The sequence below is a fragment of the Rhopalosiphum maidis genome, chromosome 3 (genome assembly GCF_003676215.2).
Source record: "Rhopalosiphum maidis isolate BTI-1 chromosome 3, ASM367621v3, whole genome shotgun sequence".
Lineage (NCBI taxonomy): Eukaryota > Metazoa > Arthropoda > Insecta > Hemiptera > Aphididae > Rhopalosiphum > Rhopalosiphum maidis.
The window spans coordinates 27,457,041-27,517,944 of NC_040879.1; the positions used below are offsets into that span (position 1 = coordinate 27,457,041).

Here is a 60,904-nt window from a genome sequence, read left to right on the forward strand (position 1 = left end):
AAATAAAAGTTATTAAAAAAAAAAAACGAAAAATTAATTTTAAATTTATTCCACCTCAATTATAAACTGTTAATTTAATAAATTTTTAATTATCGTTTATTTAAGGTAATGAAAGAGATCTTAAATTTTATGAATGATCAATTATTAATTTAAACGTATTGAATATTTTTATTATTTAAATAATAAATTCAAATGAGGTAGAATAAGAATAATTATTTATTTTAGTCTACAACAGTGTTTCTCATGCAGTAGGTAAAAAAAAATAAAACACATATTTACAAAATGAACCTTTTCATTCAAAAATTTGGTTTTTCCAACGATATGATACTTTTATTGTTCAAATTTATACTTAATATAGACAGGGAGGGAGGGTCATGAGACTAAAAAGGTTGAGAAACGCTGGTCTATAATATCCCATAAGACGCCATACTCACAAATGTTGTCTCTGTCTTACTAACAGACATCATAACAAATTTGCATTCAGAACACATTTTGTGATGTTACCTTTAATATTAGAATAAATTTACCTATTATCAAATTTAAAGATAAGAATATTATGTAGAAAATGACATATGCGTTTAATGATATTATTATTTCAAAGTGAATTATTAACATTTTAAAGTTGTAATATTTTACATAGCTATAACTCACTTTAAAATGATTATGTCAATTTCTAGATAATATTCTTACCTTTAAATTTGATAATAGGTAAATTTATTCTAATATTAAAGGTAACATCACAAAATGTGTTCTGCTGAACGCAAATTTGTTATGATATATGATAGAGACGACACATGCAGGTATGGCGTCCTCTTAAAGGTTCTATGTTAAATTATTTATTTTACTCATAAAACTGATTATTTATATATGAGTAATATGTATAGGTAATATATTATGCATTTTAAAAAGTTTTAATAAGCCACTATACTGAAAATCAATATACCTACTCTATATTTTTTAAATATTGTAATTAACATTTGATAATAAACAATATCTTAAATAAAAAATATAACTTTTCTTATAAATGATAAATATTTATTGCTTTAACATTTAACATTGATATTATTTAATTTTATATATTATAGTGTAACAGAAAGTCCTGATGAATGAAATAACTTATGATTTAATTTTTATATATATTTGCTAATGTTTACGTTACAAGAACCGTAAAACGTTTATTTTAAAGTATTAATATTATTTTAGAAATTTTTAAACATGAGTAAATCTTAAATTATTTATTATCAATATAATTTTCATAATTTATGTTTAACTTGTATTCATTTTTCATTTTTGTGTCGGGAGTTTTAAACTTGGTGTATTGTTTTTTTTAGTGATAGTATATTGTAGAATTTTTACTTGAAATGAGTTATTATATTTAAAAATAACTGATGTTGATTGCTGACTCAATGAATAAGGTAAATTAAAAACACATTCTTTTTGCACATTCATTATTTTTTAATTTTATTATTACATAAATGTATGCACACATGGGTATTTTTTAGTCCGAGAATTACACTTTAGGTTTACAATATATATATAATATTTTTTCCTCCAGCATATGGCAACACTAAATGTATAATTCTCTAGGTAAGAATATAACATTAAACAAAACAACATAGATGCATTTTAAACAAATATTAGGTATGTAATTTTCAAAACATTATTTGATAAAAATGGAATAGGTTTGTTATACATAGTGATTCTTTTAAAGCAGTTTGTACTATTTTTTTTGTAAAAATAAAACTAAATCAACATTTTATTTTCATAACAACAATAATATAATTGTATTTATTGTTTTAAATTACAAAAAAAAAGTTTTGAATAATTTGGCATTTATTCATATAATATAAAGTATAATTATTTAAAACCAAGATGAAATTGTTAACACAATTATTATTTTTATGGAAAATATTTAATGTGATAAAATGTAAAATGTAAGGATGTTTTCCGTGATATATTATTTGAGATAAAAGATTCACCATGTATTTTTATTGGTACTTTATATTATACATATTTTAATTTTTAAACACAATAGTCACAATCAAAAAGTGTTATTCAATTTTATACGATTTATACTGAACTCCATAATCAGTAACAGATGTATGTCTATAGATTTTGTAGGATAAACATTTAAAAAAAAATACACAACCATTAACACATAAAATATTTTAAAACAACAATAGGTTTTTAAAAAAACTTAAATACATTTAAATAGTGAATATATTTTACTATTTGGACTACTACTTAAATTGACTATGATTGAAACTACTTTAACTATTTAAAAAAGATAACATAATTTAAATAGAAATAGAAAATCAAGAAAAACATTTGACATTTATTATACTAAAATTATTTACTCATAAAGTTTTCCGAGGCAAGCAACAGCACTAGTACGAACTTTAGGATTTGGATCAACTGTGAGACTTAACATTTTACTTGATATCAATTCAAAAGAAGACTTATTTGGATTTGCTTTATACAATGAACCTGAAAATGAATAAATACAAAACATATTATTATTCAAGTAATAAACTAAACAAAAACTTGACATTATAGTTTTTCATACCAACAAATAATGCTGCATTGGCCCTTACGTCAGGGAAAATACTTTTTGAATAAGATATTCCAACCATAGTATAAATGGTAACGTAAGATAAAAATTCATCAGTCTGCCAAGAAAAGTTTTAAGTATAATAATCTTTGAATAATTAGCTACGTCATATAAAATATTGTTATAAAATTATTGTACACAATAAATAATACAAACCATAATTTTACACATTTGAGTGATAAATTCCGTATACTTCAATCTTCCTTCTTCAATCAAATGATTATGGGTCATAGTTATCATTTTTTCAGAATGTAATAAGATACTTATTTTTTTCAATGAAAATTTACAGGCCTATAAATCAAATTTATAAAAACCTTTAATAAAAACAGTATTATCATATTATTATGATTTTTACAATACATTAAGAAATGACAAAGTTAAGAACAATTTTATTTCTGTCATCCTAAAAAGTAGTAAAATTGTCGCATGATAGGAAACTTGGACAATATGAATAAAAGAATAAAAAAGATTTAGAGTTTTAATATAGTGCTACAAAATGATGAACTGGAAAATGAATAAGTACTAAATAGAATATTAAAAGAAGATTCTTGAACCTATTTGATAAGATAAAATGCATATATAATCAGACATCTAGGTAATTTTCATTGGAAGAGACCATTGAAGGTAAGAACCACATTCAAGATGTTGAAGATCAACACTATAATAGAAATATAATATAAAAATATATAAGTATAAGTATATAAATACGATAAAAGTGAATGGAAAAAAGCTATTAACCAATCTGAGGATTGAAATTAAAAAAAAGAAGAAAGTTTATTATCATTAATAAGATTAATAATATTATATAATAATTATCCATATTCATAACATAAATAATAAATAAACATCGAATTTTAAACAAAAAGTTGATAATTAACGTTTAAAATATAAAATAAATTTTCTCAGGAAATACTAACCTTGACAATATTTGTATCGTTTTCACATAAATGCAATAGAAAAGTAACCATATTGCTATGGTGTAATGACATATCCACATGAATGTTAAATTCTTTCGTTTTCGAACACAACTCACCATAAAGCCTTATGGATGTGTAACGCATCTCATTATTTTCCTGTAAAATTATAATATTTTATGAAATTATGAATATTATAAATGGGTACTATATATTAATTATTAAATTACTTACATTCTCAAAAAATTGTTTTATACGAAATGTTAATGTCGTGTAATGTTTTTCAAACTTATCTAATGATAAATGAGGAACTAATGATATAAGACCACGCAATGCTTCTAATGTAACATCACTTTGTAGTGTTTGATATTCTTCGAGACCTTCCATTAATGCATCAAGTATATATTGAGACTGATTTTCAGACTAAAGAATAAATATAAAAATAGAAATAAATAATATATTAAATAAATATTTATCATAAGACTAATACAATTATGAAAAAATCATATTAATTAGAAAATGAAATTGAAATTAGAATTTTGTTCTTTAACTTTACCAAAATCTGCTGGTGTTGACAAATTACTGTAAGACCTTTTAAACAGTACTTTTTTATATCATATGAAGTATCGTTTAAACACTTTAAAAAAATGTTTATTAAATTTGTTGTATATTTAGCATCAGATGTTACAGTTTCTGTACACTAAAAATAAATATTTATATCATAATTTTTTTTTTTTAATATATACAACTATTAACTACTATTAATATACTTACACATAAACACAATATTACAATTGCAATTCGTTGACATTCTAGTGTGTTGCTTAAATTTTGGTCAAAATTATTTATAATGTTTGAGATCAATTCTGAATGAGTTTCAACTAAACCTCTACATTTAAACAGAATAAATAAATAAATAAATTAGTAAAATGTTTTACTTTAATTTGTATGTTTGGTAAAACATTTTAAAATATTTTAGATAATAATTAAAATTATTTTACATTATTTTTATAAAAAAATAAATATTAATATAATAATGGTTAGGAATAATAAAATAGATAATTTATAAATAAATAATTGTGAATAACAGTAAAGGAAGCATATATCAATTTTTGATGTTCTAATAAAAAGAAACTTTATTATTTACAATTACTGTCAATTACAGTAGGGTAACTGACCTATTAATCGCAAAAATGAAAAATATATACATACATTTGATAATTTATATTATTACATACTTAATAAAGAGTAATTAATTTAAAAAAAGTTTTTAATATTATAACAATTTTACATTAAAACATATCTATCAATTATTATTTTAAATATAAACTTAATATTAAAATATTATTTTAGGTAAATAATTACTTAATTATGCATGGTCCTAATTTATGCATTATAATATCAACTGTTGAATCCAAGCAATTTCCTGCTTGCATTATATGATTGGAACATTCTTCTAATTTAATAGATTTAAATAAATGATATAATGTTTTATGAGCAATTCTAAAACAAATTAAAGTTTAAGATTAGTAAAATCAAAAGCAGTTACAATATAGGTATGCAGGTATGTATTACTTGGCAGGATTAATATCATATGCTTCTTTAAAAGACACAAATAAATTCTTATTAGTTCCTCTTATGGGTGAGCCAACATCAATCAATGCAGAGAAAGTCAAAAATATAATATTAAAAAGTTTTGGAAATGAGTTAATGGCGGAATCATAAGAAATTTGTTTTAAAATTTCATTCAAACCACTAAGTGCCTGAAAAAAATATAAACATTATATGATACTTAATTATAACAGTAACACAACATTTTAAAGAAATAGATATATGCAGTTAAGGTATTAAGTAGAAAAATTAATATTGATTAACATTTTTTATGTATATATAATTTTTAGGTTCTTTTACCTATCAAAGGGATTTTTAGATCATTTTGGATATTATCATAAATATTTTGTTAAAAAAATTTAAAAAAAAATGTCATTACATTTTTTTTTTTTTGTCAAAAGTTTTAATAAAATTTATTATTTTTAATTAGTGTGTACCACAAGATCTATCTTATCTATTTATTTTCCCTCATCACAAAACACTGTGAAAGCATGATTGGGACACATAATAATAAAATAGCTTAGAGCGTATAGAAATATTCCAATATTATTATTATTATTATTAATTAAATATATTATAATACTATTTATTAGTGATGCACAACGATACTGGACCGATTTATAAATAGTGTTTATATAGATATTTTTTATTAAATAATTTTAATTAATATAGTAGTAATTAAGTTATATATACAATATAAAACATAAGAAGATAAAATATTAAAATGATACATCATTTTGATAATTCAAAATGCAAATCTATTAAAAAATAATACTCACTGAAATAGGAATTAGTGAAGCAATTGGTTTATTTAGGAACTGTTTTGTACTTGTATCATATAACGGTGTTAATGTGATAAATTCTATAAGTGTGTCTATAATCTGAGAGCACATTTGATCTTTCCCTAAAGATTGCCAAATGGCACATACAGTCCTGAAATGAATAAGTATTAAATTATCTAATATAAGTAAATAAGTTACACAAAATTAAAATATTAAAAAAATGTTAATACACAAATATATTTTGATTTTGTACCTGAATATTTTTTATTATAAAGTATACTTTACAATAATTAACAATAAATAACTATAAAAATAATTATACAACAAAACTGAAGTATATTAAAAAAATAATTCTTATAAATATTTAAATACTAACAAATAAATAGATCTAGCTATTTTAAAAAACAATCCTAAATTATTCAATCAAATTGGAAAAATATAACTCAATAAACTTGAAAAATATCTTTTTGTAACTAAATATTATTAGTTATTTCATACAAGGTTACTACCAGGATAGGTAAAACAGAGATGATAAGAGTTGAATCATATACAATATATTTATGTAGTAATGTTAATTTTGAAACAATATTTAAATAAATTATAATTAATACTGATTAAAAAATAACCCTAAAAGTAGATAAACTTACGAATTAAATGGCAGGCTTTGATTAATAAGTAATTCAATAAAATCAGCTGGAATAAACTTTCCAAAAGTAATCAATGCTTTTATATTATTTGCCTTAATGATATCATTAGAGTTTTCAAGCTCTTTAACTAAATAATCTGTAAAAAAAAAAAAACAATTGAACTTAACATTTATGCTATTTGACACACAAGATTTAGCATAGCTGATATACAGAGTATTCTTTTATCATAAAACACTCGTTATTTCAAAAAGTATGTACTAGTAAGTATGAGTGTTTTATGATAAAAGAATTACTTTGTATATAATGATTTAAATTTCTACCTAATATAACAAACATTTTCAAACAGTACACATGTTACTAAAATGTTTGAAATATTTTTTTAGTGATAAGAAAAATGACCAAAAATAATAAATTTAAATGTTAAATAAAAAAAAAAGAACAAATACATAACACTTGGTATAATATCGTACTTAAAATTTCATTGCAAGCCTTCTGGTTAAGTTGTTGAGCAACAATTGGGAATAATATATTTAATATTTCACTAGTTTTGAATTGGCATTTTTCTTCATGGTCGTTCAAGCCATTAATTAATAATTTACAAAACACTGGTAAATCTGATGGTTTTAATATTTTTTGTATGGCCTGAAAAATTCTCAATTGAAAAATATATATATAATACATTATTTTTATAATACCTCCAAAAGTTTACTACATGATTCGGGTTTATTGCTGTATAATATTTTATCCATAAATTCAGATTCATTTATATAACTTTCAGTAAAAGTCCCTTTGTATACAGCAGTTATTTTAAGTAAAATATCCAAACATTTAAAAACATTAAGTCTTATCTTTAGATCAGGCTCAGCAATACGCACACACATCTTTGCAAATAAAGGTGCAGACGAATTCAAACAGATAGGCAGCTAAGATAAACATATTTAAGTTTTATTAACTTGGTACATTACAATCGTATATCATATAATTATTAATTAATAAATACTTTTGTTAATTGAGAATTACTATGGCTATAATAGCAATTCAAAACACTTTGCAGTAAATAAACAGCAATAAATCGTTGGTGTTTCTTTTGTGATACTATGTACGGGTCTAGTATTAATATAATTTCATCAACTACTTCAAAGGATCCACTTCTGATTATAAGCAATTGATCAAGAATTTTACCTAAAACCCAAATTATAATTATATTTAAAATTAAATCTAAAAAATTATACTAAAATCAATTTAGTTAATAATTAATCCTTACATAGATGTCCTAATGTTAATATTGTCTGTGGGCCTTCAGTGTCTACAATCTCCGACGATGAGAGTACAAATATCTTTTCAACACATTTTGTTATAATGTATGATCTTGTACTTAAATCTATAGGTTCAATGTGTGGGACTGGTTTACTGTTAATGAATTGCATGAAAAATAAAACATAATATAGTTTGATTTCACCTTTAAATCAATATCATAAATTAGGTATATTAATAATATCAAATAAATATAAAAAAATCTTACATATAAGATGCCAAAACTTGATAATATATATAATCTGATAGTAAATTTGAGTTTAAAATTTGATGTACTAAGTTTTTAATGACCGTATCACGAATAATTGCTAAATTTGGAATAGTGTCACTGATCTCAACATTACTCATAACATCAGCTAAGATTTGAAGACACTCTACTAGTGATTTTTTAGTTTCCAAATTCTACAAGTACGATTATTAAAAAATAAATTGAATAATAATACATTATTTTTAAAGAAAATTAGTAAAAGTAAATATACCTTTGTTAAAGTAATTTGGTGAGTAATCAATATAACAATATCATACATGCTATAAATAACACTTTGAAGTTTTCCATTTTTCACAACATCAGGTATAATAATAGAAATTGCAGATCGGATTTTATCTCTATTCACTTCATTACCTTTGTCCCTAATGAGGACTAAAAATTTATTTGGCTGTTTGGTTAATTCAGATTTGGTAAATTCTAATAATTTGTTCAGCACTATTCCAGTGTGAGCTTGGCTTAAAACACCAATAGCTCTGGAAAATTCCTATTAAATAAATATAAAATTAAAATTTTAAGAAATGGTAATAGTAAAATGTTAAATGATTATAAGTGATATAAATACATTTAATTTTACGACTGTACATAATTTATGATAAAGAAATATTTATTTTATTTAAATATTTTGATTAGTATATTACCTTTTTTTGGAAAACAAATTCTTATAGCCATTCAAAAATAATAATTTAAACAATAAAAGAAAAATGTATAACTATATAAGTAATGTCGACAAATAATCACTAATATTGATAAATTACACTTACATGGCTATTTTCAAATGACATTTTTAATAGACTTTGAAAAATGAAATATAATAGTTTTTTTGTGAGCAATAATTCTTCAGAATCAAAGTAAGCCGCAATGTATGATATTATTTTGACCATTAAAAACATATCTGAAGAGAATACTTTTGTATTTTCAGTGATTTTTATTAGTTCATCAAATAATTGTCCAACTAATGCTAAGCACCAATGTTTGTTAAGTGTACATTCATCTAATATGATGCTGAGTCTACTTAATAAAACAACTTCCCATTCTTTTTCACTTTTTTCAGGATGCAGCTGTTTAATAAAATTGAACATTATTTAATAAAACAGTTTTATTATTTATATATCAAATATAAATTTAATTTTTAAATTTTATACATACAATCCAGAAAATTTGTCAACATCTCAGCGTGTTTTGTCCAAAACTCTTTTTCGTTGTCTGATAAGTCATGAAAACCATAATTTAGTAAAAAGTTGACCACATAACTGCCCCTGTTATCTTTGAATGGTTGACATAACAAGAAAAGACATCTCACAACTATTAAATTGTGCTCTTTTTCAAACCTTATGGATCCTGGAATTAAAATTATATTTAAGTTATTGGAAACATTCAAATAAAATTAAATTAATAGTTTTTAACTCTTTGTTTTTTTATAATTTTAAATACAATTTACATAATGATTAAATAGTTACTCGTATTAACAAATAATTAAAAGTTTAATTTTATAAATGTAAGAAATTGTATGAACCTAAATAATTTAAAAAAGTATCGTCTCATAAACTATTATACCTAGTATATAGATATTATTAAATACATTAAGATAATATTTTATGATATTAATAATTAAAGGAATTACCATTTAATATATTGCATTGGAAAATTTACAATTTTATAATGCATTTCTACCACACAAATACTTATAGATAATAATCCTGTCAAACATGACATCGATAATAAGTATATAAATACTGCAGTATATGCTATTTGTCAAGATTTGATTTTGTTAAAAATAACAGCAAAATATCTAATACAGATTATTAAATTCAATAGGTTATTTAAATATTATATAAATAACAAATAATTATAAGGAAAAATTTAAGAATACAAAATTATACTTGTACAGAACTAGTAAAGACAAATATACTAAACATTTAATACAAATTTCATAATTATATTAATTAATAATTAGCTTACTTACTTAAATGTGATTTGGTAGCCATATGTGCCAATGACCGTGTAATTGATGGTACAGCATTTTCATATTCATTACTTTGTAAAAATGTTAATAACTTATTCCAACATAATACTTGCACTGGTTCTATAGATGTACAAAGAATATATATTGCATCTTCACAAGTTTGTTTTATTAAGATCCCATCATTATCAGTAGAATATTTATTCTAAAACAATAAAATATCTTATTAACTATAAAATGTATGGAAATTAATGTTTCTTAAAAACAATATTTTTTAATTTATATGTATTTTAAATCTATAGTAAATAACACATAGATGGATATCTCTTTTGAACCTCGCATTTTATGTTTTCTTTAAAGTATTATAAAACTGCATTGTCTCGTATTCAAAGAGTTATTTCAATCTGGTTTCTGGAGGGCTGAATCATAGACCAATTATCCATAATAAGTCAAATAATTGAAAAGAGGTACAATATTAGCAGAATATGTGGTAAATATTTATAGACTTTAATAAAACCTGTGATAATGTCAACAGAGGAGGTAGTCTTTATGATATAAAAATGACTTTACTTTAAGGTAAAATTGAATTATCTATAAATAGCTTTATATCCATATTATTTTATGTTAATTAATTAATTTAAGTAAATTATAATCTAAAACCTACAGTATATTATTAATAAATATTTAATAGGTATTATTAAAATATTTAACTTCTTTTTTAAAAAATCATCTTTAATTTATTTTATTTTCTAAAAGAGCATAAAATTAAAATTATTCTTGTTCATATCACATTAAACACAATATGTTGCTTGTATTATTATTAAAACATGACCTATTATAATTATGATTTATAAGTATACAATAACTACAGTTTGTGATATCATAAAGGATTGGTTATCAGACACACAATATTAGCCAACTTAAATATTTTTTATCATGCAATGATAAAATTATTATTATTATTATTATTATTTTATAAGTAGTGCTTTTTTTATTTTAACACCTGTGGCTGTTGTCTTTTATAATTAAATAACAAGTATATTATTTATAAAAACTAAGCATATATCTTCATACACATAATGTGTCTAAAACATTGTATACACATAACCAACTAGTCGACTTTAGAGTCATTAGTGAATCATTTACTAAATGTAATGCTTTATATTTTTACATATGAATATTTCACAAATTTGCTGAGTCTATAAAATTATGGTAGCCGTTTGAGATGTCATAAAATAAATTGTCATCCTTTTTTCTACAAAAACATATTGTAATACTTGAAGAATAATTAAAATAGACTCTAGTTATCAAACGAGACTTCTTATCATGATTTAACGCTCAATTAGATATTAATTAATAATTAAAATATATTATAATCAAATATACTAGATAATAATATCAATTTCAAATTTAAATACACGTATAGGAAAAAAATATTAGACTATTTTAATAATACATTTTATAGATGGTATGTATAATTCATTTTTAAAATAAGGTGAAATATGATAATACTAAATTAATTAACTTACATTTGATGGACCATAATAACAAATATTTTTAATCAAAAACTCAATAAAATAATCATCCTTTTCAGTTAAATGTCCTTGATATGCAAAGCATATAAAAATTTTTACTAATAAGTTCTTCATCTGAAATTAATTATTTATATTATTATTAAATTTAATTATCATTATGTCATTTTTAATAAATACCTGAAATGAGCTATTGTTTTTCAGCAGATCATACAAAATTGGAATAATTTCTGAAGATTTAACTTTAATACTCTGATTAGAAGCATTTAATAAATGTGATGCAATTAATAAAGCTCCCATTCTTCCTTGCTCTGAATTAGATCTAAGATCTCGTAATATCAGTTCACATATTTTGTCACCAAAATGTTTACCTAAATTATAAACTTATGTTAAACCAATCAATCAATATTATAGAGCATTGTTTGAAATATTAATTTATTTTATTTTATTTTTCACATACAAATTTTATTTTTGAAAGTATTTGTTTATAATGTATTGATATATAGTTTTAATATAAAAATTATTGTTATTAAAATAAATGAGAAAGTATTTATTATTTAATAGTAAAAACTACTGTTATGTAAGAATGTAAAAAAATAAATAAAATGTTTAGTTTATTATTCTTTCATTATCTTAAACCTAATTTGTAACATGTTTAAAAAAAAAATAATTTAAGACTTAGTTTTATTATATCTATAGAATAATGAATGTTTTGAATATTTATATTCTTTTATGTTAAAATTATAAGAAGTTCTAATACTTATTATTATAATTGAAATATTGAGGTGTATAATTAATTTATTTAACAATAAATGTTATAATTTTAATATAACATAAAATATTAAGAATTATTATCAGAAAATAGTATTAAAACATGAAAATTTTATTGATTAAATGTTTAACTATGCATATATATATATATTATCAATATAATAAGATAAAAATTATAATTGTTCACTAATTTATCAAACTACAAGATAAAATAATACCTAAATAAGTATAACATCTTAAAACTTCGGAATGATTTTTAATGGACATTGGAAAATCGTAATCTGGCATTACAATAACCTGCAAATAGAATCATTTTTTGTTTAATAATTACTTATACCTTCAAAATGACTATTTTTACCATTTCATGTAGTATTGAAAAAAGATTATCTATTACTGGTTCTAGCATGATTTCTGATATGACAGATAAAAAGCTTGCCAAGTACTGTGAAACCCAATACCGAGACATACCAATTGATAAACATTTTTTATACAAGCTCAGTATATTTGTCAAAATTACTATACAATCTCTATTTAATGTTTCAGTACTCATTAGCATAACAATTGAACTTAATGCTTCAAGAATATTTTCAATCAGCTGTAAATGAATATATAAAAATACATTTTTTATGGATTAAACATTTAAATAATATAGAAAATTATAATTGAAACCATGACCTTTTTTAATCTATAAACTTTACAGAAAAAAATAACATCTAACATTTAAAATAGTATTTTTAGAAATATTGTGTATTACTATTACTTATTGTTGATCACATTAAATCATATAAAATTATATAATTTAAACTCAATTATAAGCAATATACAATAATGAAATAAGATTTATGATAACATCTATACTTGATTAAAACTGATAAATAATGCTCTATATCTAAATATATTAGACTCTAAATGTGCTCATCTACAGTCTATAAAAAATATATTTATTACATAAAGTAAGAAAAAAGTTTAATATTGACCTTTATATCCTTGGAAATTAACCAAACATCATTAATGATTTTGTATATTTCTTCTAATTTAGGTGACAAATTTTGTTTAATTGCATCTATATCTGGTGGTTCACATTCAATAACAGATGCACAAACCTGACCAATCGCTAAAATAAAATAAATATTATGGATAAAATTTAAGTTCTATTATTAGTGTTAGATTAAATTAAACAATTTTAATTTAGTAACAATTGATGATATTCATATTCAATCTTATATTGTGATAATTTCAAAAAAAAATTAAGTATACATGAAAATAAATTAATAAGTTCAAAATGACTACTTTAATAATAAAGTATATATTGGTCATAATGGCAACTTTCTAACAACCCCAAATATATTTAAATGTATACTTTGCAATCCCTTAATCCTATAATAAAACATACAATATATAAAATTTGATTTATAAATGTTAATATTACAAACCTGTGCCATAAATTTTACGCAGTGCATCTGACTTGGTCAGAAGTAAAATCGAGCAAATAGCTGATAAGAATGGATCAACAAAGTTAACAAACTTAAGAGGGTGATTTGAAGCAAGATGTCCCAAAGAATATATAATAGAAGGATGTGGAGGAATGCCTTCTTTTAAATGAGACATAAGGTTTTGTATAATCTAAAAACAGAAAATTCAATATTAATAATCGATTATACTTTTTCCGCAATAAGAATGTAACATGCGATGGCCCTACAAATTAGTTTATTTTAAGAATTGTACTAAAAGTCTACTTCAATCTACTAGAGTTATATATTTTGATAATAGTACAATAACTATTATAACTATTATTATAACTATATTAGAGAGAGTTAACCTAACCTTGTTTTAAGAGTAAAAATGAATTAGTTTTTATTTCATACAATAATCAAATTCATAATATTATAATTCAACATTTGTAAAATAATAATAAAAAAAAAAAAAAAAAATGGAAAATGATTTAAAATTGTGATAAAAATTAAATATTTTCCTTGGAATATATAGTTTTAAATGAAGAGAAATTATATAAAAATATTTTTGTAAATTTTATATTTGGTATGTATTTCAATTGAAATTTGATTACATTTTAAATTGGATAGTCATTTAATATAGATATGTTTTGGGATTAAGTACATTTTTGTTTTTGTATCTTGCCTTTTGAAATATTTATAAGTTGTACTTGAGGTATATAACTTGAAATTAAGTTAAATTTATTTTATTTTTTTTTTTATGATTTAAGTTAACAAGACTTGACTAAACTACTTCTTGTGTTGGCATGTGAGCACTATAAAATTGGTTGTTGTGTAATTTTATGCAACTTTCTGCACAGTTTGTTGCTCTATAAATTTATTTTATTTTGAAATTGTTTATAGAAGTAAATATTGTATAATAAATAGGCAATACTATACAGGAATAAGATAAATTTAACATAATTAATTGTGTTACAAAAAAAAGTGTTGATTATAAGCACCACACACAATCATATTCTACCCACAAATTTTACCTGATCAGATCTTCCTCGGCCTAAGATGATCAACATATCTGATGCTGGAAACTGAGAGTCTGAGGATTTAAACATTTCATTAGTGGCAAATTGAACCAAATTATTTGTAAGCTCCACATCAAAATCATCATAATGATTTTCACAAAGTTGTTTCATAGCAGATAGTAAACTTTTAGATTCAACAATACTCAACTGGAAATAATACCAACAACAAATATCAATTATACATTCACATTCTCGTGGTATTTAAATTATAGAAGTAATAAATTTAATAGCGCATTAATAAACTAGTTAAATTATTATTTTATAACTTAATAAAGATTTTTGATACAATATAAAATTTAATCAATTCATTTTACAACTATATATTTAAGCAAATACCATAATTACCGAATTTTGAAGTTTAAAATGTATCATATTTTGAACAATTTGTGTGGAGTGAGATTTTGATAAGGTTTCAAGAGACGCAACAACTGAATTCAATACCATTTCATCTCTTTCTTCAGTTATCATATGGAGTAAACGGTCAATAGTACCTAATATGAATAGAAATTATAATAAATTATGAAAATCTTTCAACAAATAAAATATCAATAAATCCCAAGAAAACAATGAGAAAATATCAATGTCTTTATGGTAGTGCAATAATATCTTAAGCCATTGCAACACCTAGCAATCATACACCAAGTTGAAAAATATATTTCAAAAACTACTCTTTTCCCTGACTCTACGGGGGGAGTAAAAACATTCTGGATAGATACAGAAAAAATTGAATTAGATTGGAAAAAAAACCATCTGGATGTGATCGACGTGGAAAACGGCCATTGATGCTCGATAAACAAAAAAAAAAAAAAAAAAACATTGGAAACGTTCGAAATGTCTGACGACTTGATTTGTGAGTAAACGTTTAAGAAATTGCCAATCTTATGAGGCACGCTGACATCGTCATCGTTTCAAAATTCCACAGACACAACGACAACCCGGCTTGGCAAGCGCTTTGGCACTAGATTACGACCAGGTAGGGGATAATCTTAAGAACGATACCTAAATCGTGGATGTACGAGACTGCTAGATGCCTACGGTGATGACGTTGGATGACTCACTCTGCATACTGGGGTTCCGGTCTACGCCGACGTCGTTCTGAGGTGTCTCTTCCATGGCGAGCGGCGCGGGTGTCGCGGACGAAACGAGTGTGCGACAGGAGACGGCGAGAGCGACGTGCAAGCGAAATGAAAAACGCAGCGCGTCCCTTCGACTGGCGGACGGGAAAACCGTCGAGGACCGCTCACTACTGCCGCCGAGTGCGAGTGTCGCGTACGCGGCGAGACGGCAGAGTCGGCAGACGTACGGCGGCGCGGTGTCGTCTCAACGACGACTGTATCGGGCGGCCACGGACGGCGGGAAATATAATCGCTACGCACGCGCGCGCTTGTGCCCGGTCGTCCGACGACACCGCCGCAGCCGAGCCCGCGCGCACGGTTTCTCCGAGCTTTTCCGCCCGTAACGACTACGGCGGCGCACGCCTACGGATATTTCTCGGATACTATTTCCCGGACGATCGCCGCGACGGCAACGGCGACGGTCCGTAAAAACGGGTAAAGGGTTTTCGGTTGTTCGAAGCCGCGAAGATTCCGTAACACGCAAACTACGAGTAGGAAACGATGATAATGCGCGTGTCTATAGTGCACTGTTTCACGCCACTATCTCGCACGATCCGTGATACGAGTTGTATAATGCGACTGTTTTTTTATTTTTCGTTTTATGACACTTTATGATAAGGACGCGCACGGGGCCGGCCACTTGTCGCGCGTCGTCGTCGTCGTGATAACCGGTCTCCGATACTGTCCAATATAATTGTCAACAACAATAATAATATAATTATTATGATATAATAATGTGACGTACAATGTCAATATTAATAACTGTATTGTCTGTATTATTATATGATAACTTTATAGAATAATGTTACGGTGTGACGCCGAAATTTATTACTGTCGCGCGAGAATATTATTTTGCAACAGTTTCGACGTAATAAACCGAATATCATGCACCAAATCAACAAAACTAATATCGATATCGTCACAACGTAATAATAATATACGACACACGGGTTGGACGTAGGCGTCGGGCGTGGGAAACCTACAAAGTATAAAGTTGTCTTCACGTGCACGCCACTATAACAATAATAATAATAATAATAATTTATTATTATTATCGTCGTCGTCGTTGTATGTCTGTGTCAGCTATCAGCGTATAGTGTAATAACTAATAAGCCACCTACGCGCGCGATCGCGTATAAATGTAGTTTTTTTTATTAATATTTACATTATCAGTCATTCGTTTGTACTTTGTTACGTAAATTACATTCGAGTTCAGTATTCCGGGAAATTAAATCGTTTAGGTGTGTATATACCGTATTTTACACACATCTGAGGGTATCAAATACGCACGCGCACACACGGTGTGCGTATTATGTAATCGGAAAAACATTCATCTAGATGCCTACCTACGACTTGATATAATATTATAAATTTATCAGAGTAAATTAAATCGATTTTTTTTTCGTGTAAATTAAAAACACCAATTTTGTTCACAGTTGTTATGAAATAATACATTTATAAACATTATTATTTAATTTATATTATGCGTTATTGATTGAAAAAGACTATAAATATTGGTGCTAATGGTGCTAGTTTTTAGAGTATTGATATTTTATTTAGTTTAGTTGATTCGGAGCTGTGTGTAGTACAAAAAATTGGATATTTATTATATTAATATAAGTTGTACTGTATAACCAATAGTTATTAACCTATTTAGTCTTTATAGTTAGTGATGATGATATAGATAGATACGGTACACAATGCACTGTTTAAAAACTCCAATGATGGGGGTGACTAATATTGTTATAAATATAAAATAGATATTTTTTTCAGATTTTTAGATAAAGTAAGAAACTAATAACTAATAATAATCTTCAATAATATTTTTTTATTTATAATATAATAGAACTTTTTTATGTATTTATAGTCTAATACTAAATACTAAATAGTGAGATCAAAACATATTTAATTTTTTAATACGATTAAATATTTGTTCGTAGGTATATTATATTATATTACTATCGGTGTACATATTATTCGAATTAAATAGGTACAGTTCTGTCATAATAATAAAAATATTTTTGGGTATTTTACCCGGTAATCGGTCAAAAAGTCCAGATTTAGTTTTTATAGTCTGACAAAAAGCCCGTAAATACAAAATATTTTATATAATTAATATTAATTTTAAAAATTTAAAAATGTTTGTAGACATTATATATTATACACATTATATGTATTATTATATTTTTTTCTATATTCTTATTTTCATTTATAATTATTTAATTTATTATTAATGTTAATTAATTTTTATAGGTACGTAAAAACAATTTAAAAATATTAACATACGATATACAATCACACGCGATACCTTAGGGACAACAATATCAAAATGTACTTGTAACTAAATATATATCCACAAACAATGCATTTTATTTTACTTATAAACACGCCGTCAACTAAATTAAAACTAAAAAAAAAAAAAAAACAGTATAATTATTATATAATAAAAAAATATAAATTTGTCATTACTATATAGGTACCTAACTATATAACATTATATTTTTGTTAGTTATATGAAAATATAATAATATATGTGTACAAACATTTTTAAATCTTTAAAATAAATATTAACTATATAAAATAATTTGTATTTTTTGACTTTTTTTCCGACATTAAAAACGTGCTCGGACTTTTTGTTCAACTGTTTTTAAAACACACTTTTCGTCTGCGATACATTTTACACACTCCCCTTTTTTTCTTTCTGACAAATTTCTGTCGAAATTACAAATTTATAAAAGAAAATTATTTTTATTATACTTATATCTGGGTCTAGTAATTTTTAACTTTTGTCTTTTTCCGATACCGATAGTTATGTGAAAAATATTGTTAATGGTAATATTAACTATCAACATAATATTGTAAATTTGTAATATATACTGAGATCAGTGAAATCATTAATCAATGTATAATATATTATTATTATTTAATGAATTAGGTTAGTGTTTTTATATCTGTATTTTAAAATTTAATTTAATTTTTGGTTATATTGTTTTTTTTTTTTGTATCATTTATTTCATTAAACATTTTTACTTATTTTTACAATTTAGATTAATTATAAATAGACAATAAGTGCATACTTCATCTCAATTGCTTTTTATAATATTTTTTTTGTGTCATTACCTTTTGGAGCAGTAATAATACTTCATTTTTTTCAATTTTGAGGTATTTAAACACATTTAAATTTTACACATTTTTTTTATGTAGATAATTTTTCTAAATCAGAAAACATGAAAATATAATATAAATTCACTCAATTCTTAGTATACATTTTACGTAACTACAATTAAAATACATTATAAGCATAATTTTTTTTATAAGCCTTTAAAGATTAAATTTTGACAACACTTGTCAAAATCGATAAAATTTGTAAATTATATTGTAGATAAAAATCTTATAATTTTCTAATTTCAATAGCTAAGGGTTGAACATACAATACAATGTTCTTCATAAGTATCCATTTCATTAATTTAAAAATATCGAACATTCATAGGTACCTTTATTAATAAATTGGTTGTGAAATATAACAATCATAATTTTTCTTACTATTTTAAAGTATTAACGCTAATCAAAAACACAGATAAAGATAATAAACTAGATTGCTGACTACTTTAATATGCTTACTTTTGAAATTAATGGAGCTGTAATTACCATCATCTCTGTGGTAATTAGAGTATTGTAAATCATATAAGTGTATATAACTATTTATATAGGTATACATATTTTATTTATGATAGGATAAAATCCATAATTCCCACAAAATGACGAATTTTTGACTTAAACTATATTATCATAAGTTGGAAATCTGGTTTATTACTTATATCTGTGATCAAAAATGAAATAGCTACCATCAAGTATCACTATTCACTACATATAGATATAATTCTAGTTGACAGGTACCCACACGGCACGCGTTGGCTTGGTTGTCCAGTAGGTGTTAGGTACACTATATTATATTATTATTGTTATTTTAAAATATAAAAATTAATTGGGAATGAGATAGCTGACCCGTAAGTCTTAACGACCGAAAATAGATTTATATTTATAATTTATTTGTTAAATTGGGTTCCGACAACCTAAATAATTGTCGAAGCTTAAGCTGATTTGATATGAGATTTCAAGAATAAAATTGAATGTAAAATTATGACCAATACAGGAATTCAGAAATAAATGACAGTTTTGAAAAGCAGAAATGTACATACCCATATATTCTACTCACAATTGAACATTCAGAACACATGCATTAATTAAGGCAATAGTTAAAGTTTTTCGGTTGAAGCAATCTAACATAAAATTATAATTTTTCATTTGTATAGTTTTATATATATAGCTTAAGTTATTTCAATTTTTAGGCAATTGTTTGGTATCCAAATTGGAAAATTTCTTAGCATCAAAACATTCAAAACGATTGCGTCTAAATGGCACTGCAACCAAACGTCCATTTTCATGATTTCATAACAATGATATGTGTGTGTGTCATAACTGTCCTATTTATTTTTTATAGCAGTAAAGATAAAAACAATAATTTGCAATAAATCACATAAACGCAGATACTTACAATGATGTAAATTAGGGTGTTGCAATGTGTATACAGCACTTGCAATACAAAAACATTTTTATGTGTTGCAATGATTATTGCTCCACAATACTACAAGAACTTTTATTTTATTTTCATTTAATTTTTTTATCTCATTTTGTTGAAAATTTTGATAGTTTTCACTTTGAGCTGTATATAAAATATTTGGGAAACCAAATCCATCCATGTTTATTAATTTATTAAATAATATCACGTATACTATATAGCGGGACGCAATTCGCGTATACTCGAGCTATTATTATAAATATTGATAAAAAAATGTTTTCTAGGTCAACAAGTTTGAAAATTAAATAAAAGGTTCCTAATGAGTTGTTATAAAAGCAATTTAATAATATTCAAATATTTAGCTCGAAATCCATACTATTTAGTATATGTAATCATCAATAAAGCTGATGTGGAAATTGATTGTTCACTGAAAATAATTACGGGGGATAAAAATTTATTTATATTATCCATTTATTATATCACGAATAATTTGTATATTTTTTATTATTATAGCTTTTTTTTTTTTTGGTGATTCCTCAATAGTCAATTATTAGTTTATTTATTATTTTTTAGCGCAGTAAGAAAAAAAATGTTGAGATATATTTTTGAAAAATATGGGGTATACCTACTTGAACTTTTATTTACCAATACATCCTTGTCAATTCCTTGGTAAAATATGTATTGAAATATTGAATAAACATTTGAATCAAATTAATTATATAGAAAATAATACATTAGTACCTACTATTGTTACATTATAATTTGTTAAATAATATACCGTACTACCGTAGCCAGTCGTTATATGAATTTACGATAAAAAATTAACCAAATTAGAATTATAAATATAAAATCCCGAAAGTTATTGTAACTTCCAATCGTGTTAATAGAAAATAACAGTGTGCAAAATTATGAAAAAGATTTGTCTGATTATTTATTATATGTAATAAAAAAATCTTTTAATTGTATAGGTCAGTGTTTTTCAACCTGTGCGTCGCGGCTCCCAAAGGCGTCGCCGGTCATTATTAAGGGAGCCGCGTTCGCAATAGAAACTAAAAATACAATTTCCGCGCACCAATACATATTACATTTTGGGTGTGTGAGACAGATCGGCCGTCGATAACCGTGTTTGCGATATCGAGTAATAGCATATTTCGATTACTATTTACATTTATTTGATGATATAATGCAACAAAAACAAGCACAGCCGTCCCATTAAAAATAAAGTTAGATTAAAATTATTATAAATAATTTAAATTTGTTTATTTTAAATATTCGTATGGGAGCCGTACATTTTATTTCAAAATCAAAAGGAGCCGTGGACCCAAAAAGGTTGACAACCACTGGTATAGGTATACTATAGAACTCAAATTCAATACATTCATCACTTTATTACGAGATAAACTTGACTCCAACTTACCTTACCTGCACTTTAATAATAGACAATGCGTTAATTCAAATTCTGATTTTTATAATTTTGAAGTATAATCATAGACCATATTTTCAAATACTTGGATTTTTTGTAACATTTAAGTGATCTCTTCCATAACGACACAAACTTCAACTTTTTTCAAATAAAATTCACTATAATTATTTTCAAATAACCGAACGTTTTTAAAATCACGATGTACCTATATTAAATCGAAATTTGTTTACGAGCAGAACTGAGTTAAATGTGTATACTAAGAATAATTGTCAATAATATTGTGTAGGTTTAGCGTTTAGAATATAGGAGTTTCATATTATGAGGGTTATAATAATTTGAATATTAATATAAATTATTTTTATATCAAATTCTTCATTTACTATACATTTTTTGATCCTGCACAGCGTTATCCATGATACATTTCATGTCCTTAGATTTACCTCATCTTAATCTTATATGTAAACTGTACAGGTTTAGGTATATACAGTGAAACCTCCCTAAACGGACACCTTTAAATAGCGGACATTTTTTGAGGAACGGGAACATTTTAATTACTTTTCTATAGAAAAACTTCTAAATACCGGACACTTATGACATTTTTAATTTTGATTTTAATTATTTCTATCGTTTATTTGTGGAATTAGAAAATGCATTAATATACAAAATGACTTCGTGTCAAAATACGAAACAATCTTAAGTAACTGATTTTTTTTATTTATGTTAGTTTTAATTTTTATATTATCAAATTTTTATCTTTTTACCTTAGAATTTTAAAAATACATAAAAATAAATTAAATTTACTGTGTACCTATATAAATATAATATATATTGTATATGTTTAAATAACTAAATAAATCAATACATTTTTTAATTATAATTTCAAATTTTATTTTTCTAATATTATATTTCTCCCTATAAATACCGGACAAAATTTCAGCGACCGAGGATGTCCGGTACTTAGAGGTTTCACAGTAGGTCCAAACGAAATAATTATTTTACATTTTGTAACCAATTTCAAAAATTTAATAAAATAAAATAACAATAGGTTTTCGTGAGTCAGCTACATTCATTATTTATGTACTGAAAAGTAAAAAGGAAGTAATAAAAATTATCCTATGGGCTAGACACTAAGAATCTTGGTGAATCTTTCGAAAATTTCATAAAAATTGATCGAAAACTGTGGATTTGCATAAGACCATTCATTGTATACCTTTGATTTTATACCTTAGTTATATTTATTAACTATATGTATATATTTATATAATTTTTATATTATTATAGTTGATTTTTTAGGGCGTTTCCCGTGAAAAAATAAATAATTTGTAAATTTGCTAACTTAATTAAATAGTGTTTTGAAAAATAGTCTTTGTAGTATTGTTCTTTGTTATATGATAAATTGTTAGCATATTTTGTCGTAAAAGTACTTAAATTTATTGATTATTTGTTTTTATTGGTTTTATAGTATTAAAAATAGTAATTATATTTGTATAATGAAATGTAATTATCTATATGCGATCTTCCAAGAGTTTCTAACTTACCAGTTACAACAATATCATCTCCATGTAGAATGTTATTTTTTCTGGTTAACTTCACGTTGTCAATGTTTTGATAAAATATCAATAGTAATAATAGTTTTCCGTAACACTATATTTGAATAAGTTCAGAATCGAAATAGTACATAGCTACATTATGTGTTTTGTTAACTGTGGCGGATATATTGATATATATGTGTATGTATAAGTATAACTACTACGTCAACAGTATAAAATTGAAAAATGATACTGATCGAAGCTGTTTACCAAAATCAGTTTTTTTTTAAATAGATACTCACCCATTTACATTTATTCTTGAAATACTTTTTTAAAATATTTTTTCCATCTACCTAGTATACACTCAGTATATTTATTTTATTTTTTCATTCTTTCTTTTTAAATGTATGTATACATCTTTTAGTATGTATACACTAAAAGAATTTTTAGCAATGAAGACTTAATTTCTTGAAAAATATTTCAGTTTATAAAATTCAATTAAATTTTTCACTATTGTTCAGTTAATTTGCTATAACTTTTAATAAATATAACTTATAATAAAATAAAATATTTATTACGAATACAACGTTGAAAGTAGTTTATGGTTCCAAATTTTGTTTTCACAAATTGCTAAAAAATCATATTCAACGTTGGTGTGCACAATTAAAATGAATGTTTTTTGAAATTGAATGATAATAATATGCGTATAGATAGTTTTCAAGATCACAATCATTTTAAAATTTTGGAATAAATAATAAATCGATAGAAACTTGACAACAATTTAAAAAGAAAAGCGGTTGATGATATGTTTTACCAGGTCATCTAAAATATTCGTTCTGAATTAAAAAATGCTTAGATGAAATTTATGCATGAATAAAAAATATTTAGGTAGGCATACATATAAAATTATACCTAGACTGCAATTTACGTATATATAAAATATAGCCGGGCCGCAATTTACATAAACAATTTAAAATAGGGCGCAATTTCCAGCGACCCACCGTATAAGATATTTTTGATTTTTATAAGCAGCTCTTAACAAAAATAATCAGGTACTAAGTATTTTGAAAAACTACTATAATATTTTGTTATACATGAATATTTTTAAATTAAATACATTAAAAACCTTTTATTTTACTAAATAATTTAATTTGATTAATACATACAAATATAAAATTATTTCAAAACTATTAGGTAAAATGTACTATATTAAAATATTTGTTTATTTGTTTTATTATGTACACTACATAGTTAAAAATATTATTTTATAATACTGCAGAAATAAATAGTATTTTAAAATAGATTGTGATATCTACATGATAATTTGATAGCTAAATTGAACTATAGAGTATATAAATATACAATAATTAATAGTCATATTGGAAAATCGTATTGTTTATTCAAAGTATAATTCAACATGGTAATTTTATAAAAAAAAAATAATATAATGTAGCATTAACATATAAATTTAAAACACACATTTTTAAATTCTAGATTTCTAAATTTTTAAAATTCATTCACTCGTTTATATTATGATACAGATTAATCGTATAAAAATAGTAATAACCAATATCGTTACGAATGAAAAATATTATGAAACATGAAATCTACGGTGTTTTTCAGTTATTGTATACAGTTGACATTAGAAAACATGAAAGCACGATGGCCCATCTGATAGTTTAAACTGTTTAAATCATAACTGACAAAAACAGAAATAGGTATCATATATTAATGAAATTTAAAAATAATACATAATATTGTATTGTTACAATAGTATCTTATTGGTGCTAATAACAGCCAAATAGATTAGACCTAAATGTCTTGAAGCTTAAAATTAATTAAAACACATAGATATACTTAATATTATATAATTTCAACGAAAATATCGTATTTTAATTATTCGTTGAAATTAGCGATGAATGACGAATGTACATAACGATGCTTAAAGACGATACAGTATAAACATATACTTAACGTTTAAAATATTGATCGTTGGCTAACAAAATGAACACGATTTCTTATTCTCCGCATTAGGACCGGAGAGTTTTACGAGTTCCGGTTGATCAGTTTCGTCGTTGTATTGTCCCAACATCGAGTTGATTAAAAACCTAAAAACCATGTTTATTTTAGTCAGAATTTTGGAAGAGGGGGTTGAAAAATAAACTTACTGCATAGAATCGTTAACCATCAGTCCGTCTTTAGCCGAAGTTTCTGTCCAGCCGATAAAATTGTTTTCTTTATAGAACGCTTCGATATCCAATTGATCGATTTGACGTTGAGGCAAATCGCACTGAAACAATAAAAAATATAATATTTCATTATCAGTACATATGTTACAGTCTTAAATATATATATGTGAGTGTGTGTACCTAAACATAACAGTAAACATTTTAATATTTCCAAACACATTAAATCATTATTCTAAAATACAAACGCACGAAGAGGAACTGAATTTAAGTACCTACTTAGATATTAGATTAAGGTATGATTCAATGATTGTATAAATTATAAATACGTTAAATATTTTAAGTCTGCAAACATGTTCTTCTCCCGTGATATTAATATATTGTAATCAAATATTACATATATATATATATATATATATATATACTAAATTTGAAATTTTAATGTAACCAAAAAAAAATATATAAAGCAATTATAATACTATACAGATATTCAACGGGTTCTTCAACCATACCAAGTGAAAATGGATAGGTACCTTTATCTAATACTATACTAATACTGTCTTATTATATACATAATGAATAAAATAGATTAAATTACTAAATTATTTTATTTATTTATTTTTAATTTATTTACGTAAGGTATTCATAATATTATTTTTAATGTGAAAGTAAAACCTATATTGACTATTGAAGCCATAAATGAAAAGAGAAAAAAATAGTTAGGTTCTTATTTTAACAATTTATCAATAAAAATATTATATTAAACGAAATGATATACTTGATAAATATTAAACGATAATTAACAAATTATGATTTAAATCATGGAGATTTTTTATATATACTTATATATATCAACAAAAATAATATCATATTATTAGAGATTTAAATTGGATTCATCTAAAAAAATATAACTATGATCACCTAGAATAAAAATTGAAGTAGAGTTTATTACATCTTATTGTTTTAAAATATTTGTATACACGGGTATTTAATTATTTTATTTATTTAAATCTTGAGCATTTTTAATTATTTGGTAAATAAAATGTTTTTTAATTTTATAATATGTATCTATTAATAGTATAAATTATGACTTCTGCTTAAATCAACTTGACAATAATATTACTATATAATTTATGATATTTCTATGTATTTGATAATCTATTATTTTAGTAATAAAATTTAAAATAAAGAAAAATTTGGGTCGTTAAATAATCAATTTTTAAATTATAAAATGGAGGATTATGTATAAAAAAAATGGGGTTCAAAAAAATTATAGTATATAGGTATAAATATTAAGATCTAAAATAAAATGTCTTGTATTGTAATTAAAGTGGAATATTCAACCTACTCGTATTAAAGGTATTATAGGTATCTTTATATATCTAAAAAAACCAAATAGACTCTATATACAAGTCTGGGAGTTGACTTTAAAGTAAATAAATTTAAAAAAAGTAGTCGGTACTATTAATTTAAATATATGGGTACGGTTTAATAAACTGTTATAAGTCATCATCCGTCATTACTCATTATCAAATGACAAATAAGTATGTTTTTGATAAAATTAAACTTTAATTGATATGCTATAAAGAAATTGATAACATAATTATTTTTTATTGTTTGTTTATGTTCTCGCAAATAAAATACAAAATAAATAGTTATTTACTTTGTATAAATTATATCCAAGTACCAATGTCACATATATGTATTAGTAATTAGTGTATTACGTATAGTAAATAGTAATATAACTAACGTACTTACTAGATATTATATTTATGCTCATTAACATTTTTCTAAAATTTAATTCGTACGACTATCAGATTTTAGTGTTTCACATAATACATTTTATATATAATATAACATCCATTTATATTTTATAATATATTTATGTACTATTTCATTTGTTTGAAATTACGAACAAAATATTTGTTTTATTATACTAACAGTTATTTTTTTTTGTCTGTATTACGCTACCAATAAATAATAGGTACATACATGGAAAAAAAATTATTTGTTTGGGTTATAAAATTTAATTATGTTATTTCTAAATTAATTGACGATAATTACTATTCAACTAATCCTAATACCATTCTTTACACTTCAAAACATCTCTAATATAAATAAACAAATTATAAATATCACATCTATAAAAAATAAGTTTAATTTATGGTATTATCTCATAGTCATATAGGTAGTTTGTAAAAAAAATGTTTGTTTATTGATTTAAAAAATGAATTATTACATAATATACAAGGTGATTTTTTAAACATGCTTACCCCATTTTTATACTTAAATTATGTATAAATACAAATTCTAATTTTTACATAGTTTCAAGTTGTTAAAAAACAATGTTTTTATTAAAAAATTATATTTTTAAATATTTTTTACTTTTTTGAATGACAACAGAGTTGTAATTTCATATTCTAAAGCAGAATATTTTTCTGAATATTTTTATACATAAAACTATGTTATCATTCAAAAATGTAAAAAACTTAAAAAAATATAAGAGTAAAAAATATTTAAAAATATAATTTTTTAATAAAAACGTTGTAAAAATCAAAATTTGAATATATGCATAATAATGGGGTGAGCATGCTTAAAAAATCACCATGTATATCTATAGAGGACGCGACACACAAGTTAACAAAATTATCTATATTAAACCCATTAAATAAATGGGTTTGAAATAGATCATTTCAATGAAATTTCAAGATGATATGAATCAAAATTTTAAATCTTAAATATATGTATTTAAACACTACTTTAAAGCATTTTAAAAGCGATTTTATGTCAATACCAATTATAATGGTTACGTTAAAACAAAATCTGATAGAAAACGGTTTCACGCGGGACAAATTTACGGGTACAATTTGGATAGACTTAAAACAGATTTATCAAATTTTCACTTTATGTAATTAGAAAAAAACTTTATCTATGTTGTAGCATTTTAATTTTTTTGATATTAATACTTAATAGCTTTAAAAAAAAAAATAAATAAATACAAAAATAATGAATTTTCACAAATGAATAATTTAAGTATTAAAATAAAAAACCACCATGACATAGATAAAATTTTTAGGTGATATATTTATATAAACTCTTTATATGGACTGGAGGATAATAAAATATTATGTTGATGTTTAAAAATCATTTTAATACCTTATTTCCCAACAACATGCATGGAATGGGACCACCGTCTAATTGAGTGCATTTCGCATCCACGTCTTTTTTCCACTTTAGCGTGTTTAAAAACGAATTCTTATTTGACAAATCAAACATAATCACACATCCATGTGCGTCTTTGTAGTATACGCGGGTCATCCACGTAAACCTCTCTTGACCTAAGCATGTAAAAAAACAGTGTCATGATTTTACATAAATAGGTAAGTACATTTATATTCAAGGTTTACTTAAAAACTTGATAACCATACGTAGGTACAGTTAGAGTGACTGACCTGCATTTAATATATTTCACTTGAAATTTATTTAGTATACTCATTACAGAACAGCTTATCTTTGCATTTTGATATAACTTTAAATTTACGCTACCGATATATACAGTACATAAAATAGGTTTATTACTATATTATGTATGACAATGTCAAAAAACTAAAAATTACATTTACATTTTTGGAAAGTTTTTAAAAACACAGTAGATTTGCTTTTTATTTCAGTGAGAAGTATGTTACTATAAAAATTACTCCGAATTACATGATGTAAATAACCTGCAGTAAGTAAAATAACTATTAAACTAAAATTATGCTACTCTATAGTGCTGTAAATATTTTCAAGTAATGAACAACTAGTATTACATAATAATTCAATAATATTTGCCATTTCCATTTTCTATTTTTTTCCTAAGTTATTATAATTTGAACCTATATGATTTGCTGTAACTATATAATTACGTAACTATTGACTAATAATTATAACATAACAAATAGTATAAATGAAATCATCTTCAAATCTACAACACCCTATTATTTATATTGTACAGTGTTTGTTATATTATATTAAACATTATGTAAGACTTAACAACAAACCTGCTATATCCCATAGTTGTAATTTAATAGTTTCCGTTTCGGAAACTTTGATAATTTTTAATGCGAAATCAACACCAACAGTACCCTTGTACTCTCTGCTATATGATTTTTGTACATATCGTTTGACAAACGCTGTCTTGCCCACAGTCGGGTCTCCTATTATGATTACTTTGAACAACTTCTCTGGCATTATGGTATCTGAAATTTAAATAATTAAATCAATAACATTTCGAGACACAAGTATGCAACAAGTAAAAATTGTTTGCAAGCGTTAATAGAATTTACAATTATCGTGATTTCTATTCTGTGTTATTATATTTATATACATTCCAATGGAAAATAAATAGATAATTTTTAACGCGATGTTTACGGAAGCGTATAAATAATTTATGTAATTGAACATTTTTAAAAACCATTGACGCTAAAAACTAAGTGGAACTATTTTTAATGTATCCAAGTAACACTCGTAATCTATTTGGTTATTTAAATTCACAAATCTTGAAAATAATCTTTTCAAATGATGTATACATCTAAAGGTCGAAATGGGATCAGTTTTATAAATTATAATATTTTTTATATTTCATGAATCGAATGTTGTTCGTAAAAACTGTAATCCGGGACCACGGCTATACACGTGAGATCGAATGAGGCTCACGTTAACAGACATGTGCTTGCCCGTGCAGTCTATAATAAATAAATTACCTATATACATACTACAGTATTAAATAGCGTAGGACGTTTAATTACTTGGCCGCGTGTTATAAACTTTTAAGTTACGTATACACGATAAACACTTATTTTTTTTTTAAATTATCGTTTACACTCTGATGGTGTTGCGTAACGACTAGTGACATACAATATGAATTTTCGTACAAGCGACTCCATGAAAATGCCTATATATAACGGTATTATGTGTTTGATATATGTATAGTGCCTCACCGGTTGTGTCTTCGTATGCACTATATACTCCTCTACCCACTAAACATTAAAACTTACATAACTATTTGAATAAACTCAATGGAAATAAGTTCTTTAAAGTGTTTATATAAATAAAAATTATTACCTACTATATGTACCTCATTATCTCAGCTTTTTATGATATGAATAAAAATAATATTGTGCAGACACTTTAATGCAGTAATAATATTTCAACATTATATTTTTACAAATATTAATTAGTATTAATATATGTTATAAACTGGGACCTATACAATATCGAGTTAAAAATGATTAATATATGTTTATGGTAAACATTATACATTAAAGTAAAATTTATCAACGGCCATAAGTTATCTCAGCTGTATAAAGAAAAGTTGAAATTTTATTTTTATATTATACAGCTAACAGTTAACATTGAAGCATAATATATTGAGTTTAACTTAATTATTGTAATTAGCAAGGATCTAAAATAGTAAAATAATATTTAAAATTTGTATTTATGATTAGTACGTAATGAATAAATAAACAGGTAAATTATGTTTAAATTTATTAAACTAATTCATAGAAAATTACAACTACTAATAACAATATATTCATCTCTAATATTATATTAAATAATCATTAATGAATAAAAATTAATTTTAAGTAATCATAAATTCGAATGAATGATCGAATATTTAAATTTTAAATTATATTCGAGTATTAAGTGGACATTGATTATTTTTGTATGAAAATCATAGATATGGTTTATATAAATATATATTATTAAATTTTATTAACTAGCGAAATATGCGACTTAATGCGATGTATAATAGATATCATTATAATAATGAATCTACATGTATAAAGAATTATATACATGAATATTTACATATTATACAGATATAATATTATAAATAATAAAATATTTGAAATTTAAATAAAAATCAATACAATTCGACGATTCTATACAGAATTTTATTAGTATGTATAATCTAAGTCAGCAGCTATAGACTAATCAAAACCTAATATGATTGATGGCGTTACAAATTACAATCAATTATGTATTTATATAGATTAGGTCATCGCTTCGAAAAACACAATAAATTCTGAATGGATAATAAACGGTTTGTCATGTTGATGGTTCTACAATACATAAAAACACAATTATAAATGTTATAAATTATATAACATATAATTACCTTATATATTTTATATATACTGGGTGATTTTATCGAATAATACTCATTATTTTACGTTTTTAATTTAATATATTCTGAAGCAGAAAAATTTTTGAAGTATTCTGATCTATAAAAATCGAAAGCTGGATAATTGGGAGTTATAAGTACTTAAAGTTTAGGTAAGCAGAGTAGCAAAAGTAACCCCGAAAAATGTTAATCTATTGCTCTGCTTACTTAAATTTTATATATTTATAACTCATTAACTACTGGGCCAAAATTCAATTTTTATGTATCAAAATACTCTAAAAAAAATTATTTTTAAAAATATATAAACGTAGATATATTTTAAAATAACGAGTGATATCCAATAAAAGAATCACAGTGTAATACATAAATATAGGTTATTCATATACTACAATGAATTATGAACATGATTCATGCTATGTGAAAATTGTTTTACTTAAAATTAAAATATATACTACTTATTTTATTAAATTTATAGATAAATAGAAGATACCTAATAAACCTATAATACTACCTAAAAACATTAACAATTTCAGTATATATTTATTTTAAAAATGTAAACATATTAATTCATGACAATATATTTTTAAGTATACCTCTTAGATGAAAATCACGGATATCATTCCCGATGTCATACTTTTCAACTGATGAGCGTGCATTTGGTCTGCGATATAATTTGTCATGGTCATCCCCATCATATTTTTTTTCTTTTAAATCTGTGTCGTTGTCATTTACGAATTGAGTCTTTAGCAAAGACATAACATATTAATTTTTTTCCAAAAATAACGATTTTCGTCCAATTGTAATTATTGCACACTTTTTCAAAAAAACAAAATATAATCATTAAGGCAAATTTCGATCAAGTCAGGTTATTTTTTACAAACAGAAAAATTTTAAATTTAAACAGTACAATTTCTATAAAAAAAAAAATACGAACTAAGCAAACATAAATATGTATATACAATATATATTATACTCCATATAAAATAAATGTTATTAGTGTATTAATTAATCACATTATTTAATCAATTTCATACGAAAATTCTATTTTAGTATGTATAAAGAATAAATTATACAATAAAATAAATTAAGAATTTTAAACTTTTAAGTGTCAACTCAATACTTAGCATATTATTTCTTTAAATTTCAATTAATTTCATTTATGACTGCAATAATAAAAACAAGTACCTATCGAAAACAAATTTTAAAACTTGAATGCCATTTTATTTAACATGATTTTATAATACCAATATATGTATTGTTTGAACAGGTTTTCTTGTATATTTACTGTAATATATCCAATATGTTGAACATTTGATTTTTTTTATTATTTTACATAGGTACCTACTATACTTTTTTTAAAACATTACCTACAAAATGGATAACGTCGTTTTTCATACTTATTTGTTAATATTTTATACAACTTAAGATTGCAATTATAAGTAGAATTAACAAAAAAAAATTTTATTTAATATAAATAAACAGCAATGATACCTAACCCAGCTTTCATGATTCATATTGGTATGAACACGTGCACTTAGTGTGGTGACAAGACCGAGGAATTCCACCCCTCCGGGGGGATTTTGAATAATTTCGAAAATGTTAAGTTTTATTATTGTTTATTAAATAACATTTCATTGATATTTTTATTATAGTATAGATTTTTTTTTAATGTGCTTCTTGCCTTTATTTCATAGTATGCAAATACTTCTTAATGCACTTTTTAGTGTTTGATTTTATTATGCCATTCCATAATAAATTTCCCGCAGGCTTCCATGGGCACAAATCGGTATTCTTCTATTTTAATCAGCAAATAATAAAATACAACTATAACGATTCAGATTAAAATCTTGTTTGATATTAGATATAGTACCTAGATATTTTGAAAAATGAATAAAATTAAATGGCACAATTTGTCAATTCTATAGGGATTTTTTGCCGAGAAATGATCATCTGCCAAAGCTAAAAATCTATACAGTATTATAAGACTATTTTATGATCCCTTATTTTAATTTATTAATAAAACAAAAATTATTGGACATATGTGGTCATCTTGATAAAACATTAATGATAATAAAAAAAAAACCATGATTTAATCTCATGTATTTTTGTCAGATAGATTTTAATTTATTAGAAAAAATTCAAGTATAATATTGCAATTATAGCTCATCAAAATTAGAATTAAAATGTGTAAAAGAGATTTCTGTAATTTACTGCAGAACTATGTCAACATGGAATTTAATTCAAATTGCAAATTAGAAAGTCTTGGTTAGTGGTTACTGTTAAACGCAGTATAATCAGAAACCAAAGCGCTAGTACTGCCATTCATTCATCTGTAAGAATAGATTTTACTGATGGTCTATGACTGTCCGGTCTAACTGACTTATATTATCTAGTATTAAGTAACAAGTGGTGAATGAAAGGAAAGATTAAGAAAGTTTAGTGGGTGAATGTTAATATAAATATATAATTAGATCTAGATAAAATTAGTTTTAATAGATCGAAAAATGAGCATTTAATATGGATAAAATAATATTATAGCCTAAAAAATTAAACGAAAATCATAAATTTTTTAGTTAATTATAAGTCTATAAAAACTTTGTTGCTACGCTTATTATAGAAATAACCTTAGCTTTCAAGAAGAAAAAAGTTTTCAAGCTTGTCTAATTTTAAATAAAATAATTAAATAATAAAATGCTCTAATAGGGTCCCCAATTACGAAACACGTTTTAATATGGGGGAATGTGCCTAAACTAAAGTCTAGTTTAAATTGTATATGTGTGTGCATATAAATATACAATACACGCTATACGTGGATAAAGTATTGCTTCCGTTTAGTATATTTCTAATTTAAATTTTGAATTTTTGAACTAATATAAAATAAAAATTATATCACGCGTGCATTAACAATGTTAGAAATGTAAAAGTAGAATTATAAATTTATAACTTACGTCAATAATTATTTGGTGTAAACCCAGGAATAAAAACTCAATATTAAGACATCGGTACATTTGTATGTCACACACTACGATAAATTAATAAAAACAATATTGACTGTATTGTATAATTTGGTTTTTACTTTTTTTAATAATTATATTACTCATGTTTATACTTCATAGACTAGTAAACTATTAGTTATTAATTATTATAGTTTACTGTCATCTCACTGGCTTTTTTTATTGCACCGATTGAATATGCAACCGTGATAGACGCTTACATTTTTAATTTTTTTTTGATAATCATTTACTTAAGCTGCAATTTGCTACAAAGGATGAAACTTAAGAAAAAATATCACAGGATAGTTTTTATTTTATTTGTAATAAATAAATGTTAACTATATAAATTAACTAATTTTGTTAAAATATTAAATTGGTATTATTTTGTTTTGTTATTTTATATTTTAAATTTCAATAATAATTCACTTTACTATATATATGATTTGGCTCTATAATACTCTATAGAATTATAATAACATGGAATCCATTAGATTATCTAACATTAGAGTATTTTGCCAATAAACATGTTTACAGCAAAAAAATAATATAGAAATTGGTTATGTAACATATTATTCAAAACCGTGGTTAGGAAATTCATAATCGTATACTCATTACTTATAGGTGATTGGCAATAGGCATTCTTAATTATCTAAATTTACATAATTACGAAATTTAAAATAAAAACATGGAAAGTATAAATAATTAAACGATTAATTAGTCAATAGTCATTGTGATTTATACATTTTTCTAATCTCATAAAATCAACAAACAATAGTATATTTTATGTTTTTGATATTGTAATACCATACAAATTTTACTTCGAATGCTGGAAATCGCTTATTCAATATACAATACATCCAAAACTATAAAATACATATTTTTTTAATTATTTATATTTTATCAAATATTATTAATTTCTATGTATGTTAACATTTAATTTTAATGAGTTGAATTTGGTTAAATTTACATATGTTTTTAGCTTATTAACATGCAGTTATTAGTAATGAATATTGGAACCATTAAGATTAAATAATAATTATATTTTCAATAAGATTATTTGCTATTTGAAATTATTATTTTTTTAACATTCATTACAACGAAAATCATCGTGTACACTGTACATACATCAAATAAATTATCGGTGTTTTACATTTTTTTTTTTTTTATCTAATTCAAACTGTAGAAAATAGAAATATTAAAATATACTTGATGAATGTATAATTATATATAGGTTATATGGTATATAGTATATACACTATTATAATATAATCCAATCAACAAATGCGTTTGTTATAATTGGTAAATCGTTTGGTGTTCAAGAATAGTTAAGTAATTGTGATATCTACTAATATAGATAAAGTTGGAAAATTGTTGGAAAAATCTTAGCAAGTCAGGTTTTCATAGTGGAATGCCCTCGGAATAATTTGTTTAATACAATGACTCATAATAAATTGTATCAACTATAAGTTGCAGTAATTTATCATTTATCAATGTTTAAATTAATTCATATTTTTAAAAATTAACGATTTATGTAATATTTTGATATTGCTTTTTTCAACTACATATAATATGAAGTTAATATATTTTTAAGTTATTTAAGGAAAATACTATAAGTACAAATAACTGAAATTTTTAAAACAAAATATAATAGACCCCGTGAGCCTAAGTATATATACTAAATATATACTACATAAAACAAGTAATTAAAATTATACATATTATGCAAATTAACAGTATAGGTACATAATATGACACTAGTGGAATAAAAATGTCGAAAACAGGTTATTATTATATTATACTTAACAAGGTTAAAATATATTTATTACAGGAAACTTATGAAAAATGTTTATGTTTATTTAATTAAAATATAGACAACAAATAAAAAACTATGTGAACATCATAGTATGCCAATTTAACTATACTCAACCTTCTACCAATATTCAAGGTCATGTTGTACATAGGAAAATTCTAAGTAGAAGTGAATACATTTTAGAAAACCAAAAATAAAAACAAATAAAATAAAAAATAAAGAATAATAACTAATAAGAAAAATAAAATATTTACATTTTATTTTAAATGTAGGTACCTATAACAAATATTAGAAACATAATCACTGCAATATAAGGAGTATAATTTTCACGTCATACGTCATTGAATATCAGACTACTGTTTTTTTGTCATTTGCTAATTCACAAAACTTTTTGTTTTAAATTTCTTATTTCTTATTTTATAACTTTTATTATATTATAAGATACTTACAACTTCCATATAGCTTATAGATAAATGTCATTTTCAATAGCCCATAGCCAACCAACGTTCACTTTCAGTAAAATGAATAAAATACAAACGAGAAAGCCAGTTGTACATATTATCGAAATTCCAAGTTTTTTTTACTACTTAATAAAAATTAATTTAAACATTATACGTTTACAATATTTTTATACTCTGTCTCAGTGTATAAGTTGTTATCTTTAACATATATAATGTCATATTATGTGTTTATATAATATGGTGTATAAACAAACAATAGTAAATATACAACGTATTTTTGTTATATACCATTTTTCAACAAATATCTATAATTATCTATACGTGATATTATCATTAAACATATTTAACAAGCATTAGCTGTACATAAAATACATTTGATTTCAATAATATAAACAATTTTCTGCATAAGTTCGAATAAGTTTAACGTTTTATATTTTAAACATTTAATTAATAAATATTTAGAAGAATTAATGAAAAAAAAATTTAATATAATCTATAGTTTTTAAATTCTAATTCTAAAAATCATTTTTATAAATGAACGAAATTGTTGGAATTCGGAACTTCGATTTTTTTTTTTTTATTAGTAGTATTTTAAACTCGTTAATTAATCGCATAATTAGTAAATTTATTACAAACTATACGTAAGTATTTATTATTTTCCAATCACTCACATTCCATAACTACTTACTAAGCTAATATTTTAACATAACGTCATAAGGCACGTAAAAATAGTTTATTAATACCTACGCCCATCTGTTAAAATCAATATAATATGGTAGTATCGTACACTATAGCATTGGCTGTATTTTTGGTATACTAGTAATTACTGACAACTGTAGGTATTGGTTAAAGAGTATTTTTGCCCATCAGTGGTTTTAGATTCACCGAAAATACCATATCTGGGTAATTACTGAAAAAACCTTATTATATGAGTAATAAACAAATACCAGATACCAAAATCGAAATTTAAAATACTATACCAGCGTCCAGCTCCATTTTGGTATACACACGAATGACGAATATGTATTAATATTGCTTTGACATATTTTTCATATGTTAATTTTTAAGTATTTAAGTATTAAGTATTAAAAATAAATAATAAATAATTAAAATAACAAGAACATACAACAATATAATAACAATGATACAGTACAAACACTTTTCCCATATACATAACTATATACGAGTATAGCCGTATAGGTACCTATAATAATGATTATATGAAGATTATCAAATTTATTGTTGTATACTCTATAAACACGGATAACTACAAACTATACATGCTATTGATGACCTAACTAACAACTATTTATCAATATTTTATGAATACGGTTAATACAATAATATTATTAAAACCTATGCAAGTTATTTTTTAATTATTCTCTACAAATATCAACAAAATTTCGAACTCATTTACGAGTTAAAGAAATGTTGATAACTGATTGTTATCAATTCGACCTACATATACTAAAATCGATTCACCGTTCTACGATAATAATAATATTTAAAAACCTTAATATTTATGAAATAAGTATTTATTATTTTAAATTTTAATTATCATTAGCGATCAAAATAAACAACTTTAATTAATGTTAAATATTAATGTTTAACTATAGGAATTAAAATATACTAATTTTAAATATCGATATCTATATTTTAAGCCATAATTTATTTAGCACATGCACGTTATCTTGAAACTCCGCTCACTATATAATACATATTTTTAACAAAATGTCAACGTTATGAAACCGTAAGAAAAAACAATTTACCAAATCATCTTTCTGAAATTCTAAGATTGCAAACTGAAGCAACAAACAAAATATTAAAATGTTCATAACCAACAGAATAATACAAACTTTTATAGTAACTAAAAAATAAATAAAAAGTAGTACTCAGCAGATTAATAACCTTTGATATTGAAGCGAAATAATCACTAAAAAAAAAAAAAAATACAATGTTAAGCGTTTATTTTAGTAAATACGACTACTGCACAAGATATACAAACGTACAGTATAAAAACACTCTTCAGTAACTTTGTAATTTACACAAATTCTGTGGATATAAATATATATATAATATATTTTTTCGTGAAGTCAAAAGTTTATCATAAATAAAACGAAAAAATAAATGCTACAAAATGTATAAATGCTAATTTTTTTAATTACGTTGATTTTGTTAATTAATATAGAACATATAGTCGTTCGTAATATTTTAAAGTTATAAAGAGTATACAGACTATGATAGGTTAAAACTTATCAGTTATGATATAATATATATTTTCTACTTAGATATTATTATTAATCACTATTTAATTTAATGAATTATATTTTAAACAAGTCCATCTAATTATATAACAATATCAAATATTGAAGGTATATTAAAACGATAAGTTTCTAATTACATTATATACATTAAAGGTATATAAAGTAAGTATCTATCGATTATATTTTAAACCTAATATATATAAAATCTAAATTTTAAACTTAAGTCTGACCCTATGAATTTTAGTACATACATAATACAAATATATAATAATATACATGTATTTATTTAAAAAAAATAGGTATGACATCCTAATATGTTAAATACAAATTAATAATGTAATATATGTTAAAAAACTAAACTTTGTAAAATGAACTTATTTTTATTTATAGTTATCACCCAAAATGAACGTATTATGCCATTATGGGATTATATAGTTGGGATTCAGCTAAGAAATAAAATTTAAAAAAATACAAGCATTCCAAAATATCGGATTTCACAAGATTGCAAATGCTTCACCTTTTATCTCTTTTACCTATATATCCTTCCACCAAGAGTTTGGCTTTAAAGCAATTAAGGAAAAAAGAGCAATCTTTTATAAACGTTTTATTACTAAATTAGAAAACCACCAAAATCTATTGATAAAGCTTACACTTCACTTAACTTCCTGGAAATTCTAGCCGTAAACTTAAAAGAAAATAGTATCGTGATCTCCTAACTTAATCCTCTAACGTATCAATCCCAGGATAAATATATCATTAGATGGCTCATTAATCACATAACCCCTATAATTTATTTATTCTTATCTCACAATACTGCTTGTTGTATAAAATGTATTTCTTATTATGATAAAAAAAAAAAAAATTAAAAATTTTAGATTCTAAGCGGAGTGATAAAGATTGATATAAAAATGTGCGTTTTTTGTCTGCCATCATTTATTGAGACAGAAATACAATTTAAATAGTTCTTTAAGTCGAGAAAATGTATACAAATTATTTTTCAGTAAGAAATGCATAAACAATTTCTATTACACCTTAAATTTGAAAATTTAACAAAATATTTCTCATTAACTCTTCTATTTATAACTTAAATAAAAAGTTTACCTGAAAATGACAATCATTGTTTATGAGCAATTGAAGTTCAAATTAAAAAGATTTTGGCTATGTAAAATTTTATAGTAATTTTTGTTGTTACTATAACAATTAAAAAAGGTAGCCATTAGGTAAGAGGGTACCGCTCGCTCTTTTGCTGGTACATTAAATGTTGAGTGAGTCACACGTCTTTTATTTTAATTCAATGATGGTATACTATATATTTATATGCAAAAAAAGATTCTAAGCGTAGATAGTCTGCAGATTATACCACTATGCATATTAAATAAGTTTTTTTGATATAACTACTAAAGTCATTAAATTTATTTTTAATATTATAGTAGGTTAATAAAATGTTTTCCGAAAATATTGCATTATTACAACTTTTATAACTCAAAATGTAATAAATCCTTGTAAATACCGTAAAACACTAAAAATAGATTCATTCATACATTGCATCAATAAATAATGACTAAAAATCAATAAATAAAAAAAAAAGTTATTGCGTATATTTAAATTTATAATTATAATAAAATAATAATATAATATACCTACGTAAAAAGTCTAAGCCCCCATGAATAATGTTTTTGATTTATAACAATATAAAAAATATAGAAAATTCAAATTTTCTCTTTAAATAAGTCAAAATGTTTTGAAAATGTTACTACATAATATAGGAAATAGTTATACAAATACTTGTTTCTACGGTTATTCGTTTGTTTTTGAATTATAACAAAGTAAACAAATCAATTTTGTCGAAAACTGGCGTAACAATACTTGCTTTTACTTAATTCTTTGTTTTGTTTTTAAGAGAAAGTTTTCAGAAAAAGTAATGGATATTTTTTTACTTAGGACCCCTCTCCCGCCAAAAAATATATAGTAATAATTTTATTTTTTAAGTTTAATTTTGTAACAAATTAGATATTTAAACGAATTGTACTTTCCTCGTAATCAATTTTCGTATGTACTTGATATGATTTTTTATTGATTTCAAATTTTACACACACGTATTATATTTATAGTGACTTACTCCTAAATAATGAGGTACACTCGATACCTATTGTGAGGTTATCTACCTTTCTTTTTTTTTTAGTAATTAATTGATCATTAAATACATGGTTAAACAATATCCAATTGCAATTATATATTTGTTTCAGTGTTAATTTTCAACTTAGTTAGAGGTAACTATAACTTTCACCAAATATTTATGATATCACTTTCTATACTTAACATAAATAATAAAAAAAAAAAACTTTATTATCCATGATATATGTAATTTTAAAATATTTTATCTGTTTTTGAATACTTAGTATTTGATTTATACGTATAGACGTTAAAAATTTTCTTTCTTTTTAGTTTATTATGTTATGTTGATAAAATTGTTGAAGTTGAGACAAATAACTTGAAAATGAAAAAACTAACTTTATAAACGGCACTTATTTTAATTAAATACATGTATAATACTGTTCTATAAACATTTAGTGTTAGAATTTTGACGATATTTGTCAATTCAGAAAAAAAAATTATACATTTTTAACTAAAGAATAATTTTTAATTTTTAATTTTTGGTATTTAATTTCACTAACCTATATTATTATTATATAATCAGAATGAATTTCTCAGAATATATAATTTTAAGCTACTTATTTTACTTATTTTCGATTTTTAGATTTTGAGCATAGTATTAAATGTATTGATTTTAGAATAATGTTTGTTTTTTTCTTGTCTATCATTACTTTTTGAGACAGAAAATAGAACCACAATAATTGTTTACAAAAAGCATTTAAAGTTAGAATTTTGACAAAATTAATCAAAATCTCGAAAATGTATAAATTACTTTGTAGTTAAAAATTTATGAAACATTTCTTTTTATACCTAAGCTTTAAAAATTTAATACAAGATTCCTCATAAGTTTTCCTACATACAACAAAATTAAAATGTTTAACGGAAATTTATATTAAATTCTTATGACTGTTTAAAGTTCAAATTTGTACTTAAATAGATGTTCTTCCGTGTAATAACTTTTTCTATTCGAAAGATTTTTGTTTTTTTTATTGTAATTCAAAACAAATTAAAATTTTTTTGTATGCCAAAAAACTTGAATTTAATAAGAATAAATTGGTATAACGACAATTTAAAAATATTAAGATATAATTATAGGCACAGTTTTTCTTTATAAGCATTTAAAGTTCAAAATTTGTTAAAATCACAACATTTTGGAGATAATTTTGTAGTTCACAATTTATAAATCTTTAAATTGTATAGCTTAAGTTTGAAAATTTAATACGTTGTTCTCTATAATTAGTTCATACTGTAATTTTAACTAAAAAATCAAAATAATATGCAAATACAATTAGGAACCTTTAATAAAATAAATATTGCAGTTAAAATTTGGACAAAATTGTGTACATTAACGATAATAACGATGTTAATTATTCTATTATAATTCAAAAAACTCTATTCGTAGTCACTTATAACTTTTACATATATTTATGATTCATGATATACATAAGCAATGCAATTTTCGAATTATGCAGATTAATTTATATTTATTACCTATGTATACCATGAACAAAAAACATATTTAAAAACTCTGTCTTAAAGTAAGGTGGTTTTGATCTAAAAGTTAATAAAAATTATATAAAATGGTATAAATATAATATATATTATTATTATAATTAAATACTAATAATAAGATAAATGCATTATTATCAGCAAAAATTAAATCAACCTATTGCAATACTAATAGCAAAATTAATTAATTAATAGTTTTATCAAATAATATATCATGAATTATATTTAATGATATATTGATATAGGCTGATCCTAGATCGATGTTTTGGTGAAAAAGTTTGAAAATGTAATAAAGGTTCCTATTAATAAGTTATAATAATAATAATTAAAAAATATAAATTCACACATTTTTTTTTAATGTGTAATTAATTTGAGAATTAGATTAAAATTTGAAATTTAAACGAAAAATAACGATTGTTATTCAAAGAATTTAATATTTATTGTAAAAGACTTGAAACTTTTCACCTATATAAATTATTATTTTTTATACGCACGATTTTATATTTTAAATTATTTATATTAATTTCAAGCTATTTATGTCATGTACTTATTTATACATCAATATTGACTTATAATGGTTGAACCCACCTATAAGTTAGTCACAACATTATATCATATTATACCTAATATCACAATAATTATATAATAGGTACCTAGTATAATATATACAATGATATTTTTAAAAATAAAAATTAGTTCAAATTCAATCTATTGTTACAAATAGAAAAATAAATTGCCAATTTTAGTAATAATATCTATGTAGGTAATTTATTCCTAAATTAATCCTTGAATTCAAATTAAACACTTTTATCTGCTCAATTATAGCGTAAACTTATATTATACAACATAACGAATTTCTCACTGTTTTTTTTAATTTCTCGACAGGTAAATACGAAAGAATTGTCTACACATAATTATTTGAAACAAATATTTAAAACTTAAAAAAAAGTCTATTTCACTAAAATATGAAACATGATCACTTTTATCAATTTACTAATTAAAACTCGTAGGTATTGTGACAAGGAATAAATTAAAATTCTCGTTATTGTATAGGTCAGTATTATATAGACGATAGACCTATACGGCTATAAATTATAATACTAGTCAAACAAAATAAAAATTAATAATATGGTAGTAAAATTTGTATTGTATTACTTATTGATCTTAGTCATTTGAAATGCCTTGTAGCAATAAGTATATATTTTCAATGTTGGATTTATTATATAATACAATTGAAATAGAATTTATTTTATTTGCAAAATATGATTAATCATAATAATAAAGGTATTTCCATGGTTTCATATTTTATTATTTATACAAAGTTATTAAAACACGTAGGTCATAGTGATAATTATATAAAAATATCTAAACTAATAGACTATACTTAAATATATGGTACTCATGATTAACGATTTAATTATATTGTTTCACAAATTTTGGATAGGTATTAAATATTTAATTTTGTTTGATATGATTTATAACCTAATCTTGTCACATTAAAAAATCGTAATTCTTGTAAATATATTAATTTAATAATATGTTATTTGTATGTAGGTAAGTGTATTAATGGGAATCCAACACTAAAAGTGTTAACACCTTATAGAATTATAAACAGCAATTTTATATTCAGTCGAACCAATTAAGTGCCATTGGCTTTAATATTACAGAGAATTAACTTTAAATCCGACGTTAAAACAGTACCTATTTGTGTTTTATGTTGGTTCTTTAAGATATTTTAACTTTTAAACAAGCTATAAGGATTTTGAAATTGTTCATTTTACATAGTCATAACTTAAAAATTGAAATTTCGTATAAAACCAACGTATAAACAGAAAATGTTCCTACATTTAATTTTTATATTACGTTAATTCGCTCAAATATTAATTAAAGTAAGCAACATAACATTGGTTCTGCTGAACGCAAATTTGGTGCATTGTACGTTTTATAATGCAACTCAACCCAATGTAGGTAATACATATAATAAATAAGTCAAACAACATATTCGCTATGATGCTATATAAACTTCAATCCAATAGAAACATAGCAATGACAACAATAAATATATGAAAAATAATTTCTGAATCACCAGTAGTTTTAAATAACAACCACGTATAATTTTAAAATATTTTTCATGTTAAGATCGATAGACATTTTTTCAATTCGTTGAAATAGCCGATTATTTCAGGTGTGTAGCAGAATCCTCGAAACTACACAAAGGGAAATATTTGATCCCTTGAACTGATCTACAGTCCACCCACTGTGACATTATGTTGCAGCAATGCAGTATCACCCTCTTTTTTTCTTAAACCATTTTAAAGAAGAAGAGCAGTACGCAATTGAGAATTTGAAAACCAATTCGTTTCAAAAATCAAAAAGTAACATTGAAAATAAAAAGAAGAGAAGAACCGAATTATTATTTTAAACTCGAGTCTGATTAATTTGCGAAAATAGTTACTTATTATACGAGTAATAACTAATAAGCAATATATCTATATAACTATGACTACAGATAATATAATTAGACATGCGTATAGCGTATATTAAGTCGATCTTAATATTAATATATTATTTTGGCTGTAGTTTTTTATATGATATTATTAGCTTGTAACACCTGTTAATAAATACAAAACAAATTAACCTATTTTTTTATAGTCCTTTATTCACATTGTTAATATTGAATAGGAATGATCAATGAACACCTTCTAAGGTTAAAGAGTATATAAGTATACTATATAATATAATACGAGATAAACAGATACGACATTAATATAAAACGTACATTCTATACGTAAGTACTACTTATATTCTAAAATATTATGAACTTATCTAATATTTAATAGCAATAAGTTATTAACTATTGTTATTATTCCTACATTATTATTAAATTATTTTTTTTTCATAAAATACTTATTTTGACAATCCATACAATATTGTCTGTTTATTTGACAAGCGGCGTGAATTTAAGTTGGTACGCAGTGTCATCATAAATAATATTGTGATGTTATTCGGGTAAAAACCGGCAGGCTGCAGAGTGCAGATGGTTTCCAAAATGCGCGATGGGTCGAAGTAAGTATGGTAAATAATATTATAATTGTTATATCATACCATTTTTATGCTTTATATTTATCAACTATAATAATACTTTATAAATTATAACATTTTCGACGAGGAGACCGAATAAGGTTGGGCGTATTACCACAGATTTAATTTGAATTTTTTTCTAGTGCAAACTCAAAAATAAATATTTAAATAAAAAAAACTATCAAAACATTATTTCATCTCTATCATTCCATTTCGATTGGTATTCACGACAATAACGATCTATATTATTCTGTGAACTACTCATAACTGAAAAAGTATAGACCGACTATTGGACATTATCAGGTATCATGAAAGAATTTCTGGTCAATGAAAATATACCTATACTCCACGCTAAAAACAAAAACCTCCGTAGAGCATAGATAATAATATAATATACTCTTTCTTCTACGAAAAATACTGGGGACCCAAATCAGTTTAGTAAATAGTTGATACGCCAAAATATGGGCATATCCATTCCATATCTCAAGGTTGGAAAACCAAAAAAATTATAACAGTGACTAAATGTATCACTAATCATAAAGTGTCCTTTTGAGATACTTTTTTATAATTGTATGGAATAATTATTGCTTATACTTAATTCCCTAATTTTAACAAAAATGATAACATGTGTGATGTACTTAGGTACATACTATAGGTACGACAAGTGTTAATACTACCTATTCAAATTTGTATAAATTACAAAAAAGTGATCTATGTCCAGCTATGTGTATCATCTTTGTATTACGACAATGATGTTACAATATAATATTAAAAACAAAAATATGATATTGAAATGTGTAATACTCACGCGGATCAAAACATGTCAACCGTACTATAATAATAATAATATTATAATGCACACCGTGTGATAACGCCGCCGCCGTTACGTAATACACATGGAGAGTACAACACGACTGCGCGCCAAAAGACCAGGTGGACGGTGTGAACAAGACGACAACAACGACGACGACGACGACGAGGAGAACGGTGCGCGGACACTCGCTGTTGACGAACTGGTGGGACGCACGAGTGCACGAAACTGAATAATATTGTGGTAATGCGTCGGCGGGCGGGAGTGCGACGCGTTTATCGCATTTACACGGCCGCCGCCGCCATGGAGGGAATGTTGTTTAACCGCTCTTATACCGCCTCACGGCTCCGTGCAGCCGATTGCCGAGTGCCGCCGCAGCTGTGGCCTGCTGGTACGACTCATTTTATTAAACATTATTGTAAAAATGTCGACTGTAGTAAACAGTTCGCAGGTAGACGGTAATATGATAAATTTTTTGTCGCAACAGTGTCTTTCTTCTTTTACTACCGAAACCGTCTGAAATACGCTTTGACGAGGACTCGAGCCACCAAACCAGAAGAAATAATATTATTTAATTTAAATTAATAATGATTATGGGGGCAGCCCAGCAGTGGGGGTATGTATAGTTGCACACTGCAGTTTGTTGTACAACTTGTACTGCACTGCTTACGCAACAAGCGATAGTCGTCGTGATGATCGACGACCTATGGCTACGGCGGGCTAGTGAGCTACGCATTGCGCGAGTTAATGTAACATCGAAAAAAGGCTAAAAAAAATTGAAGTTTTTTCTGCAAAAAGACGTTAACGTTATAATGCTATAGGAATTCAATCACATTATGTTTTCTATTAGAATACAACAACCAGCAATCTTATGACAACTGTACTAACTGTCCTAGCAATTTTCGAAATTTCATTTTTAAACATTGAATATCAAGTATTTAAAAATGCTCATAATATGAACTAAAAAAGTTAATTAAAAACTATGGAAAATTGATTTAAAGTAAACATCGTGACAAGTTAATATAATAAGCAAAAAATTGATACAATTAGAAAAAAAAAGCCGTGCAAGTTCGTTTTACTATTTGTTTCACTTTATTGTCACATCACACTAAATATGTATATTTATTGTGATCGGCCAACTCGAGTCTCAATGGTAGCTGATAATAATTATAGAGGCCGTCGATTACTACTGCAGTAAATGATATTATTCCCTCAGTAAAAAACTACAAAAACCAACTAATATTTTAAATCTATACCTATAATATATATATTATATTGTATTAGGTGTTATATTATACAAAAAATATAAATGGCAGCTGTTATTTAAAATATGAATTTTATAAAATAAAAGAATTGTTTTTTTTTTTTAATGTATTCATATATTGTTTAAGAAAATTATACATATTTTATTGACAGTAAGTAATTATATACCCTATTTATAGCGTATATTCATAATATATACCAATAGATACAATATGTGTTTAAGGTTAAAATAGTTTTGTTGAATTTATGTACCTACTTGTAATGTTAAATCTAGAATAAAATAAAATATTTTAGGGGGGTGTGAGGGGGCGAAGCCCTCTCACAAATCTGTCCAACCTAAAAACTGATTGCAATCCTAACAATTTAGCCCAATTTACGCCACTGTGACATTTACTATACACAGTATGGATATAATATATTGTACACGATACTCACGCATGTACTTAAAAATTGCCTACATTGAACTCCTTAAAAACGATCAGTGTTGAATCCCATTATACCCATCACTATATACAATATTATCTAACTCATACGCGCCGCGTGGTGTTTTCCTATCACTATAATACATGGATATATTCGAGATTTTTCCTGATATATACATAATAATATAGTACCTACCTGTATAATAATTATAATATATAATCTGTACCATAAAAACCCGGGTGTGCACTGCACGCGGGCCATAAGCCTCATACTATATTGCAGGGTTTCAGAAAAATGTATATAATACGATCATACAGAATCTCTGGATTTTGGTTTGCACACAGGCCTCAAGTTGCGGCACTGTAATAATCTACTAAATAATAAAATGTAAGGATTAGAAAGTAAATCATTGATACTTATCTAAGTAAATATAATATATTATAGTCATTGGTCGTAGTAATAGGTTCAGGCGTCAGGCGTACATCCGTAGTAGAGTTGAAATTTTTTTATAGGTGCATATCGCTCATATAGACGTGTTTTCGAGACGATCATCCCAAATAACATTGTAGTAATATTGTGCAATATACATAATATTATAATATATATTGTGTATATATTATATACGTAGTATTTTTGTGTATTTTTATTTCAGCGCCATTGTTTGTGTGTATCTAAGTATCTGTTTATTCAAAATATTATTATAGTATATTTTCAAAAGTCTTCCAGTTAAGCACGCCATGCGTTATCTTCGTCTTACTAATGTCTAATATACACAATTTTATGATAAGGAGAAGCCATTTTATTCTGATTTTTGAGTAAGATAGATAATTTAATACAAGATTCCACGTAATTTGTTCATAATCCAATTAAAAGAAATTATTTATTATATTATACATAAATAAACATAATTTTTTTTATTTGCGTTTAAAGTTCAAAGTTTTACAAAATTTAATCAAAATCGCAAACATTTAAAAATTTATTAGAATTTTAAACAGAGAGCTTAAATAAAGTCTAATTTTGAGAGACCCTTATGATTTTATCCCCTCGGTGTATCATATTTCATATACAATGTCTTATTGTAGCTATATAAATATCAATCAAAATGTATTCATATAATGGAAATTGTTTGAAGAAATTGTTTAGGATAATTTATCATAGAAAATAATAATTGTTTTCTTTTTAATTATATATTTTTTTAGATTTATTAATATTTAATCTATACTACTGAGTAATGAGGAAAATTAAAATACCTATTGGCTATTACCTATGTTTTAGGTTTTCTTTTGCATTTTGTCGAAGTATTAAATATTTACTAAAGCATTTACCTGCATTCATTAAGGTATGTTTATATGAGTATTAATAAGCTATTACTGAATAATAGGTACGTGTTTAAAAACTGAAAGTTAATACTTTTAAACTTGTGTATTAAACCAAGAAGAGGGTAGTATTGACTTCTGACTACTATAGTAGGGGCTAAATTTAATACTTTTATGTTTTTATATGAATTCCATTATAAGTACTATATAAGTACTATTTTTTTACGAATAATACATTTTATAGTAAATTAAATTATGAGAGTACAAATAATCATAACATTTATATTGTAGCTTTACATTACCAAACACTTTGGAAATAAAGGTAATCACATATTCACATAGTTAGGCGTATTATCCACAAGTAGATAATTTTGTAATTTAAAAAGTACAAAGAGGAATATGTTGATATTTATAGTATGGCATATTGACATGCATCAAGAGATAGTCGAATGTATATCTAGCGGAAACATATTATTATACCATCAATAGGCTATACAAATCGAAACTGATGTCGAGGAAATAAATATTTTTTTTAATGATCACTGTTGTATAGTTTAATTAATACCTACCTATCATAATTAAATAATTTTTTTTGTAAGTTTGTATGATATTAAATATGGAATCACTTAATAATTAATTATAATATGATGTAGTTTTATAATAATAGTATAAGTATCAATACAAAAAATATATAGAACAATTTAATTGTTTCAGCGTAAAATTTTTATTTTATTCTGTTATAGATAGTGTTAAACAAGTATTGATTATTGAACATTAATATGCTATTGGTTACATGATTTGATATGTAGCCATATAGGTCGGTATAATCTAAATATTTTGTATTCATTAGTTATTTAATAATTCAATATAGAAAAAATAATAGTGGGTAAAGTTTATTTGTATCTGTACCAGTTTTATTATGCTAAACATATTTGTGATACGTAAATACTTGTATAACTACGAGTTTTATACGATTAATGTACGTAGAAAATATTTTTATCTATACCTAGTTCTACCTACAATAAATAAACGTAATGAATAATGAATATGTATATCTATACTGGTTTTATATATCATATACGTGATACTTTATTTTCAGCTATGGAGCTATGCATAAGGTTATACAACCAACAAATGTATATTATACATTTAATAATATAAATGTTAAAATAATAATGAATAGAATATTTGTGAAAATTAAAAGTATATATTTTTTTACCCAAATATATTATACTATAATTCAACTATTCTTAAACTACATACTATGTACGTTTACGTTTAGTTTGAAGTATATATATACATATATTATAGTTCTATATTCGTTTGCTGGTCAAATATCCTATCATAGTTATTATTTAAAAATAAAACACTGCCACACTGCCCACACTAGAGTAATTATTGTACACGTAGGTTTATTAAAGGCCTAAAACGTCAGGTAATCAAAATTCAAAAGTGTGGTAACTTGGTGAATAATGAATATACATAACAAGACCACTAGATTGACCCAAGTAAAAATAAAAATGCTATATACAAATTAAATTATTTTCTCTATGTAGTTAGATGATTTAATAAATTATTTAATTATTAAATATTCTCGATATTATACAACCATTATTGTTAGTAATTATACATTATTGTACTACTTTAATTAGTATTTACAGTTTAAAATTATTCTCAAAATGTTATTAAAATCGCATATTGCATACCCCTTAATATAGTGGGTGAGTGGTGTTCTGTAAGCTCGTTCGTATTTGTATTAACTGATCTGATTTGTATTGTATGCAGATTTGTAGGTACCTATCAAATTCGTTTAATTCTTGACACTTCAAAATGTTAATAAATCAACAACAATAATATACTTTTTTTCTTTATTTATTTAATAATTAATTTGTTCGGAATGTTAGGAATCGTTGTGCAAAAATTCAGAAAAATCGGTTCAATAGGTAGTTTTTTCCGGTTAGTACTTTTGAACTAAAAATCGCTTAATAGTGTACTTCATATAATAATTAATAGTACATCAGTACCTATAAATAAATTATTATTTCGATTTGGGAGGTTCCTAGTTAAATCATTTGAATTTTATTGTTTCACATAACACATATGATAAAGAACAAGCTACTGTTTTACAAAACAAATGAAGAATTTATTATGTGTTCTAACATTCCCAACATTGGATACAAATAACAATAAATTACAAATAATAATAAATAGATACTGTTAATATCTGTGTATTTATATATTAAAAACATAGTTTCATAACTAGGGAACATTATTTAAAGTTAAATTAATTTAATGATATTTCAACAAAAAGTTATTACATCTCGAAAATTAATTTATAAAATTAGAGAAAAGCATAGGCGTGTGCATGGGTTGTACAAGATGTGCAGCTGTACACCCTACAACATTTTTTGCTTATTTTAAATTTTTTATGAAAAATTGTTTAATTATTTAAAACTGATTATTGAGAGTTTGTATAATTTATTCTGTATCATATGTAAACATACATTATTATATATAATACACAAATAATTATACTTCGTTCATTGAGATAACGCAATACCTAATAATTATAATAATATATCTAATATATATTGTAGTATTATTTAGTATTTTGTATTTATGTTCATCACCGTGTCAAAGATTTAACTACGAATTCTGTAAAATAATGTGTTATCGGTTTGCTTTGGTGGTGCTTCTACAATGTCTGGTCATGTAGCATCTTCAGTGAAAGAACTTTTTCAAAAATGGCGAAAATTACGCAGTACAATGGCTTAAGAAAGGTTAGATGCCTTACTGGCAATATTTATTGAACAAGAAATTGCAAACTCTTTAGATTTGGAGGAAATTATTGATGAGTTTAAAACACTGATGCTAATACAGAGAAGATCACCATTATAAATGTAAATGCTATTGTATGTTAAGTAAAATTAGTTGTATATGTAATAATATGTACCTTATACGTAAATTAATAATTGTTTTAATTTATACAATAGCTAATAATAATATTAAATGTTCTTTATTTTCATTATCAATAAAACAGCGTCTAAACAATTTAAATTTATTATAAACTAATTATTATTTTAATATAGAGACAATATTTATCTTACTGAATTGTATTAGGTCTAGTAATCCCTACCATAATAATTCTACATAAATTCTGTGAAAAATTCCTGTGCACGCCTACGGAGAAAAGAAAATAGTAAAAATAAACATTGATAATTGGTGTCAGTGTTATAGAATGAAAATAGACAATATTTGATGTTTTATTATACGGATATTAATAAAGTAAATAATTTAATAATATATAATAATTTAAATATTTGAAACTAAAATTACCTGCCTAAGTGTTGTCAATACACAACTTCTTCGTTAAGCAAACATGTTAATTTTGCAATTTTATAAATCATTTAATAGTTCAGATGTTATCTCTTTAGCTTATTGTACCAAATATATTATATATAAATTTAAGAATTTTTTAAAACGAATACTCAGGTGATATACCACAAATAGCAATAAAACAATTGTTATATTTATCCACTGTGTTTTCTGACAGCAAAGATAAGATATTCATGAAAAAAGACATCCTTTGACGGAGGCAATATAATATGGCATTATGGCCCTTAAGCATAGAGCACGCTTGGCAATATCTGATGGTGATTTATAGTATGATTTAATATTTAATTTTTAAAAATTATATTTTAATACTATTTACAATTTTTGTCTTGTGTTTTTCGATGTCAACTATTTAAGTGACATATTAAATGTAAAAAACAATAAGCCACACTAACATTATGTCATTATACTTGTAAAGTTATAAATTATTGTAAGCTACTAATAATAAATAACAACAGTAAAATACAAACTTTTATACAATCAAAATAATTATTATATTATTTAGATAAATCAGTACAAAAAATATATATATATTGTAATTACTTAAAACTAAGAAGTCATTAAAATATTCAATAAGTTTATTTAAATTACATATAATTTCAAGAAGGTGGAATTGAATTTGAGGGCGGTGTTAAAGGTAAAGATGTGGTTGAATGTGATGGTGGTGTTAATGGTAATGTGACAGTTGAATTTAAAGGAGGAGTTAATGGTAAGACAATTATTGATTGTGAAGGTGGTGTTAATGGTAAAAGTGCATTTGAACAGGTAGGAGGAGTTAATGGTAAAACTATAGCTGGTTGTGATGGTGGTGTTAATGGTAATGATATGACTGCAGGTGCAGATGTAGTTGAAACAGGATTAGAATACATTCTTTTCGTTGATCGGGAAGTTGTACTGGATTTTCTTATTTCTTTGCTTTTCTCATGATGTATTCTATTATACTTAAATTCAACCAGATTTAATGGTGGTCTAAAATTTCTAATTCTACCGCCAAATCTAAGTTGACCTGATTGTTTTTCACCTCCAAAACCTCCACCTAAACGTAAATTATATTAATTACTTTTATTAAAAAATTTAAACATATATATATATATTAAAATACCTAATCTTCGAGGTTTCCATCCAGGTAGTACCCGTCCACATTCAAAGTCTACAAATATCTCAGAATTCTTTAATATTAGTGATTTACAACGTAAATAAGTATTCAATGCCATTTTATATGTTTCGTACTCTATAAAAGCATATCGTTTACTCAAACCCGTTATAATATCTTTAACCAATCTTAAAGCTATCATTTTACCATACCGACAAAATTCCTAAAACAAAATTAACAACAATTATTTAATTTATAATACATTTCCAACTAAAAAGTATGATTTTATCATCACAGTGAAATCAAACAATTTATTAATTTATATAAGTGTATACATATTTAAGGCTCCTTCTTCATGAGAAAAAAAATAATTATCATTATTATGTAATAAACCAGTGTGTACGTCTATTATCAATAAAACTATTGATTAAAATTAAAAAGTTATACAAAATGTCCACATAATATGTATTGAAAGAAGGAAATTATACATTATTTTATACATTTCAATAAAAATGCCTAATCAATTTGGATTCAGTAAATCTATCATTTTTTGTTTTACATAAAATAATATAAAATAAAATATAATTTTAGAATAATAAATATTATCTTACATTTTCTAAATCTTTTTCCGTTGTATCTAAACTTAATCTGCCAACAAATATGGTATGTAAAGGATTTCCTTTTGCTTTGTAAGATGTTTTATAATTTGAATTTATGGCTCTAATAATTCCATTATCATGTGGTTCAATATCAGTACCATCTATACTGCCAACTTTTATTGAATCGTAAACTACTGTTTGTGGATACCAGCATTTCACTTCTGGTATTTCTTCTTCACGTCCTTTATAACAAAATGTCATTTTCTCATATAAGTAGATATGGATTTTTAGCTATTGTTTAAAATACTGTAAAAATAAAAAAATTAAAATTAATTTTATTTGAACAAAATTCAATGTCATTCCAACATATTTATCTTTCAGATGCTAAACCATAAACATAATACATAAAGATGGATATTAAAGTTAATAGTAAACAAATATAAGACATGTTTATCTAAATTTTATTGATAATCGAGTAATGTAAACGTGGTTCACTTCTATTAGCTAGAACATACCTAGGATGTAGAATGTACTAAGCAGTAAAGTATTACCTAACCTGTTATATTTTAGTTTTGACAAGTCCCAAATAATTATTAAATTTAAATATTTTATTTTATCAAGATAAATTGAATAGTATTGAAATTAACATATGACAGTAATATAGTTATTGTCATAAGTACTTGTGTACATTTAATTTATGTACCTATAAAGTAAAAATAAAAACGGCAAGTGTACACTATTCAGATGTTGTACCATGAATATGATGAAAGGTACACAAACCAGACATTTTTCGATATGTGAATGTAAATATAGTATTCCAAAGATCGAAGAATGAAAAAAATATTCTTACAACCAAACGTTTGAACTAATGTTGTGCCGAATTAACGAATTAGGTGTTACGTAATAGTAGTGCGCACACGGCATTAGAATGGTACTTACCTGTGTGTGTGTGTGTACTTCGTCGGACAACTAAACTCGGTGTTTTTAAGAGATCGACAACGAAATTATTATGACGTCTGTGAATTAAAGTCAAATATTAATTGATGAATATTTGTAAAATCGTTTATGCCGCGTCATTCATTCGTAATCAATTTTTATGATTAGTAATAATCATACAAACGAACATCTCGCTTATCTCAAGTTCGTGCCTTCGTCTAATCAAATACTATTGGTACGAAAACTGCTCTGTTGATAACACGCTGCTGGCGCCGTTTACACATTTTTTTGCGCCTACATTTTCAAAAAATAAATAAAAATAATTGCTTCATTTTGTTTTTACTGAAATTTTAATAAACATTATAGTTGTTATCAATTTAGTTCTTGGTGTTTTAAATTGCATTTTCTATTGTCATCTAACAAAGTAGTAGAAAAAAACTACCAGTGTAACTATTGTCTATGTTTTTCATAATTTTTAATTATTTATTTTTACTCTATCTATGTGTACATATTTTATTAGTTGCTGGTGATCTTTGCCAGATCTCCGTCAAATGGCCGGTTGGATTTCAACCACTACCACATGAATTAGTTGTGACCACCCTGGAGGCAGACATCTCAGATGAACAATAACACTTTTTTTTTAAAATGATACTGGCAATGTGTTTTTGTGTATTTATCTTTTTAATAGAAAATATCCATGATAGACATGTGGTTTTGTAATAATAGTAAAATGTATATTATGTTTGTTTTGATGAAAGAGTCATAATTTTGGTTTATTGCGTATGCATTTTGTATATATGTGTAGTTTCTTATTTATATAATTCTTAATTTAAAAAAAAATTACATTAATTGTCAGCTTACAAAAATTTACAATATATAACTGTAAGAAATTAAAAAAAGCAACTCTTTCAAAGTTCTTAAAAAAAATAATGATACTGGTTACTACAAGAACAAAATATAGACAACAGACTCATAATTCCTTGGCCAACAATAGTTGTAACATTTTTAAACTTTAATTCAAAATATCATTTTATTTTTTTTTATTAATATCTTGGAAAAATATTTATTTATTTTTTTTGGTTATTAAACTATTTTATTGTATGTAATGACCCCGTGTAACTGTGTTAGACGTATCATGTTGTATAGTTTATACAAACACTTAACGCATTCAGTTTCAACGAGTTCTGCATCTTGTGAAAGAACATTCTCAGCAATGCGTCGAATAAACATTTACATAAGGTCAACACCATGTTAATAAATCGATTTTCAAAGTTATCTATCATAGCAATTAAAAGAGATATGTCAAATGTTTTTAACAAAGAAGACATTTTAAATAAATTTGCCAATACTGAGCCGAGGCTTAAGCTGTAAATTGTAATAGTTATGTATAAAAATCCTTTAACTATCATAGTTTCACTTATATTTTAAGAAAATTTAACTTATCTAAAATATTAACACTATGTTTATTATTTGTTTTATAATAATATAATAATACTAAAATAATAAAATATCTATTTACATTTATTTTATTATCAATTAATGTAAGGTGTTTGGGGGGTGTGGGGGCAAAGCCCCCCCACTTAATTTACTTATTATGAAAATTCTAGGGCTGAAGAACCCCTAACGTTAAGGTCTAGTTACGCCTATACAAGCAGTATAACGATTTGAATCCACAAAAACGTCAGCGTGAACAGTCCCAAAATTTCTTTTTTCAAAATTTAAATTTTCTCCAAAATTAGTATAGCTAAAAGTTGGTTAATAGTTCATTAAAAAGTGATTATTAAGTAAATACAAAATGTGAGATTAAAAATGTTCAAAAAAAATAGTTATTTTTTGCTAGATTTTCATTTAGCATGGTAGATTACCGAAACTGGAGAATGGGTTTTGTTATTTGGGGTCTTGTTAAATTCACATTGGCATTTGGCTAGGAGAAGTGCTGTGAAGATTTTCAGAACTTTATCTTCAATCGTTAACTCACTACAAAGCTATAAAGCTGAAAAATATAAAAAACGCCCAAAAAAATGTGTTTTTATTTTTTTTTTGAAGTTCTGTAATGATTTAACTTTAAAAGATAAAGTTCTGAAAATCTTCACTGCACTTCTCCTAGCCAATGTGAATTTAACAAGACCCTTAACAACAAAATCTGCTCTCCGGTTACAGAGATCTATTTCACTAAATGAAAATGAAAATAAAATACATTATACATACATATTGCTGCATAATAATAAAAATAATAATAAATTTCTAAAAATTGAAAATTAAGAAAGTTTACATGCCAATCTCTGATTTGGCAACCATTTTTTTTATTCATTGTATCTAAAATAAATTGTACAACTATAATAATTTTTTTTGGATTATTTCGCAATTAATCTCTTATCTCTATTTTGAGTTCTGAAACTTTAAAACTGCAATACTGAACATTTTAAGAATATTGACTATTATCGTTTTTTCCTGTAACCTTTAAAGTATTTATATATTAGTATAAATGTTCATACATATTTTTATTCTATTTCATATATTATGTACTTTCCACGGCAAACATAAGATTTGTTTAAATACATAGCTAATACTGCAATATTTCCAGTATCTGTATACTAATAAAAACAAAAATGTCAGGTATGAATGAAACCAATGAGACAATAAATGATTGGAGCAATGAAATGAAAAAAAATGAATTCATTAGTTCATAATATTAAAATATTATTATATCATAATTTTCCCAATATTTTATAAATTCTTGGATAATCTTTAGTTTTTAATTTATATTATTTTGCTGATTTCATTTATACTCAACATTTTTTTTTCTCTTAGAATGTTATGCTAAATATTGACTGTGAATTTTCAAAATTATCATTCCAAAAAATTGGTGAAAGATTTTTTTTTAATTATCGACAATACTTTTTAAAAATTAAAGTTTCCCAGTAAGAATAAAGTAAGTTTCTAGTAACAGCTTATTAAATTTATCTGCTGTGCAGTATAAATTGACACTTTTTTTTTCAATCAACTAATATTTTAGTAATCAATTATTCTTTAAAGAATGAATTTATTTTTATTTAAACAAATATTAAGTAATAGAGTTACCATTTGGTATTCATTATAAATCAAACTATATTTTTTATAATATGTTGGCCAAATTACCTTCATTGAAATATTTGCATTTTTGTAGCCACTTTACACCCAATAAACGGCTTGTAATTTTTTTGCGGAGACAGTATTATTAATAAGTATTTTTCACCAAACTATTTAATATCAATGATCCTTAAGAATCATCCTCCAAATCAAACTTATATAAAAATATATGGTTTATAAATACACATTCAATATGGAGTACAGTTGAAACTATTTTATTTCATATTTTCAAAAAAACACAATTTCTTTTAAGTTTTTATAAAATAAAAAAAAGTATAAAAATTATATCAGCTATAAATGCTTACAATTATATACCAAATCCAAATTTTAGTGTAACACTTTTTTTTTTTTTTTAATACATCAAAAGCACCAGTATAGCAAAATAATAACTATTGAAAATCGCTCATAAACTTAATTGTTTAAAATAATTAACAAAGATATCCAAATTAATAATTAACTCTATAAAAAACACTGTTGAAGGATTTAAGGAAATAAAAATGTATAAGGTTAAGTCTTAAATTCAAAAAGTCAAATAAATTCCTCATATTTTCTTTAAAATACAATATTATAAAAAGAAAATTATCAAAATAATAATATAATATAAAAAAAAAATATTTTCTGCTTAATGAACAATCACATCATATATTAATATAAAAATTACAATTCTATATTATTTGAAAAATTAAGCGATACACAAACAAATATATATATATATATATATCAATCAGCTTAAAAAAAGACAAATATATGTATATAAAATCACATTGATGTATTTTCTACCTAAATTAAGGTCATAGCAAAGAATAAGAACATTGATAATAAAATATCAACGAAATAATATTATTCTATAATTAGATAACGTAAGAATGTTAAGATAACAACATTATTATGAAAAAAGTTTTACGAAGACTGAAGATCTATAATCTTTTAAGCAGATAATAAATCACATTTTTATTGTACATAAATTAATGGAAAAATAATGATTTCATATGAATATACTAGTCAGCCTTTTTTGAAATTGTTAATTAATTGTAGACATCAAATAAATGCATATGATTATTTAATTAACCATAGTCAAAATATTTAAATACATATTATTAGGTATACTGTCATGATTATCATATTATTTTAGGTTAAACAGATAATACTAATAAAAATGTTAACAGTTTAACATATGTGGAAAAAAAAATAATAATAATAAAAATTGCAAACATTATGTTTTCTAACAATCTAAGAAAAGTACTGAAAAAAAAATAATACATGAGATATATATAAACATAAAATTTGGTTACAAAACATACAAATAATTAATATTATTTGATATATCAAACAATTAAAAGCTTAAAAATAAAATTGATGATATTAATTTTGCAAATGATATGTTATTAAAATAAAGTAACACAATAAGGGAAATAATGTACTTTCTTATAATATTAAATATATTAAAAGATCAAATTATGTACATTAAACATTAAATGATTGTAACGGAAATTTGTACTTCGTACATGAAGCTTAGGATAGCTTAAATGCTATGTATACAATGATGAATTTAAAATATATATATATGTTTAAGATAACAGTTAATGAAATAAGTAACATACAAAAATGATTTAATACATAAAAATAAATAAATAAATAAAAAAAAACACTACCTACTCCAAGATATTTTTTGAAAAATGAAAAAGCAGGTTAACTAATCAGCCTTAAATTAAAAACAAATATATTAATTTA

At 24.2% G+C, this 60,904-nt stretch overlaps 3 protein-coding genes across 3 annotated transcripts; all 3 read right to left on the reverse strand.

Annotated features, from left to right (window-relative positions):
* Positions 1-1,946: 1,946 nt before the first annotated feature.
* On the reverse strand, positions 1,947-16,780 carry LOC113558805 (maestro heat-like repeat-containing protein family member 1). Its single transcript, XM_026964356.1, has 29 exons — positions 15,999-16,780; positions 15,286-15,431; positions 14,896-15,087; positions 13,844-14,033; positions 13,388-13,524; positions 12,769-13,005; positions 12,629-12,707; positions 11,820-12,010; positions 11,637-11,756; positions 10,111-10,312; positions 9,288-9,485; positions 8,909-9,198; positions 8,359-8,631; positions 8,088-8,281; positions 7,830-7,975; positions 7,566-7,747; positions 7,261-7,488; positions 7,036-7,207; positions 6,566-6,701; positions 5,916-6,069; positions 5,101-5,288; positions 4,891-5,028; positions 4,300-4,414; positions 4,082-4,225; positions 3,760-3,948; positions 3,529-3,684; positions 2,768-2,902; positions 2,567-2,669; positions 1,947-2,487 (listed from the first exon to the last, which is right to left on the reverse strand). Exons 1-29 carry the CDS (start codon positions 16,051-16,053, stop codon positions 2,354-2,356), a joined length of 4,824 nt encoding a protein of 1,607 aa, XP_026820157.1. The 5' UTR covers positions 16,054-16,780; the 3' UTR covers positions 1,947-2,353.
* Positions 16,781-24,963: 8,183 nt separating this feature from the next.
* On the reverse strand, positions 24,964-47,248 carry LOC113556459 (ras-related protein Rab-7L1-like). The gene is made up of 6 exons (XM_026961412.1): positions 47,019-47,248; positions 32,532-32,751; positions 29,813-30,010; positions 28,929-29,110; positions 25,755-25,876; positions 24,964-25,694 (listed from the first exon to the last, which is right to left on the reverse strand). The coding sequence occupies exons 2-6, from the start codon at positions 32,692-32,694 to the stop codon at positions 25,583-25,585; spliced, it is 777 nt and encodes a 258-aa protein (XP_026817213.1). The 5' UTR covers positions 32,695-32,751; positions 47,019-47,248; the 3' UTR covers positions 24,964-25,582.
* Positions 47,249-53,947: 6,699 nt separating this feature from the next.
* On the reverse strand, positions 53,948-56,206 carry LOC113557370 (U11/U12 small nuclear ribonucleoprotein 35 kDa protein-like). Its single transcript, XM_026962849.1, has 4 exons — positions 56,048-56,206; positions 55,121-55,414; positions 54,519-54,732; positions 53,948-54,452 (listed from the first exon to the last, which is right to left on the reverse strand). Exons 2-4 carry the CDS (start codon positions 55,367-55,369, stop codon positions 54,016-54,018), a joined length of 900 nt encoding a protein of 299 aa, XP_026818650.1. The 5' UTR covers positions 55,370-55,414; positions 56,048-56,206; the 3' UTR covers positions 53,948-54,015.
* Between the last annotated feature and the right edge of the window lie 4,698 nt (positions 56,207-60,904).

Coding starts and splice junctions, on each gene's coding strand:
- LOC113558805 (XM_026964356.1), bottom strand. CDS start 16,053: ATGGAAGAGACACCTCAGAACGACGTCGGCGTAGACCGGAACCCCAGT. Junction 13,006..13,387: donor TAATTTCCAAGGATATAAAG/GTCAATATTAAA, acceptor ATTCATTTACAG/CTGATTGAAAATATTCTTGA. Junction 7,208..7,260: donor CATGTAGTAAACTTTTGGAG/GTATTATAAAAA, acceptor AGAATTTTTCAG/GCCATACAAAAAATATTAAA.
- LOC113556459 (XM_026961412.1), bottom strand. CDS start 32,694: ATGTCTTTGCTAAAGACTCAATTCGTAAATGACAACGACACAGATTTA. Junction 25,877..28,928: donor GCATGTTGTTGGGAAATAAG/GTATTAAAATGA, acceptor TTATTGTTTCAG/TGCGATTTGCCTCAACGTCA. Junction 25,695..25,754: donor ATGGTTAACGATTCTATGCA/GTAAGTTTATTT, acceptor CATGGTTTTTAG/GTTTTTAATCAACTCGATGT.
- LOC113557370 (XM_026962849.1), bottom strand. CDS start 55,369: ATGACATTTTGTTATAAAGGACGTGAAGAAGAAATACCAGAAGTGAAA. Junction 54,733..55,120: donor CGGAAAAAGATTTAGAAAAT/GTAAGATAATAT, acceptor ATTTTGTTTTAG/GAATTTTGTCGGTATGGTAA. Junction 54,453..54,518: donor ATGGAAACCTCGAAGATTAG/GTATTTTAATAT, acceptor ATTTACGTTTAG/GTGGAGGTTTTGGAGGTGAA.